Here is a 51372-nt window from a genome sequence, read left to right as displayed (position 1 = left end):
TATACATGGACCCTGCCGTCCACGCCACCCTCAGGCGAAAACAGAGAAGACTTGCCAGAGAGAACCCTGGAGTACTGTCAGCAGTGGCCAAGGGCGCCAGCATGGCTGTCGCCGAGTGCCAGCACCAGTTCAAGTACAGAAGATGGAACTGCTCAACAAGAAACTTCCTCAGAGGGAAAAACTTGTTTGGCAAAATCGTCGACAGAGGTAAGCTGTTATTAGATTAATTAAATCCAAACAACTGACAAAGGTTGACGAGTTAATACTCGAATCACGATTTTATTGTCCCCTTCAAGAACAAAAACTGAACAATAAACGCAAAAACGGTTTAGGGTACACGCGTCATTCATTTGTCTCAATTTTGATATCGCGAAACAAAACGAACAAAACATTAAAAAGAACTTAAGAAGATAAGTCCTAAATACCCTTCTAAAATACTAAGGAAACAGATTACAGACCATTGAGACGTTTAAAAGGCTAATCTTTAAAAAACTCAATCGAAAATCTCGGATCGCATACACTTTTTACGTTTTAACCCTGCAAAGAGCAACGTTGGACAAAAAGATGTTTTGTATAAATCCCCAATTCCAGTTACAAAGAGAGGCTACAAATTAAGTGATATCTTTAGTTGGCAACCCTTTTAAAAGATTTTATCTGTATTCAACGGGAGGGTAGCAAGTCGGGGGCACATATAAAGGACTCATCAAGATAAAACATCCCGGATCAATTACATGAGGTCGAGTGACGTTTCAGTTCCCGTTTGTCGATAACTCTCATGTTTTTTACTTTTTTCAATTCCGTTTTGTGAACGTGTTTTAATATTTTTACGATAATTTGAAATATAATTTTAGTTCTTATGAATGAGATCATAATCCGATTCTAATTCCGCATCGATTCTCCTATAGTGTATTGAGAAGAGAAAAAAACGATGTTTTTATATCCCATAAACACCGGGCCACAATTGCGCGAGCGTCGAATCCATTTAGTTGATTTGAATGGATGTAGATTATTATCAATAGATATAAATCAGCAAATAGATACCCATTAGCCTCACAATACTGGTTACACAACTGAATTCAATAGGTTAGGGATATTACTGCAGTACATAATCCCTTTTAGAAGCTTTACTTTATGCATCGCATTAAGTATTTTATTTAACAGTGTAAAGACTTAGTTTTTCAATTTAAAATAATAACCTACATTTATAAAGGTACACTTCGAAATTAAAATGTTTTAAAACGCATTGCTTTATTTGGTTTTGCTGTTGTTTAAATGCTACTGGGTCTTTATTTGTGGGTTGTTAAGGTCGTGAATTGTTTGGCAAGCAAGTTTTGAGACGGTAAAAGGTTATTTTGTTGTCAGATCGGGGCTGCCCTATCTCCGGTGTCCGATTTCGATGCTTTGTACGCGATACGCCTTATTATGAGCCTGCGAACATCTGTTCGGCACAAACAAGAATTATTCGCTATAATAGAAAAAAAACGCAGTTTTTTTATTCGATTTTGTCGTTTGCATTTTTTTTGGCGTTTACTTAAAAACTTTTTGCAACAAAACTTCGTGCTAATACGAGCCAAATATTTTGAAGAATAAAAAATGAGTTTTGGAATTAATTCTATGAATAAAATGATTTATTGGAAAAAGCTTTTGGTGGGTCGGAGTTCGAGGTAAGCATTAGTAGGTTATCTTTAAAATTAAGAGCATGGGCTGGAGTATCTCCAGCTAATTCGTTCTCATTTGGGAATCGGCACAGTAAGATATCGGCCATACGTCTGCCTGCTCGGGTCATTGACCTGCGTCTCAAATGCGTTAATGAATAGAACAAGCCGTTTCTGTAAATGTCTCTATTTCTTATTCCCAAGTTAAAGTTGTTTTAGTTTTGATAAAAAGGTACTTTTTAGTTTTTGAGAAAGTTGTTCAATATTTTGTCAAATCAAAATAAGCTTTGAAGCAACTGCTCTAATTACGATACAGATATATATTTCACTTGGCTAAAAGGTTTCCACGGTAAAACTCTATAAATTAAGAATCCACGGTATAAATTAAGAATTTCTAAAATAAAACAATCAATAAAACGTTAAACGGAACAAAGCGCAAACAAGAATACTATTGTTGATTCAAATGGCGTTTTCTCATTATAAAACCAGATGTCATAAACCATTAAGCTTATAAAATATTCATGAAAAACAAAATTGGTAACAAATCGCAATTAGGTATATGTTTACACAACACTAATGTTCATCGTAAAGAATAAGTTAGCCCGGGTCGCGTGTTGCCTCGGGCGATACCAAATACGAGGGACCAAATATATTAAACTATTTATATTTAAAAACCAATTAAAGTTATTCATCATTTCGTTGGCGATTTAGGAATGTAAATGTCAACACTCCCACACTAGAAAGTCATTGAAAGTTCCACTAATAAAACTCACGAACAGACATCACTTACAAGTCAGCTTATACAGCTATGAATAACCGTTAATAATTCAGCTAGACACAAAGCCAGTCATATTAATTTAAAACATTAAATCATATAATTCTAGTGCTCGCATCCACATGATATATAGTTCTTACGCACACAGTAAAGTATTTACCATCGACGGCCATAAAACTAAACGCCTAGAGCAAAAAATAAATATTGATATTGTATGCTCGCATACAAACTATAAAAGCAAAGTACCATTTTTCTAAATTAAAAGCCAGATATAGCACGGCCAGCGGACCACCATCGTAATCATTTCACATGATAAAAAGAGCAAGGCGATTACAAAATTTATGTTATATGCGTGTGCATTTAGAGCGTATTACTTTATTAAGGGCATGCAGGGCGGGCTCGGTATTACCGCTCCACGCAATACACAAGATGAAAAAATTTAATACATTGCAATTACGTCCATTTAAGATACATAAAAACGGAGTCGACCCCGCGGGAGCCCGTCACAACGCTACTCAATAAACAAAAAACGTAAACTCGCAAATGTGGTCCCCGAAACTCATCAATCCCCAACTTATAGCTGTGCAGGCTGTCCATGATTACAAGCGAGGCACACAAAGCCCCCCCGGACGCGACACCTATAATTACTAATTTACACGTTGTCACACCATTGACACTCGGACGCGACAACTTCATCTCATTGTGGTGTAAACCTCAAGGATCGTATTAACACAAATGATGACAACGGCACAATAGTAAGGCCTTTATTCGTCGCGTCATTGTCGAGCCGAGAATAGAAAATATATGGTCCGAGTTCCCGCGGCGAGCCCCCTGCTGTGTAGTTTAGCGATTCCACTGCACTCGTACAAGCCCCACGGAAGCCACGTTTACACCTAACGCAGCTCCTAATGGCAGGTAACTCGGCCAATAAAACCCAACCTTTTTTCAAATATTTCCTGTTTTGGTGTGTATCGTACGCGCACCCGAGATTCCGACGTCGTGGGTGGATAAAACGTATAAAACGATCGACACCGAAAATAAAGCCGATATAAAATGCCCTCGACGAAATATTTAATGCTCAATTAGATAAGCGTTTTAGGTTTTGTGGCGTTTGAATTGTTTTCGAGATAACGCGCGTTTTGTGAAACTGAAATGAGACGATTAAGGCCGATGTCGACGGCCACGGACGGGGCGGCCGTCATCATATTTATCGACGGGTTCCCAGTTGCCGAAGCTCCGATCGCCCTTTATTGTTTATGGACAGCTCACTTAAAACGAAATTATTTTTGGTGCTTTTCTGGAGTTTGAAAACAAATGTCTTTGTCCATTGTGTGAATGGGTGTCGCGGCGCTGGGCTGTTGGTAGCTAGTGGTAGCTGGCAGCGCTTTGTGCCACTCACAATGAGTGATATACGACCGACGTAATTTTGAATTGTCGCACCGGAGACTCGGGGCTCGGACTCAATGTGAAATTATCACCCATACATGGCATAACGAAAATGAATTATTGCTTTTTATTGCCCCATCTTCCAAGTCCTTTACGGTGAAATTGCCTTCTTTGCTTCTATTCCTCTCCCAGTACGCATCGAATTCCTTTCTTATTTCATTAAGGGAAGAATCCCGTCTTTTATAATCTCCAAGATGCGTCTTTCAGCGGATAGATAAATGTCATTACATACTCGTAAAAGCCATGTTTCGGTACACACAGACGTCAATGACTTCATCGCAGTCGGATAAAGCGATGTGAGCCGGAACGATTTCTAAACCGGCCAAACACCGTATTATAAACCCAGTGATTTATGGATGTTTTGAGTAATTACGTCTCATCAAATTTGAATAATGCAAGTCGTCATAAATAAGGCACGAGAGGCGCGACGCGCGAAACCTCCATAAGTCAATCTTTCAAATTAATCTTATGGAAACACCACGGCGTGATGACTCAATGCAAACAGGAACATATTTAATTAGTACATTAATTTTGAATTATTTAATGGTAGTGACCGCGGGGCCAGGTGTTCGTCAAATGTCAACAGTGATTAAGTTTTATTTTAACAGTGCGATGCGGCGGACGCGCGCTCGGATTTACGAGTTTTTGACTTTTATAAATTCTCAACGCCTCGCCTTAACTGCCAATCCGTCGGGACGGAATTATCGTTCGCTGCTCGCGCTGTAAACCCACCACGGGACCATTTATTATCTGCACAGATAATCCACGGACAGCACTTTATTATCAGTTATAATAATAATTTACTTTTATAGATCCACATTACTCATGTTTGTTCTTATTTGACTGCAATTTGATGGGGCGAAATTGCCTCAATAAAATAATAGCGCACCTTAATTATGAATATTTAACTGCGTAGGCCTATCGAGCAGGTAACGAATGGCTATTTGTATTAGAGGCTGTACAGCGCCGGTGTCGGATCACTGTTGTTCGGCGTTTAATTAGGCTCGTGTCGGCCATTTACATTATATTTAATGCCGTGACTAATGCGCTCACGCGGACGGAGCCTTTTTACATCTGTCATAATTTTTCTACGTCGCGATTTATTCGCAAAACGCGACAATCGGCTTTGTTGCTCGTCGCATCCACCGAGATAAAATATTACTACAATTAATTTCTAGTTATAAACGGGTACCTTAGTATTCATGTTTAATGCAGAACAAAGAATCACTACCGAACAATGTCAAACAGGTCGCGGCACGTCCGTGAATCATCGATATCGATAGACGAGCCTTAAAATTCTCACAGACCAATTAAAAATTATTTCCAGTTGTCGTTTATACATCTAATTGGTCGGGTAGCCGCGTACCGTTAGATCATGTTTGAGATAAAGTAAAAGTAGCGATGTTAAAATCACAGCGGGCAGTGATTCACATCTGCGGTGGCCAGATGTGGCGACATTTATCTACGGGTTATGAAGACGTGGTCGGCGCACGTGGGGCGAGCACCTGGCGGCACCCCGCCGCACGACCTCCGACTTCGCTCACTCGGACGCACTCAAACTGATATCCGTGAAGCTTCACCTTCATAAACCGAACATAAAACACAAACCACATCTTGTGAAACTCCCTAAAGCCCATCGCACATTACACCTCAATGTTAAACCCGATTAGCCAAAAGCTATAATTTCACAAGCGTTATTTACGTGTGCCATATTTAATTGGCCTCACCTATACGTTATAGTTAATGCGACCGAACGTTTCCAAGTCATTACAGAAGATAAATGCATGAGTCCGCGACCGCTCGTATGTACGTATCCCTACCTTGAATTAATTTCGTCCGAGCATTGAATGATGGCGAAATTGACATTAAAATTCCCGGTCGAACGTCTCAAGTAATTGCTGAATAAAATACTTTTGTATAACATCCCAAAGGGAAGCACAAAAAGCGAATCCGAGAGCGGTCCGCGGCAGTGTGTGCGCACCGTAATTTATATCGGTGCACGATGACAACTCAATAAAAAAATGATTTCATTTGCTTATTGAGTCCTTAATAAAGCTGGCGCGGGCTGCTCCGGGCCCGTTCCACATATTATTATTATAAATAACAACAAATACGCGTTCCTTATTATTTTTACATCCATACGGGGTCGCTGTGTTTTTTCCGAAGGGATTTTATAGTGGTGCGTCGGTGGCCGGAAGCCCACCAAAGGAGCGCGAGCCTCACTATATTACTAAATGAATGGCATTAGCCGGCCAGGTGACACGCGATTACACTTGTGTTAGAACGGCGTTAATTGTCAGTTTTATTTTCATTCCGGTATTTAGCGATCGAGATCGGCCCTTAATAGCTTTTGAGGAATTCCCTCATAACGTCGGATGGTCCGGGGCGAGAGAGTTTAATGAGCGCCCCACAATACCCGTATTAATGCGCATTATGCCGTTAAATTACAATGTCTACGAGATAAGGTCCCGACTCGTTCGAGATAGAATCCCTCAAAATCATGTTCTGGGTGTTATGATTCATTAAAAATTATAATCGAATATTTTAATGATGTCGTACGGTGAGCAGGTTACGTCAGAGAGGTCCCGTCGGTTAATAATATCGTCTCATTGTGAAGGCCAGCTCGCGTAGACAAAGGCTCGGTATGGTATTAATCGTTAAAGTACAAGGGCTATTAAATCGATATTAAGAGAGAGAATTCGATGCGCGCGCCGTACCACTTGTAATGATCAAATTTATAATCTCTCGGGTAGGTAAGAGGCAATTCTTTTATTTTCAATCTCGGAGATATACTCTCTCTTTTAATTGTATTTTATGAGTATTTGATTCTAATGCCGGGCCATTAATTATTTATAGTATTCGATACGGGATGCGAGCATCGATTTATGTATTCGTCTGTACGGGATGAATGAACGCGATGCAATCATTGCTCAAGTCTTTATTGTGTGAATATAAACTTAATGATCTTGTTGCTTTTAAACGATTATAACCTTGCTCGATAACTCCAAACACAGTGATTAAGGAATATTCAGTTTACTTTGATTACTGCTCTTGGCCGTTTAGGATTCTTTCATTAAGATTTCAAAAGTGTAGACCCACGCACATAAATATATTGAAGAATAAAATCGAGCAGACAGTTTAAGCCTTCAGATAGAATTTTACGAAGGAAATTAAAAACCTAATGTGCCCATTGCTCTCAGAAAGGATTTTAATACTGTCAACAAATTAAAATGTCAATAAAATAATACGATTAAAAGAGCGAAGCCAATTCAATCCCTCGAACTGCAGTTGCTTGATGAGCCCAAATGTTTTGCGTGTTTAAATTATAATACCTAAAATATTTAAAACGTCGAGATTTTTTATCCCTTTACTCGGAGCAATAATAAAATTTGATTAAAATATGGACCCCTCTGCAGTTGGGATGAATTAATTATTCGAATACCAAACATGCCAAAGTGAAATATGTGTAACTGCCTAACTTAATAACGTAATAGATCGATATTTTTAATCAACGAAGTTTTATCTAAACGATTATCAAGATAGCCTTTATGCCACCTGATTTGTTGCGTTCCAAATCTATTAGAGCCATTCCAGTCTCAGACGTATTTAAGTAGGTTGTAGAACCACTTTTCTTTCATTATAAATTAGCATAAATTAATGAAACAACATTTCTATTGTCACCAGGTTGCCGCGAAACAGCGTTCATCTACGCCATCACGAGCGCGGGAGTGACGCACGCGGTGGCGCGCGCATGCGCAGAGGGCTCCATAGAATCGTGCTCGTGCGACTATTCGCACATCGACCGCGTGCCGCACCGCACCCGCGCCGCCGCCGCCGCCAACGTGCGCGTCTGGAAGTGGGGCGGCTGCAGCGACAACATCGGCTTCGGCTTCCGATTCAGCCGGGAATTCGTCGACACCGGCGAGAGAGGCAAAACCCTCAGAGAAAAAATGAACCTACACAACAACGAGGCCGGTCGAGCGGTAAGTGTCGAACACTCCTGTCAACACGCTTATCCAATCACCACTCGACAGTAGCACCTTATAAACATCCATAAAACAATCAGTTAGCGCCAATGACGGCCATTGTCATCGCGCGTGTTTACATTACCATTATGGATGACGATCGATCGTCCGCCACTTGACATGTCGCCTTGTGTAATATTAATTATGCGTCGGGCGGCGCGGCCCAGCGCGCGACGACTGCGCAACAGGCACTCATTCGTTGCGCTCGCACATCTCCCTCCCACCGCACACCCACATTTGCATATCCACTGTCCGCTCCTTCCCAAAATTCATCAAAATGGGACGTCGGGCGCCCCGAGCCACCCAGACGAGTCATTAACCGAAGCGCTTAATTCCTGTCACGACAAACGCACTGGGTGTCCACCTGATGAATATTCACAGCATTCCATCGATTGTTTAACACATATTTGGACACTAGGCTGTATAACATACGCGGCCATCTACATGTCAATGAATAAATACCGTCATCGACGTTCTACGAAGCGCCTGCGCTCCGAGATAGGAAAATATTTACTGTCTCCCATCCTCGCGTCATTTATCTACCTTCTAAGAATGATGAATGTCCCTAGAGTATGATTTATGATCGGTCCACGCGCGGTGACGACCGGCCCACCTCTTCACGATTTGTAACAATTTGCTCGATCGTGAGATGCGATCGATGGACTACGCTTAAAGATCATCGATCACACTGTATCGAAGCTTATCGGTGGAATTTAAAGATATTTGGACATCGTTATAGACCTCCCCATGAAAGAATAAATTAAAGAACAAGATTTTGATTGTGTTGTTTTGTTCGCAGCATGTGCAAACGGAGATGCGGCAGGAGTGCAAGTGTCACGGTATGTCAGGCTCGTGCACTGTCAAGACCTGCTGGATGAGGCTGCCCAGCTTCCGCTCAGTGGGCGACTCCTTGAAGGACCGCTTCGACGGTGCGTCGCGGGTCATGATGCCTAACACTGACCTGGAGCCTCCTACGCAGAGGAACGAAGCTGCACCACACAGAGTGCCACGAAGGGACCGATATAGGTTCCAACTGCGACCACATAATCCAGATCACAAATCGCCGGGGGCGAAAGATTTAGTTTACTTGAGTCATCGCCGGGTTTCTGCGAAAAGAACCCGAGACTGGGCATCCCCGGCACACACGGGCGTGCCTGCAACGACACGAGCATCGGCGTGGACGGGTGCGACCTCATGTGCTGCGGCCGGGGCTACCGGACCGAGACCATGTTCGTGGTGGAGCGGTGTAACTGCACCTTCCACTGGTGCTGTGAAGTCAAGTGCAAGCTCTGTCGCACGGAAAAAGTGGTGCACACGTGTTTATAGACTCGCGGACGCTGATGACGAAGTGATCAATGAGAGAAACTTTAGTGGCGGACAGATGTGATTGTGACTCAGACTCGAGAGTGGACCTGTTTTCTTATTCGGAGGCAGATAACGGACCTTGTATATAATCACTTCACTTTTCATCTATCCAAGTCGTCGAAATCGTATATCATGTTGACTTATGTAAATAGTTTCTCTATCACTGTTTATTTCTTCTTTTATACATGATAATTGATCCGGCGTAAAATTAAAGTAAGCTACTCGTTCGGTTAATTTATTTGACTATTAAGTGCGAACATGTGATCTAGTGACTTTATTTTTTTGGACACTGTCGTTCGGAAATTAATGAGACCAGTTTACAGACGATTTATTTCTATCATCAACTCATTTTGTATTTATTCTAAATTGGACTTATTGGTTTCCTTACGCGGTCAGCTGTGTAATTTATTTATTCGTAGGTATCGTACATACTCGACTGAGCATCCCAAGGAGACACGAACGCAAACTGAATCAAATGTACGAGACTTTAAATGATATTTCTTAATATCGTTCCAAAGTTAATGCTCAAGTTTTTCAAAGAAGTTATTCGCAATTATTAAAACAGCGGCAATAATCATTTGAGTTTTATAAATACTTTCTATTTTATGGACGTCCGCGTTGGGTGCATGCTCGCATAACTGTTTTGAGATTCAACAGCGAAATTATCTTGTAATTATAATTTCATATTATAATTAAACCGGCTAATGGAATTTAAGGCTTAATAGCATTTGCATAAAGTGTCTTCTTGGGTGTTCAGCGGCGGAGGTAGCGTTGGGCCCTTATCAGTCAGTAAGTAGCGCCATCGTAAAAGTGTCCCACATTACGAGATAAACGCTCTGGAGAATTTTAATTAAATATTAAACGAATTAAATAATCAGTATTATACGTATAATATTGTATGCGTGTTGCGTCCGATACGGCGAGATAGTGTTGCACGCAAACTCGGCTGATACCCGTTACATTTTATACATACATATGCTCGTCCCTTCAACTCTTAGTGTACGTAAGTGCATGTGCTATTACAATAGTAACGTTGTGTTTCAACGCTTTTATACTAATGTTATTGTATACACAGATTACATCGCAAACTATTCACTTGGCGAGTTCATTCGAAACTTCATAACCCTTTGGACTAACCTCACTAACTTTGAATTCATTTTTGAATTAACATTGACCCTTTTTGACAAAATTTTGACCTTTTTCTTTGGACAAAATATTTTGACATTCCAAATTCGATAGTTTGCCAGTAAATGTGGAAGCTTTATTGATCATGCAAGTAATTATATCAACTTGAATGATATTTCAAATGTGATATAAACATAGTTATAGCCAGTAAGTTTGTATAGCTAGCGTAATCCTACTGAGCTTAATTTATGTGTAACAAATACACAGAACATACTAACTCGTCAAGTATGTTTTTATATAAAAAAATATTTATTAAAAAAAACATGTTTTAATTTATTTTATTTTACTTTAAAATTAATTAACATTTTAAAGTAAAATAACGTGTTAGTTTTAGTGAAAAATCCGATGTTAAAACAATCGGTATTATTTAAAACAGGTATTCGAGTACTTATCAAATGTATTGTTAAAATTTAAAAAGCGCTTAAAAATCGGATCTCTGTACATAGGTAACTTTTTAAAAATGTTTCGAAATTCAATGACAGAGTCTGAAGAACTGATACCACATCGGATTTAAAAGACTGAAGTTTTTTTATATAATTTTCGTAGTTATAATATCCATGACTGGATTTATTAAAGCCATTGTTTTTGAATTTTAGCATGATAGCTATTGTGATAAAAAAAGTATTTTAACTGTAATTTAAAACCGAAACCAGTGTTATGAATTACGAAAATCGAATTGGTGCCATTTTTTAACTTTTTTACGCCTGACAGCTTTTTTACCAGTTTTTATCAAAATTATTATTCTGCCTAATTGAATTGTCATTGTGAAATATTTTTACGCATGTAAATATTGTCCTTATTGATTATTTTAAGTTATTTATGTGAATGTAGCATTTTAAATTGTTAATATTAGGTAAAAATACAATTGAAATCAGCTGAACATTATCTGAATCTCAAATCTTATTATTGTATAATAAATGTACCTTTTGAAATATATTTCGTCCAGTAACCGCTTTTGGGGTTGACACAATTTATTATAATATTGGTTGTACATTAGCAGTATCTATTTATAATTAAAATATTGATTAGTTGTTACTAAAAATATTAAATTGATCAAAAAACTTAACCGTAATTGTTTCATTTTTTCTACGTTAAGACTCTCATTACCTTTTTCATCTCACAAATCACATGATAAAAATTAAAGGAATCATAACACGATTACTGATATTCCGTTTCTTTCAAATTCATTCTGAATACTTAATTTCTCATAAAACATAAACATAACAAGACCTACATCTTCCATAGATTTCCTAAACATATTACTCAGCTAGTCTTATGTTTCTTAACAACACAAACTGTATTATGCAAGACAGTTACAAAATCTTCAAGACAAGAACATCTCCATTAGACCTCTATTATCTATCTTTACGTTAGTCGAACCTATCTTCTGTCTTGCTCCTTCGTATAGTAAAACAAGTCGATGTTAAAAGCATTAATTTCGATATATAGCATAATACATCCCCAAAGATGTCTCCTCGATAAACGATGTTCTTATTTTGAAATTTATGCGCGCGCATTTATTTATGCAACTGTCACATAGGGCTGTCTACGTTCCTCATTCCTATCGAACTAATGGAGAGGATTTGTATCAGTAATTCCTTTGCCAGACGATTTGATTTATTCGAAAACTATGTTTTAAGTCCAGCCGTCTTAGCATTTGAAAGGTGCACATGATGGAGTGTTGAAAATTTCAGTTTAAATGTTGCTGAAAGTATGTCGTAAAGAAAATAACTCGGCTGAAATAGTATCTTTAAAGTTCACAGTTTCATAAAGTTGCATGTCATATAAATGAAATGGCAGCCCTGCAGCGTACGCCATTTTGTTTTATTGCGAACGCAACCGTTGTAGTTTTGATAGCGTGCAATTTTCTGAAACAGCTTTATTTTCTAGCAGACTCTCTTGCTGACGAACAATGGACTTTAGGAGGTTTAAATTAAGGTGTGTTTTTAGCTGGCTTTGTTTGAAGAAAGTGAAAAGTCGTTGAGTGTTGGTGGTCGAGTGCGCCCTCGGGTGAGTTCCCACGAGTATCGGGCCCACTGGAAAATTTATGTTTATGAGCAGAGAAATCTGTCATAACAGATACGAACGGCGCGGCTGAATCTGAAATAGCGTGAATAATTTTTCATGCAAACGGATTTTGGCCGTGTGAATGTTATTTCTTTGTAATCCTTACTAATATTGTAGATGTGAAAGTAATTCTGTCTGTTTGTCCGCTTTAAAGCTTATACTACTGAACCGATTTAAATATTTGGTACTTTTAGACTATCTGCTAGACCCTGAAGAAATACCTACATTGTGTATTATATTTTTCTCAAATGCAAGAAGTACTGTTAGGACGCAAAAGAATCACGGGGATCAGCCAGTGTAAATACGGGACTTGGATAAGTATATAGTCTGCCATGGACTGGTGGTGTGAGATCGCTTAAAAGCCTTTTCATGACGCAATAGTTGATGTTTTTATTCTATTAGGAGATGATATCCTCTTTTAATCTTGCAAGTTCGTATTCATATTCTAGGAAAGTATTAAATAACGGAATGGTTTGTAGATCAATTTATGAACTATGTAGGTAGTGGAGTTAGTGAATAATCTATAACTTATATGCATACGTAAATGTACGTAAAATCTACAGTCGTATTAAGGAAATGACAAATTGCTGGATAATGCATAAAAATGCCATAACCCTTATCAAAATACTTTATTGAATTCGCATACTGAAATTGGTGTGATTGTAAATTTTATTATTTTGAAGAAATATGCTTTTACGTGGTTCAGTCAATTGTTTGAATTTATTTTTTATTGTTTTTCTTTCATTTCTAAAACGTGAGTGCTTATAGTGTTATTTATTAAATTATATACTTATAATTAAATTAAATACATCTGCTTCTTCTCGCTGCTTCACCCGCGTTCCTTGTGCAAATCTTCTCGTAGCTAGATAAAATGTAGCATACCCAGGTATTGTGTAGCTTCCTAACAGTGAAAAATGTTTTCAAATCCGTTGGTCTGATCAGGAAAAAAATATTATCTAAGAAAATTATTATTTTGTCTCCCCATGTTTAAAAAAATAAACCAATCGCTGGTGTCTTGAAATTGTTTAACATCTATGGGTTTGAAATCTAAAATGCGGACTAATAGAATCTCTAATAGCATCTATTTTCTAACCTTTTTCAGATACTCAGTCCATCAAGCCAACACCAATCGGAAAACAGCAAGAGTTCCATGCAGTCAAAAAATCTGTCAGTGAGGTCAATACCCTTCACTCCAAATTCAAACGTCCTGATTGGGCCACTAATATTCTCAGGCAAGATGAAGAAGAATATCTACTGGACGCTGGAGAAGAATTGGGCTTCGATCTAAATGATGAAGAGAGAAAAAAGTTTAAACTATGGGTTGATGGCGTCATACCATACTATATTGATGTTGTTTCTTATGACGGTATTTTTTGACTACTTTTTTGAGTACTAGCAATTTTTCCTCGGTTTTGCCCGCGTCAAAGCGTCGCGTTCAAGCGGGAATAGTGTAGTTTGACAACAGTAGAAAAGGTTTTAAAATCGGATCAGTAGTTTTGGAGCATTAATGGTAAGGTGCCGGTAGTATGTGCCATGACCTTAAGAGTTGTATTACTCAGCGCACAAATGAAGAGTATCCGCAAATTACAAACTTTTAATCGGCCGATAGTTTGTCTGTCGTCTCATAAAATCAGTTCAAAGATAAATTGTAATATGCACATAACAACGATCTTTTTTTTTATTTTTTTTTAAATATTTACATTGGGGAGAAAGGGTAACACTTATGGTATGTCTGCGCCTTTCTCCTGACTGGTTTTGGGTTGGGGAGGTATTGTGGAGGGGTTTTAGATGTTGTGGGTGGTTTGAGCGGGATATGTTTTATCAATTATATAATATATACATACATAATAAAAGGTATGTGGCCGGTATCAGGCCGACTAAAAACTCTCAGGCCCACTGTTGGCCGATTGTTTAGTCTGATGTGTGCAAATAGGCCTAGACCGAGGCCTATGACAAAACTTTAGGGGATTTTTTTTTTACCTTTTCAGCTATAATAAGTACTAAAGATTCAGAATATTACGTTAATATATTCTTTTATATATCCTGCAGACAAGGTTATTCGTGATCGAATCCGTTCTTTCCTATACGAGGTCAACGCTGCAACGAAGATAAGCTTCGTGGAACTGCCGAGTCCTCCAACTGATCTGGACACTCGATGGGTATTCTTCATCAACCGTCGAGGTCAACTGGGCTGTTCTGACCATTCCATACAGAACCTTACTATCCAAGGAGTTCAGGTGTGCTTTTAATTACTTGTCAAAATCAAAACGGCGGACATGTCACCGTTTTCAGTTCTGTTTTGCACCTAGTACATTTTATTTATAAACTTACCTATAAAACAAATTAAATCTACATATTTACAAAAGGCAAAACTGTTTATCGAAAAAAAAACATCCCTGCATGTATGTATTTTATTGTCTCCCGAGCCTTCACCCGACTATGTTGAGTTCTAAGTTTGTACGTACTTTTAAGTATATTTTAGACACCAATGGCTGATAAAAAGGTGAAGGAAAACATCTTGAGTAAACCTGGACTATAAAGTCTGAAATAAACCAACCCAAATTGAGCAAGCGTGGTGATTAATGCTCAATCCTTCTCCGTGTGGGAGGAGGCCTGTGCTCAGCAGTGGGACGATAAAAAATGCTGAAACGTAAAATGGCTGAAACGTAATGATTCCCCGGAGCAATTGTTTTATTTACTACCATCCTTTTTACCACCGCCAGCCAGTGGTTTTGGGTTACGATTGCTTAGCAACGGGCAATGAACTGGCAGAGGCAGTGTTGGCGATTGCTGGAGTACCACCACAACACAATTCGCCCGACCGAGACCTCGTCGTTAAGGTTAATTATGAAAATATTATACCAGGTATTTATTTTCTAAAATTTACTTACAAATTGAATAACAAAAGGTATTTTACAATGTTAATCCTTTTATAGAATTACTGACATACCTAAATTCGGATCACTGGAAAAAATGCATTTTAATCCTAAACTTAATGACAGTAATGTTTGTAAAACATTACATTATTATATTCTCGTACACTGTGTTTCAGAGAAAAAATATTTATTCGAAAAGCTGAAAGACAATGAATGGTTGTTCCACGATCTGAAATATGATGCACGCAGTGCTGGTCATTTTAGTTTTCACAAACATTCAAGTAACGGACGTCTGACAATGGAAATTGTGGTAAAATTAATTACAGTTTTCTAACGCTGAAATTTTGTGTTTACGGATTTATAGAAATTTAAAAAATATATTTATTTACAGGATCCGCAGTATTTGTCATATAGTAATACCAACGAAGGGAGTAACAAATTAAGCATCCTCGACATTCTAAAACTAAGAATGCTCTACAACTATAGTGTAAGGCAAAAGTCTAGCAGAGGATCAGGGTGTGACAAGCTTTTCCAGAATAATAACAACGAAGCCCCAAGTATGGGTGTTCTGTATAAATCAAGACCTAAGCCAAATCGTTACCTTGGGCAACCTGATGACCAGACTCCTGAACCAGATGCTGACCAAAATGATGATGGGATCACAGGAGAAGAAGAAATTGACGGTGAAAATGAAAATGATGACCCAGATGATGGCGAGGATGAAAGCAAGCCCAAAAAAGACTCAGAAAAATCAACTAAACATATATTTAGAGCACAGCACAAAATAAATTCTAAAGTGGGCCCACACCAACATAAAAAAATCTTGTAAGGCAATAAAGAAATGCACAAATAATTAAGTATTAAACATTTATTATATAGTCTATCACATTATAAGCATGTTTGTATATTTCGTTTGACGTAGCATGTTTCACATATAACTTCGCAACACCATTTGAATTGGCAGTTGCAATTTTCAGTGTCTCTGACAGAGGTTTCTTTGTAACCTCGTCTGCAGCATAATTGATCACAACTGTCGGTTCCTGCTGAACTCACGTTGCACTGGCGTCCTATAGTACCTAGGGAGCCAGTCTTCATGTTTGCAGAGCAGAAATCTGGTGACTCCTCGGAGTAGATGATGTCTTTCTTGCCAGGTTTTTTGATACTAGGACTTTCTGGCATGAAACTATCCCCGTCGTTACTTGCGATGACCTGTTGAAGATAAACTTTCATATATTTAGCTTCTGATACTGTAGTATTGGCACTGTTAGGTGAAGTTGAATTATTATGAGTCGTGTAACCTAGTTAAAGCACATGCCACGTCAAACAAGTACTAACGTAACTTTTGTAAAAGTATTTCTATGATTAACGTTCGTTACTTCTCTGTAAGAGGTGATTTTTCACTTGATAGATCACATTCGTCAACAGCACTAATTGCTTGGTAATCTAGGATACTCCCGATACATTTAAGGCGAGGAAGTGGTCAACAATAATTCCATAACCGGCACGCGCATCTAAGGCGCCAAAAGGGGTCGGAGCGTCTGAGCGGGGCGAGGATAACAATACGCGCGCTAGCTTATAACTAAAAGTCGTAAGCGACAAAATGGTTTTGTAATTTTATTATTTAGAAATGATAATTTGATAAAAAATCCTACTACAATTTTAAAGAGTATGTATATACTCAACTACTAAAAAAGTTAAGAGGCTTTAATCGGTCCCGTTTCCCCATAATATGTGAATCTCTTTTTAAAAAGAGGTATGTTTGATATATTTTTCTCTGTTATAAAAGTTACCTAATCATGTTTCTACAACTAATAAAATAAGGTTTATATCATGAACTTTCAGGTAACCAAGTTGTATTTTGATCTGTTTTGTATTTACTGAGAAAAATTGACATCCTTGGCGCCAAAAATTCCAATTCGTCCTCTTAATTTTATGACAATATTTTCTATTACCGTCAAACAAATAGGAAATGAAACAATACTACTAGCTCACCTTGGCAGCACCTTCAAATCTGTCCCGTAGTCTATTGCCGACCTCTCTGAAGGTCGGCATTCTCCACCAACAAGTCTTTAGCGTACATGAGCCTGATAACCCATGGCACTTGCATTCCATCTTCATGTTGTTTTTGATTGCCTGTGGACAAGATGCACTAGTATAGTTATCGGCGCGAATCTTGAGCTCTGACCTACATCTGCGGAGAAGTGATTTATTAACAAAGAACCAATCCCGAGTGACAGCTATGACGCGATGCACTGCGGGCCAATCACCGCTTTAGCCCGCCCCAGCGCCTCACTTCATTTCACAAAATGGACCCAATAAATTACTTCTGCGCAGGTGAAGGTCAGAGCTCAAGATTCGTGCCGATAACTATATTATAAAATAATCATCATGCATTTCGTAAGGTGCTTCTTAACTTCTGATTTCATTGTCATCTTTTGAGTAAATATTGTCTTCACTTATAACGCTTGTTACTTTGTATTGGCGTCATTCACACTCACAGTATTAGCAATTGCGATACAATTTGTAGAATCTATATGAAATTCCTGATTCCCAATATAAAATTCTTACTAACCAACCTCCCAGCATTATGGTTATGCAGTTTGATGAGAGTTTTTATATCGCTCCGTTTCCTGTAGCGACTGTCCATGAATTCCCTGGACTTCTTGAGGCCGAAGCGCACGTTGTCACTGCACCCCCCCCATTGCCACCTCTCTGTTGGCACTTGGGAGGGGGGCAGAGGAACTGACTCGCGGCCACGACGGGGTTTTGGTGCTCCCTGGGGAAAATTCTTTATTAGATTTATTATCTACAGCTAATTTGTTATTTCAGCAGTGTTCTCTCACAAACTGCTTAAAATTATGCTATATATAACAACATATCTTAATTTTATCCTGAAGTGGATTCTCAAGTTTGTTAAGGTCATCGTCGAGTACCTAAGAAGTTAAGATATTTGGTGACCCAACATTGGACGCTATTTCCTAAAACCATCTTCTAAAATAGTAAAAAGAATTAGTTTATAAGGCAAAAAATACCTTATGAGCCCTACAAAACAATTAGTAGCAATAATGATGTACCTTTTCGCAAGAGCATTCAAGCAGTGAGCCCGCCGTACAAGCCCTGGTGATAGAGTAAGTGACGCCAGCCGCCGTGATCGCGTTCACGAAGCCCGTCTCTCTCGTGTCTGTTGACAAAACATTATGTTATTACATCATAATAGACTAGACATTAATATAACTAGAGTGAAGGAACCCTATTAAAAACGATTGTTGGACCATTTTCATCTAATTATTTCATTCGATTATTTGATGGGTTTTTGATTAAATGGCAAAGTTAAGGGCATTCTTCCCAATTTTCAATTATTGCTCAGATTTTGTCCTGAGTGTGCTTCCATAATAATGACAGGTATTTAAAAAATAGAACCTTGTGCCTGTTATGTATATCTTATTACCTTCTCGTAAAATGACTGTACAGTGTGCGTACTTTTTTAACAGCTAGCAGTACTACAGTATCCTTTAGCACAAAAAACAAAAGCCTAAAATAACTGAATGTATCAAATCAACATAAACAATGCATTTTAATACGACTCACACATTGCGAAACAATACTAGTCATTTTCGCGTTTGCCGGCCATTTTATCGCCTGACCATTAGTCCCGGTCATCGTAGGGCATAGAAATAAAATGCTAAACGTCATAAAGGCGAACAAATGATACAAAGTGAAGCTGTTGACCCAAAAATCAATATTCACACGAGTCTTGTAATAAAAGGCGATGAGCTTCACGAATCGAAGGTCCCATCCATAAAACATTTGGATGGGATACAAAGCAGGATTGTTCGGTAAGTTGTTGGACCAACTTGTTTGGTATACGTGAAAGGAGAAAGGGTAGATGTAAACAATACTGCTGTTGAAGATGATGGTGGACACAATTTTAGAAACAACCAAACAAAATAATTCACTTAAGGACAAATTAATTCAGGTATTGACACTGGCTTTCAGTGCTTGGGAGAAAGTAAAGAAAAAGGGCAATTCTTCTTTTTGGAAGTCGATACAAAAATCTTGTTAATAGAGGATACTATTACTTCGCTGTTAGGTTAACAATTAGATACAAATAGAGATTCAGAGAACCACAAAATCGCTGAGACGTATCCATGATCAGTTTGTCGATTTCATAATCAGTGTGTCCCACGCTAACAGGCTTGGCTATAACAATTAATGGCAGGTCAAACTATGTTGGATGAATATTCAGACTGCATGAATAATGTGAAAATCACTGCGGCAGACATCCATTGAATATTCGTAGGACATCAACTGATGCCAATGTTTTTGTTCAGATGCTGAAGCTACAATAGGACAATTCCTATGGATGGACTTTGTAATACATGCAATTTCATTGTAAACAATGCTACGCTGTTCAATGCATACGAAATTTTATTTTCTTACTGTTTCAGTACTGTATTGTTTAATTAAAGGCTTACAGGTGTTAATCCATGGCTTGGTATCTAATATGGTTATTCATGTTTTTATTGTTTCGTTTAAATATGCAATTGTTGCTTGTCTGATAAACGTTATTAAGTAGAAAAAAAAACAGCTAGAAAGCTTTCAGGGGTTTAACAACCAAGCTTAGGCCCGGGCCATTTTACGCGAGCTGAACATCACGATGATACCTAATGTCAATAAGAAGTTCAAGACTTATGACACATACCTATCTATATATCTCATTTTTGTCGGTTTATATTTGTCCATCGTCGCCATATGATCTGATTTCGTTTAGCACAAGATACGGTACTTATAGGGACCTACAACTACTTCTGCATTACCAAGACAAATGAAATAGGTCATCAAATAACACTCACACATCATCACTCAACCCACTCAACCGCTATTCAAAGTAATTCAAATGCGTTTTCTACTGCAGCTTCCATCTAAGTTATAATTGCATCAGTCATGACAACACGTTAATAATCTAGTTCCGATTGTTGGCTCTTCACGGTGCAGCGGCTATGATAATTGCGAACCACATTGGCTATAGCCGGCTATACAACGGCTAAAGGCTATTACCCATTAGCGAACAAAGCGCTGGTTTCTATACCCTATTATGCTGCACATTATTGTCATTTTGCAATCAGTTTGATGAGATGATTTGGTATGAGTTGAATACTTAATTATGGATTCGAGATTTATGTTCGGAATCAGTTTTACTTTTAGAGGTGGCTTGTAGAAAGTTGGGTGTGATAATGGCTGTGGGATGTGTGCTTTAACTACGTTAAATTTAACAAACTTTGTAAAAGTGTTACTTTTACGTTTTGGTGGGCATACTGCAGCAGCTTACTTATAATGATGATAGATACGGTGCAGCTTTGTACTCTGCCGGACCTTGCAAACACCAGCGAGTACGCACGTTCACCTGATTTCCCGCTAGGTCCGAGTTCGGCGATAGTATTGTGGCATTCATTAAGTTCAGATTAGATAACCGCGGTGCTTGCGCAATGCGGTGCAGTTGACAGCAGATCGGCATCAGCCGCGCCTATCGATCCCATGCTAATTGGGCCCAGTGCGGGACGACGGGACGAGCCGTATCGTCGCCGCATTCCCGTCCCGCCACCCGTCCCCAGAGATACAGCGAAATTTATTGCACCAACAATTTATATAATTGACGTGCGACAAAAAAGCGAGAGTGCACACCCATCCGATGCAGAATTCGAACGTAATTACGCCCCGTCACTCCCTGTCGACGCTTGATTTTCATAGGCATTCTTGATTAAATTTCGACCGACCAAGGATGCGTCCTCTGGAATTATGAGAGGAATGTCAATTTCCAGATATTTCGCTAGTCGTTTAGCAGCGGATAAAAAAGGTGCGTGGCGGGGGTGCGGCGCGCGGGGAGGCCGCGGCGCATGGGAACTGGTCCGCCCCGCGCGGATGCCGTGGACGCCAGGGTTTTTCTGCCGCGCGCTGCGCTGTCGATAGGGCAGCGCGGTCGCGACACTCGCTCGTCATTATAAATCCGTGGCGGTGAGCTCAGAGCCGCGCATTCCGCGAGCACCGCCCGCGTTATGCGCTGTAATTATCACAAAACGCGGGCCCGACTCGCAAATATGTCGTTGGGAACGGGGGACATGACATTCTCATCACCAAACGCTGGCTTTTTTCAGGCGTCTTCGGCTTCGAAATATGTCCAGCGCCGAACCACTCCCACGACGTCCGCCGCCGATTATATTCGGGTGCCTCGCGACGTACGTTTTTGCCTGGTCTGCCACGAGCGGCCGCGGAATGTCGGTATTTGTGTCCATTGAATAATTCAGTGAAATTGTCGATCGATCAATAAAACCGATGGAATCAAATTGATTCACACTTGAAGGTTGTATGGCTTCAATATCGCGAGGGTTTTTGCAACTTCAAAATACTTGGAAGTCGTTCCGCCATTCACATCGAGTCAATCAGTCGCACGTGCGTCAGCTCGCTCATGATAATGCTGCAATGACGTTCTGGTCCTGGATAATTGGGAACAGACTTTGTAGAAGCACAAGTCTAACTATTAATACATGTCCACGACCGGTTCTAATAGGAAATGTGTAATTAATATGAGTTGGAACTTGTTTTAGCTGTAACATAGGACCTTTTTGCTAGTTAGAGTCCATAGATCACTAATGGCTGTCAGGACTGTCAACGCTATATGACGTTTGATATCTTCACTGACTAAATTTCAATAACATCATAGAAGAATTAATTACTGCAAAGTGCAATGTATCCATTAGTCAGTAATGGACATACCTCTGCTGGTTCATTACATAACGTTTGCAATAATCGTGTACGCAACTTTGTACGTTCAGACAGAGGCAGACACTAGGAAGAATGAAGAACATGATAAAAGAAGTGAAGACAAGGAAAGAGAAGATTTATAATATCACAGATATTTTGATACACGAGAAATAAAAGATCTAATGTAAGCATTTGTTGTTTTAATCTCTTAATAGCTTGAAGCAGAACCTGTAATCAAGCAGCCCATTATACACCTACCTACCCAAACTTTGACATTTCGTGGTTCACAAAAAGTAACTTTACCAAGTTTTGTTTAAACGGATAATTACAGACCTAACATATAATCTTCTGTATATAATAAATCGCAAATTACAACATTAATCACTGTTAATAACAACATAAATTATGTTGATATAGAACATTGAATGCCTTGGGGTAACGTCAAATTGAGCAGATAACGCGAGGAAAGACGTCTCAAGATGATCTCGAACTCAGCCCATATGTGAAATTGCTGAGAATTTTGCAATTTTAATTTTATTTATAACGAGAGTGTTTAAGTCATAAGCTGGAAGCGTGACGTGTGTTAAAAGGTAAAGATAATGTACTTATATTAACTTTGTGTATTATGATAGGTAGGCGTCAAGCTATTTCTCAATTAGGTGAAGGGGACCGATGTTTTAAATCAGAAACTATAACTATAGTCTGAGGTGTGAAACAGGTGGGTGGCTGGCTTATCACTGTGGCATTCCATAAGTCCCAACTTTTTCTTGCAATTAAATCAGGATCATTTTATTTTCTTGTTTAGCAGAAAATCACTTATATTTGGATCGGTGGTTTAGGTACGTATGTAATAGGTTTATATTAAGTTAGGTGTTACAAATAGTACAAATGTCGGGAAATAAGGCGATAAATAACATGCAATAGAAACATGAAAACACAAGATAATATGCTACGGCTAACACATTTAGGATAAGGACCAGATATTTGGACCAGACAATGAGACAGTTGATAAGTATATACGATTGACGTTACCCAACTCTTTGCCCGCTGCATCTCACACTTTATACCGCGGGACAAATCGGCCGGACGTTCCCGCTAGAAACTGATAAACTGAAACTCGCTCCCCGATACAGATCGCAGTCGCATTCGCTCACAGGCCACTTTAAATTAACCGTTCACGCACTCCCGTTCAGGAATTTTAGATTTGAGATGGATGCAAGCGGAGATCGGGACACTTGTTGCTCGCATCCAAGGGTTAATAAACAGCTGATTATATTACGGCAGACGCTATGTGAATAATTTATTTGCGGTTTATTTTTTGTACATACATCAACAGTCTACGTTATATCTCATAAAATCTATATTGTATGGAGTAATCAGCTTTTTGAATTATATTTAAACAGCATCGTGGATTCCTTTTTTTTTGCTCTTAGTTTATCAGTTTTTCTGCTATAGGATATTGTTTACCTTTATTTGTATTAGTTTCTATCGATTCGACATTTGTTAGATTTTCCTCTCCACCCCCAGAGAGGCTTATCAATCATTGGCATTTGCGAACTGTTCTGTATGGAATTTATTGAGAATTTATTTATTGAGCTTTCTTAACTACATTTATTTTTTGTAGTGGCTTGGTCTTGTTGTCTTAGGTTTAAAACGCAAAGCTCTTTTGGATCTTCTAACAGTCTGTCTGTCTGCGTTCATGTCATTCATAACGTGTTGACTACCCTTATCGGCTTACACTTTAGATAAAATCGCTTCACTAGGTTTGGTTAATAATTTACTATGATTTACCACAGGGCCGTTCCTTGCGAAATTCCTACACGTAATATCTTCATCCCCATTTCTTACAGGCTCGAGTGAAACATGCGTCGCGCGCCGCGATGTTTCCTTGCCGAGATGTCAAGTATCGTGTGTCGGGCAAACACTGGTGTCGTAAACATGTATGTCATACTCACTACCTACGTGCACCAACCACGGCTCGCTCGTAAAACGATCATAACAACCTTTATTACCATTTAGTACCTTCAAGATGGAAAACACAGATTAATGCTGCAAATTGATTAGCCGAGATTCTCGGTGATTTCACTTTCTATAAATTCACAGAGACATGAGCAGACAAAGTAAATCGTCCGCATAAAAAGAGCCCGATAGCTTGTTTAAGCGCGGATCAGCTTAATGCGAAGACAATACATCGAGTTGTCACCGCGACCGCATCGGAATGTTTAAACGAACGCGACCATTTTATCTCATCTGATTAATTCAAATATTTAGCGCAATAAATACGGGTGTGGGGGGGTGTGGCGAGGGGTTGCGGGCGGCTGTGACGTCCGCGGCTGTCGGCGTGACGGCGCAGGCGCATGCGAGCAATTGCGTCAGTGTCAGCGTGTCACCGGCGGGCCATTGTGGCCGCTGTGGCCGATATACGAGCGTGGCGCGCCCGCTGCGGCCGCGCACCTGATTTATCGACGTCCCGCGCTGGCCCGGCCGGGGACGCGCTGTCGCCGCCGAATAAAGCGCATTCTCACGCTACTGAACGCACGCGAACTCACCCGTCTCGTACCCCGTATTTAAATGGAACGATCGTTTCTCATTCCTTTCCCCCAGATATTTTACGTCGGGTAATACGATACGACACTGTCCGGCTCTTTCTGCAGTTTTCGCGTTCGTTTTTTCCCTCGAGCCGCTATTGTTCACTTGTCAATTTCTTTAGCTAATGCGAGTAAGCGTCTCATTATGCGGTGCGGTGCGTCCGCGACGCGCATTGCGTGTTGTGACAGCAACCACCCACCGGAAGGGGCCGAGCGTCATTCAGCCGCGCACAAAACGCGAATACTTTATTCAACGACGTCCGATGGCTAATTTGAATGGATTGTGCCCGTTTAATGGGAATAATTAGCTCTGTTAATGCGCGCGCCGGTCGCTCCGGCGGAATATCTCTGTTAGATCGTGTGTGTACTTCGTGCTGTTAACTTTTGTTTTACCAGTTAACGCTTAATTAACGCAGTGGATGCTCTAGCCGGCGTTGCGTCACATTGAAGCAGCATTACTATTGTGGGTGATATGCGAGGGCACGCTCGCCGCGCCGTATCGTGTAATAAGCGCAGGCGGCGACACTTCGCAATCAGTCAACTTGTTACGCGTCATAGCGGGCCGTAAACGCATTTCTCACGTTGACGGGTGGACATCGACGAACCTGAATACCGGCGCAACAAACGACTTCCCTCATTTTCCCCTCATTAAAATCGAGCGAAAGAACACTTTAACACAAAGTTATCTCGGAAACGGTATTATAATTCCTTAAAGGTAACGTTTTGAAAAAAGTAAGTTATCGCCTCGGTTTCCAGCGCCTATGTCGTAGTTGGGTATTTCGTTTAATTTGGCAAGGGGCGATGGTGACAAGTGCGCCCTGTCACACTGACGGACAGGTCCACGTTGTGCCAGAAAAAATAAAGTGCTGCCCAGCATTAAATTGTGAGGGAGATAGCCGTATACTCTGTTGTTAAAGTGAGAGAGAGAGGTGGGAATGTCAAAAGGCTCGATTCCTGTGAGTTCCCTGGTCAGTAGTGATGGGGTTGCGTCTACCGACAATTTCGTGCTTGAGACGTCGATTACTGGTCGCGAGGCGATGTTTGACTTTCAAATAGCTCTGTGAGGCTATTGTTTATTTCACCAAGAGGCACTGGCTGACATCCGCTGTATCGACCACTTATAAATATTTAGTCGAGCTTTATTTGGAGATCTGCTATCGTTTGTCAGACACGTTGAGGATTCTAATAAAATGGACAGTTTTAGTTTATAGGGTTTTGAAAGTAAAATTCTTGTTGCCTTATTCAAGCCCGATGTTTGTAATTTAAATAGCAAAAGTTTTGTGAAGAATGGCCCTACATTCTATTATGCACAATATTACACTTTTTAACTTTTAATATTTCCATTTCTTTTTAGAAACGTCACCGTCAAGTCCATCGGCAACAACAACGACGATTGCATAAATTGCATCTTTAACACAAAATAAGGCAAAACATTTTTATAAATAAGACGGTTTATGATCGCGTAAGTGCTGCGCTTAAACCAATAATCGATATCGATAAAACTAACGACAGCCGCCCTCATCGTATGCGCATAAGAGTTGAGATTAGATACGAAATGCAGTCCGGATATTACACTATAATTAAGAACATTTACGTGTTAGAGGGCGCCAAATTTATCGCTGGCTTTTTTTTGTCGATATGAAGTCATTCTTGGGTATTTATGTTGGGTTCTCGGGGCATGTGTGAGGTCCTAAGGGTTCAGTAGTCAGGTTATCGTGTGTAATCTTTACGAGCCTCCGGGACTGCTTGCTGGGAGCTGTCGACAGTTAATGGTCGCATGAGATTAGTCCGTACGGCTTCGACTTGGATATATTCGGGGTCGTGTTTGTGGCTTTGTTTATAACTTAATTAGGCTATTTTGTTTGAGTGGGAATCGGCTGCGGCGTCGCTCTAGCGAGATAAGGTGTCGCGGTATTTACGATTTGATATCGTACTGCCGTTTTATAGTGCACGTTGTTTTGATTGGCTTTCTTGTTGTGGGTATAAAAGTGCCTTATCATAAAATGTGGTACCTATGATTACTTGCGATGGAGCTTTTAAGTAACAAAGCTAGATTTTAGAAATACACGTGAGGCTTACGTACTTCAGTATAAATACAAACGTGACACATACATACCTATCTTATAGTACTTCAACCATTGGTACGAACTCTCATATTTACCCAGCCTTAATTAACAATAAAAAAAATAATTAATAATAACGGTACCAATATTAAGTGGGTAAGTGAAACATTATTTAAACGTTCCGCGGTCATCAGACAGCTGATAAAGAAATTTAAATAAGAATGAAATCCTTTTTTCATTGATAAAGATTTGACACTGAAAAAAGAAGTGAACGTGGAATGCAACGACCACGGACTTACTAATGAAAGGAACCAATTAACGATGATTATTTTTTTCTCATGAGTACTGGTGCCTTTATACAGGGGGATTTGGAAATGGATATCAAAACTTTTTAAAATATCAAAGCCTCTGGTTTGATTTTTGCAAAGACTTTTTGATCGTAGGATCTTGACTTAGTGAGGGTTCGATATATAATGCATACGTGCATATCTATGCTTTAAAGGTCCTGTTAATGTTTTTGCTACGTATGTCTGCTGGTCAAGGTATATAATATAACAAAGATCATGGTTATTGTGTAGGTGTAGGTGATGTGTGAGTGTGTGACTTTGGTTATGTGTCTTAGTGTTGTTGTTTTTAGTAATTAATTAATTTATGGTTTATTTGTGAAGTAAGGACAAAATAGCTACCATAGCCTTTTTTGTAAAAATTAATATAAAAAACATATTTCGGTCCATTTCTATCAATGTGGAGCAATTATAACACTGAAATACATCAACCTGTACGCACTATTTTTTCTTGTCACCAAGTGATAAAAAATCCGGGACTAATTCCGCTCTGTAGGCCGCTGCGCCTGCGCCACCCATCGCTGTTCGCATCAATTTATAGGCTTTTAACCTAATTTGTTGACCGTACACCCCTCCGCCCCTCCCTCCTCATACCCGCCCGAGACCCACCGCCCACGCGACCTCCATCTTTGTTTTACTTTTTTAATAATTAATTTAGTATTGATGACGTTTCCCCTCTTATCTTCAAAATAAATTTTAATCCTGGATTTAGAAGCTCAAGAATTCAATTAATAAGATAACGATGATCCCGTTTCGCTAAAAAACGATGAGCTTTTATGAGAAACAAAAGCACCAAATTAAGCTATCATGCCCAGCAATAAAGTATCTAATTAATGTATTTTACATTAGCAAAATGGCTGTCGATACCCAACAAAGTCGTAAAAACAAGCGTTGACTTTTAATAACCACGCGTATTTTATATTTTATAGGCACCTATATGCAATAAACAATTTAGGAGTATACATTTTTTTGGTTAATCCGACCAAAAAAGGTGTGGGTACAATCGCAGATAAGTTATTGAGGAATCTTATAAAAGCCCTGGGGTAGTATATTTTATAAATATTTTGTGTGCACCCAAATTTTTGACAAATACCACTTAATTTACGCTAATGAATCCGAAATGAATGCCTGTTGTCGACGAATGGTCCGTCCGTAGTGTTGTCACTCTATCGATATTGTGTAGGCGTGGAATTAATGTTCCCGATAACCTATCGAGATGTTTTTCTACAAAATCGACTGCTGACTTGAATTAACTACTAAATTATGGATCGATACATTTTAAGTTAAAGAATTGGATCATATGAAATGAAGTTTTCGTCTTTATTTGTCGATCAATTCTAAAGTGTAACAAAGTAATAGCTTTTTAATATTTAATTTTTCTAAATACCTATTGAAACCATTTTTCCTTTGTCAAATCGTAGATAATACCGACAACATGGCAAAAAACTAAGCCCTCAAAAAACTAAAACCGAAATATCGATATCACTCCACATCCCTAACCCATCCGTATAGATAAACGAGCGTTCGCATAAAAATCAACTCTTTTGGCCTAATCGAATTAGGTTCCGATATTCATCAGTACGATTTAACACGTTTTGCATTCTTTGTCCGAGAGCTAATAAAGGTAGCAGGTAGCAATCCTGACTGTCCTGACTATATGGAGCAATATCTCGAATGCTGATGAACTCATCGACTGAGATATCGATAATATATTGCTTGGCGATGATTCTGAATCGATTTGCAGCGTTTTGTTTGGTATTGTTTATGGAACTATAATTTTGGGTGAATCAATTTTAAGAGACTGTAGTTTTAAAATATATCTTGCTGGCTTTTGTTGAAAATTAACTGCAGGTTGCACAATTTTTTACATTAATGAGAAAAAAATATTCGAAGAAAAGAGATGAGTATTTTATGTAATGCCTTTAAATATATGTCATTCATAAAACATCATAGACGATCATATTCTTAAGATACATGACAAGAATATTAAGAAACACAAACAAACCACGACTAAGAAATTGATGCCTTAATTTTTCAAGTGACTGGTCGTGCAACCAGTAAGTAACTAAAGATATTTATTAGCAAAACGTGAGGAACAGAGTGACATTTTATAGATTCACCATAAGAGTGCCCGCATACTGCAAACTTTTAGTCGGCCGATAGTTTGTTTAGGCTTATAAATCAGTATGAAGATGAATGGTAGTATGATATCATACCGGCTGAAAACTTAGATTGGGATCAAGATCATCATCTTCCGAGCCTTTTCCCAACTATGTTGGGGTCGATCTAACCTGACTTGTTAACCTATCTGACTTCCTCAACCCAGTTACCCGGGCAACCCAAAACCCCTTAGTTAAGCTGGTGTCAGACTCACTGGCCTCTGACTACTCGTAAAAACTGCCAAGGATGTTAGAATCAAGATCATCTTTAAAAAAATTGTCTTTCATCTTGTCAACTGTCGGCCGACTGTTTAGTCTTCAGTGTGCGGTTATTCCAAGCCTTAACCTTTGTGATGTGAAAGTAGATGTTCCCTTTCGCAACTGTTATAATATTCAACAACTTTAGCATTCACGTTTTATCATTTATATCTGTTTTACTTTGCTGTGTATATTTCAATTTTGTAAGATGTGGAGTACGTGTTTCTCCGTAGATGTGCTTTGGAGGACTCGAAGATCATGAGCCATTTGCAACAAATGTATAGTCTGTTGCCAAATCTTACAAATCAGCATCTCACCTTTTTGCTAAAAATAACCTGACTAATTCAAAAAAGATCATACTAGTCGAATGGTGAGGAGTTTTCAATCTAGCTGGACAATTATATCCCATTATACTCGTAGTTATCCAGATTCTAATGAAGGAAATTAGTGCTACAATTGAATGCAACTATCTTAGTTTCGTCTCGCATTCGACCCTACAAGGAGTCCTGACAAGCCTTGTCTGCCTAAAATATCCAAAACCACTGATCCCTAATCTTGCTGCTTTCTACTATCTTACCTCTCATAAGTATCTTCCTCATGCTCCTCCTCTGCGTGGTACAATTCCACCGCCTGTTCCTGAACTGGTGGGCACACTCCGTGGCGCCCAGGGTCACGCCCCTGGTGATCTCCTTCAGCAGCCCCGTCTCGTTCCTGCAGATCTGCGCCAGCCGGCCCCGCGTGCGTCGGTTCTTCTTGCAGATCATACGAGGGTCTAGGATTACTGCGCTGCCAGACGCCCTGGAACAAAAGAATTGAAGTTCAATCTCTAAGGAGATTCTTGCCGACTCTTCTTCTTCTTCTTTGCCGACCCAACCGTGCAACTAGTGTGACGTTTTATAGGAGCCTGCAAAGGCCTACTTGAAATAAAAGCATTTGACTTTGGCTTTAAGAAACTTTACATTCTCACTGATTACAATTCAATTATGTTCCCTTAGTTGCTTTTCGCGATTTAGGGCTACCTCGACTGATAGAAAATTTACTTTAAGGAGCTCGTACATTATGCTACTGTTTCTAGTGGTTTGTTAGGTCAAAAATTTATAAGGCTATTCTATGATGACACTATCGGACAAAAAACTTAAACTTCACGTATCTGTGTATTTTATTATTTTCAAAAATTCTGCCAGCGCATACAACTAAAATAGAGATCAGTTTTAGTCTACTGATGAAACATCCAACATTTGTTTACATTTTCTAATTACGAGAAAGTGATTTTCGCGTCTAGCAGTGGTAGTACGTAAAACACTGAATCACTTCTATACTCAAAACTTACAAGTATAGTTTATCACTAGTAGGTACGCCAGATGATGACAGCGAAGACCTATTAACCTTATGAAATTGAATTTACGATACGTATTCTAACGAAAATGTTACATAATTACAAAAATAAGTCATAAAACTCGACTCACTCAATAGGACTTATGTTGTTCTTAAGTCTGTATCGATTTACGATCCGCCACGCGGCGTCGACAGGCGAGCGCCAGGTCATGCTGACAGATCCATTGTTTACTCGATTAGAGTTCATTGTCAGAGTATCCAGTGCGAAGCTAGTTCGAATAAATTTAGACTTGTCTGCTTCCCGGAACCGATTCTCGAAGAAAGTCGATCCCGTTAAAAGTCGATAAGCTACTCACAATATCATCCGTCTATCTGACACTATTCAATCAACCAGATTTGATGGCTATCGGTCTTCATTATTTCAAACTGGAAGTGTTTATACAGTACATTTTTCAAATGGTCTAGAATGTTTTACGTTAAATAGTTTAATGCGATGCAAATATTTGGCGTCTCCATTTTTTCATTTCATTCAGGTTTCCGTGGAAGAAAATATTTGGATGTAAAATCTTTTTTTAGTTTGAATTAAAAATGTAAATCAGTAACAAAACGGCGTGTATTTTTGTGTAAAACAACTATGTTTAAATAAGAAATATTTTCGTTGTGGTTTTAAGCTTCCGAATGCACTAATCTGCACAAACAAAAGCGTTTCTTCATGTGATTTAATGTTATTAGCATCATCATCTACAACTTTTACATCGAACCACGCGTTTTAAAGATTAATTTAAAAAATTACTGAATTTCCATCGAAACTTCTATTCAACAGAACATTCGAGATTAACAGAAATAATTCTGTACCAATTTCATGGTATACTAGACGGCCTTGTTACAACTACAGTAAAAATGTAAAGTACAACAGTAAAAGTCAAGAGCTGCGTAAATTATGGCTACAACACATCACTGGACTTCAGGTTAGTTTACATAATGATTTTATTAACCCCCCCGGATTAGTAGTGTTTACATTTGTTGAACTGGTGTTTCATAATACTTCATAGAACGATGATAGCGGTACGCAATACTGGTTGGAATTCGCTTGTTTTGGGTGCTCTTCGCGCCAGATGACTGTTTTTTTGCTGGATTAATTATTTTGGTTGGTGTTTCAGCTGTATTTTTTTTAAGTTGGTGGCTACTTCTCCTGGATCATTGTTAATCATTTTTTTTTACGTAAATTCATTTTAACGATTTTTTTTGCCACTTCTTCTGTTCGGTACCTGATAGGAATAACGTTACAGGTGCAAACACAAAAATCTCAATTAAAGTCAAATAAGTAGTAGTACTAATCTTTAAACGCCATGAACAGTTGATTCAACAATTGCCTTAACCAAATATACATATAGTATTTTGTGTACAGATCAGACATTAGGTATCATATCTAGTTACCAAAAATTTACAGTTAAAAAGTACGCAATAATTATGACAGAAGGTAAAAACGCTGAACCCTATAAAAAAGCATAAAATAACTTTTAACACTACGTAAGTACCAACTAAAGCATGTCAGACTAAACTAAATTTTGTCGTGTCGGGGGACCGCTCTAATTCATTACTTTAGATACCTGTTTTTTTTAATACGAATGTTGTACTTAGGTAGGTATCATTTGATTTATGTAAGTATTTTTAAAGGTAAAAAGCGGTCCCCCGACATGTCAAAATTTAGTTTAGTCTGACATGCTTTAGTTGGTACTTACGTAGTGTTAAAAGTTATTTTATGCTTTTTTATAGGGTTCAGCGTTTTTACCTTCTGTCATAATTATTGCGTACTTTTTTTGGGTCGGGGGTTTTTTTAAATTTATAATTTAATTTTATTTCATGCTTTTTGAAGGATCTCCTTAATTTTTCCTTCTTTAGTTTAATTTCTTTTATCTTAAGATGGGGTCGCTATATGCGATCTCAGCCAAAGGAAGCTGTTTAACAATCCTCATGACAAACTGGCTCTGGGAGAATTGCACAGATTGAGAAACAATAAAGATTAACCTTTGGTCATTCTAGATTTTCAGTAAATCGGTTTATCCGTTTCATTCCGGCATTCCAGGGTTTCATCCGCCACATCCCATTTCCAGCATCAGGTTCTCGTCAATCAGAAACATGAACAGAACTCGCCAAGACAAATTCAACGAGCCCAAACTCGATGGGTTTACTAAAAGGCAGTTCAGGGTTACGTCTCCTACCTTCGTGTCCTACCAGAAGACCAGCTCAGTGGTTCCAGAAGACACTAGTGTTTCAAATTTCAGATCCCACATATGCTTGCAAGTAAACTGAGCGTGTAACATTCCTATCACACCTAACAATCGAGCTGATGACCTTGAAGACCTGAACCGATTTCCACCAAACATAGCTAAGAACACTCCCGACTGACATACCTTTTATACAAAAAAAAACCGCATTATAATCGGATCATCCGTTTGGGAGCTACGATGCCACATACACACACACACACACACACACACAGACACGTCAAACTTATAACACCCCGTCGTTTTTGCGTCGGGGGTTAAAAATGACCCTAATTTTCATTTTCGAAGCCTAAGCCTCCTGCAATTTAGCCATATATTAAAAACCCACTCACAACTTGCAGAAACACGGTTCAAGTACCACACAGTTAACAGACTGGACTGATAGCATTACCAGGTTATCATTAAGCGGTTAACGGTGAGCAGAACGACAATCTTAGCTCTCAGGTATTGCATCTAACGGGGATGCGCAGGCGCCGATTAGCAAGCACTTTCGCTTCTTGTCAGTAACGAGAAGATTATGTTGAATATGTTGTATGATCACTGGGATTATGTATCTTATTAACATGACGCCAGTGGTTGGGGACAAGTCATTTTTACTAGAGATTGAACCTTAATATAAAAATTCATTAAATCCAATTAGACAATTTACTAATGCAACGCAAAAGTTTTGTTGCATTTGGAGACGCTAGCTTTACATACCTTCCTGGACATGGGAGTGTAAAAAGGCCATTTAAAAAAAAAAGATCAAAAGTCATTTATTCAAAGTAAGCTGAAAATCAGGACTTTTTAAGGTCAAATTTACAAAAGACAGTCCCCAAAACACCCTTAACTGCCGTTCAAACTCTGGGATGCTTTTTGAATTGTTCTAAGCCCACAAAGTGATTTCGGCCGGACTCAAGAATCGAACCCGGGGCTTCAAGCACAGCAGTCTACCAATAGACGAGTAAAGGCAACCTATAGTATACTGATACGTAAGAATTCACGGAGGAAGTAATCTTGTCAGTAAAATACTCACATAATTCATCACAAAAATGTTGGTATAAACTATGTTTTGCGTCATTTGTTTGTCTTAATATCATTAACGTTACGTTAGTTACGTTATTGTTTTCGAAGAACGTCCTACGCTAGCGGATATGAGATATGATGATGAGATGAGGTGAGGAAGACGGTTTCAGTAGTTACGTCAAACTAGAGTAGTTGCTACTAACCACGAGTGCGTTAGGTATGCCCTCTTTTGTGACGTCACGATTTTGATACGCAAAAAATATAAATTAAAGCTTCCACCAGCGGCTACACCCACGTCCTATATCACACATCCTCCATCCATACTTCATCGTACATTCAGATAAAGAATTTCCGAATCCGCATAGCGGTTCTTGGGATTAGTGTGTCCAAGCAAAGATACACAAAAACTCTTCAGGATAATATTAATATACATTACATTTTGACTACACAGCGTCTCAAGGAATGTCCAAAGAAACGATGGTTGGATTGTGTGAAAGTAGATATGGTAAGAAAGAATGTTACTTGTGAGATGACGGCAGATAGAAGAATATGGAAGGAGAAAACATGCTGCGCCGACCCCAAATAAAATTGGGATAACGGCAGGAGGATGATGATGAGAGTCTCAAGGAAACTAGGAATTGGCTAATGACAAAGTTTAAATGCCTTTCACCTATCTACTACTTCTATCAATGAAATCCACTGTCATCTAATATGATGTAAAGTAACAAATTCCGAATCAAGACTAACAAAAGCTCCTTTGTCTGAAAACCAAGTTAACCAAGTAAGCATTTCAAGTTAGAAAATCATCATTACGAACGCTTATATAGCTGAATCAATCGGTGCTTGGAGTGACAACTCAATGCGCGCGCGCAGACACTTGGCGATGTATGTCCAATGGGAAACGCGGTTTATGTCTTATGGGATGGGCAGAGAATCAAGTAGATGGTGTAGCTGTTTAGGCAAAATTAAAAGGCATACTGTATAAACAGTCAAAGTAATATTTGCTTCGCCCGCGGTTTCAGCTACTTCCTGAAATAGCCCCTTCCCGCTCCCGGTTAAAAGGTAGCCTATGTGTTATTCTGAAAACATTGCCAAGTATATCTGTTCAGCTGTTAAAGCGTGATTATTGAACCAACATTCAAATATAGAACTAAAATTAGAATGATATTGATAAATGTAAAAAATCAATAAAAACATATACATTTTTAGTTTCCTACGTTTATAGCGTTTTAAACCGTCGACCCGATTTTGATACAATTTGGCATAGATCCCAAGACACCTAATACTTTTTTGTTTCACAGTTAATTTAGGTAAATCGCAGCCAAAATCTAGCAATAAAAAAGGAAAACATATTATCTTCATCTACTTTAAAAAATCACTTTAATGTGGGCGAATAATCCGTCACTTTGAGTGTCTATAAAATATCAAATTGATTTACAACGTTTCAATAAAACTAATAAAATTAGCAGTTCTATGCGAAGTTTTGAATATTTTGTTATAATATAATATTTATTCACTGCTTAATCTTAAGTGTAAATTATAATTTGCCATCAATATTTATATGGTGTCAATTTGATGTTATTGTGTGTGATTTCATTTATAATCCCACTTAGACCGGTTAGCAGAGAGTGACAAAATTCAAGAGTTATAAGTTCTCGTAGTATAGGAATTTATGTATTCATAAATGATTTGAGAAAAGTATCACATTATGTACAAAACACAAAACCACACATTATGTTAAAAGGATAAAGCCCGTGATAGCTTAGTCCAATGCAAAAGATGCAAAATAAGAGCTCTCCAGTGCGGAGTCCATTTTAGAGCTTTTTCAGACTCAGAGTAAACTGTTGACCCCATGATTCTTTGGTAGGTAATCGTGAATGTTTGATAAGACATTTTAGTATACTTGATACCGGCCGAATACCTAATCAACCTATAGGCCGTTCAAAAGTTTTATAGCGTACGAGGCTTTAGTTTACATTATTTTTGATTCCTCTTATTGAGCTAAAATATTGAGAACCTGAAGTTCAAACACCGAATTGAAAAATTAGTGCATTTAGCAAGCAGATACAAATAAATCCAAGTTTAGTTGCATCAATATTTACTATACAATTTGTGTCAAACTACTGTTACAGTTACGATTACGTCATTGAACAGTTCTCAATTTATTTTGGCTAAAATTTCGCTGTTTCTAACACCCGTATTTACAAAGAAGTAAAAGTAAGTACTTGAGTAAAAGTAATTACTTAAGTAACGATTTGTCTTCTATAGTTAAGTAATTGCTCAAACTTAGAAGTGTCAAAAGTTAGAATTCTCAGCCAAGTAATAGTCACCATTTCCTTTACTAAAGCACTACTTCGACGTTATTTGAATAAAAAATGGACACTTTTGATAGTATCGAAGCGGTTTTTGCTGTTGTAGACAATATAGATGATAATATATTAGAGGAGATAGAAGTTGCTGAACCTAGAAATCCCAAAGTTTACTTTCGTGATGTGGATCCATTTCATGACTATTCGGAAGATTGTTTTAAAAAGAGATTTCGTTTCACCAAAAGTGTTGTGAGACATGTTATTTTACCGAGAATTGAAGACACTTTACAATCAGAGACACAAAGAGGGCTTCCTTTAACTCCACTGTGTCAGTTGCTAACTGCTTTACGTTTTTATGCCACTGGAAGCTTTCAGATTGTATCTATATGTATATGATATCATGCATATTTCTCAATGGACAGTGTGTAATATAGTGAAGAGAGTTAGTAGAGCATTGGCATTGCTAATGCCAGATTTTATTAAGTTTCCTGCAAATTTGAGGAAAACAAAGGATGATTTCGAAAACCTTGGTTGCATTGGCAGAGCACCTGGACTGAAAAATATTGTAGGAGCAATCGATTGCACCCACATTAAAATCACCAAGCCTAGAAGTATTCTTCATACAGAGCAGTACCGGAACAGAAAAGGATATTTTTCATTGAATGTGCAAGTAGTTGGTGGCCCTAATTTGATGATATATGATATAGTAGTATGTTGGGCTGGCAGTACACATGATAGCCGAATTTATAGAAACTCGCGTTTAAATATTAAGGTTATGCAATAATGAAATTGATGGGGTGTTACTTGCTGATGGAGGATATCCTTGCACTAGGTAGGTAAATAATAGTATAGTAATATTTAATTATTATTCATAAACAATAAAACTAAAACTGTATGAAACTGTTTTAAGCGTTCACGGTTTGAACTTTAAACTAATATTGTTATTACTTACTCAAAATAAAAAAAAAACAATCATGGAAGATATCCCATAACAATATTAGTTTATAATTGTATGAATTCTATGTCGACTATTACTTAAGCATTTGCTCAAGTAAGTAACGTGTGTTACTCAACTATAGAATGAGATTTTGTATTTAAGAATTCTAACCATAAGTAATGACTTAATTAAGAAATTACTTAGCAACAAGTAATTACTTCTTTATAAATACGGGTGTAACACTAAGATTTTATCAACTAAACTTGAAATTCAACAAACTAAAAATGAACTTTATCGATGACAAATTAAAGTTGATAATTGGATGGGGTGTTTCGAAATGGATTGTTGCCAAAATGGCGACACACCTTATACTCAGACGAATAAATTAGCTGTGATAAGTTGTATGTCAATTAATTATTCTTCAAAGCCCATCTGGTACGTGTGAAGGCGAGGAAGTGGTTAGATATAATGACACCAATACTTAGTACTGGCTAGATTGAGAAGAGAAATTAATAAACAATCAACTCAAGCCGTTTGACGGCAAGATTTAATGGATTATGATGCCATCAAAGAGGGAATGTATGCCTTTGATTTCATTAATGAGGAAGGGATTTTAGAATATAAGCTAATCTATCTATCTTTCTTCTCTAAGCTATCTTTGACTAATTTAAATGTTCGATTATATAACAAACTCTCTTGATACATCTTTCAGTATGTGCCAACATCCTGAGCTTTAAGTAAATACATAATATGTTTTGCAGTTATTTTTTTTTTGTAATTATAATTCAGGCATCCGTTTTAGTAACATTTTACGTCATCGGAGAAACAAAATCGAAAGTGTTAATTTGTCAATATCAGGTTGTTATCAATGTGCGAATCTTATGTTACCGACTTCTTTATTTCCACACTACTTATAGGTATTTTGATTAGAAACTCATAACCATCGTAAAGAAAAATGTCGTAAAAATTGTATAAACTCTTTTGGACAAGCTGGTAGCCACATAACATAATGTATGTGCGTGCATATTGAAAGGTCACTGAAGCTGATTTAATTCTTAAAAAAGCTGAGTAATAACAAATCTTTAGATAACCAGTCACAATTTCGAAAAGAAATTAAGAACTAACTCTTGTTTATAAATACGGATATGAATATTAATTTCAAAAGCTCTTTTGTACACGTCTCAAAGCTCACACTTAGTCCAGCTCCTGAAAGGATAAGATAGATCCACGCGCCGACTTATAAACTCAACGTCCCATCCGTCAATTGTCACGAAAATCAGGTGATGACGAGACAGAGCATCAGTTTAACCCTGACCTATGACAACAATGGAGTTGGCACGCAGTCCTGTCGTTTAGAGCGAAAGATATTTGCGGCTAACTGGCCCCAGATTTATACCTATCTAATTGTTTACTAGACTGGCTAACTGACAGAAATATAGATGACTAGATTGATTAGAAAGTTAGATTGATTAAAATTGTATTTTGCCTATGCTGTTGCTATCATTCCTTTGCCATATTGAAGTGAAGGTTCATTGTTAAAGTTAAAATGATTGACATCTTATTAGAGCTTACACAGTTTTCAAAATGTGCCCTTCAATATGTATCTATCTAATGATTTCTTTACGTTTTAAAGACTTTCACTAACTCATCTTGTAGTCTAAATTAAATCGAACCAAGCATACAACGCTATTCAGGAGGGCATCAAAAACTATTATAGGAACCTAACGTATAAACTACTCCAACATAATATTAAATCCTTACTCTAAATCCTTATATGTAACATCAATCACAAAACTGAAAGCCTTTTAACCATCCATCAGGAAAAGCTATTCAACTAGGATGACAATGAATGACAATGTTTGCGGACACCGGGCGAGGCGCTAACGCGCGACTCCGACGCGTTTAGCGGCTATATGACGACTTAACTGTAAACATTATTACCATTACTACACACAAATATATTTAGAAAAACTTCTAAAATAAATTCGACTTTATGTTCTAAGGAATAAGAGTGTCCATGACAGTGAACTGTCAACTGTCAACAATCCGCAATCGTCATGCTGTGCTATGTCACTGTATGAGAGTAAACACTTTTAAAAGCTTATGTGCTATGAGCAATGTTGTCGTAAGATTTTAGCGGTCGCATCATGAACTCTCATGGCGAGTAAGGCATGTAACAGTGTTTGTGATGTCGTTAAAATTGGGTCTCACATCGTCCCGTACGCATTGTTAGGTCATTTGACGCTTTCGAAAGTGTACAGTGTGTTAGCTTTCGATATTTTATACATTTTGAACTTCTTTACGGAGGAGAAGATTCAATGTCGTGATTGGAAGTTTTATTGAGAGCTGAGATTTCTTTGATATTGGTTTAGTTCAGTACGGAAATTGTTCCGTTAAAATCTGACCTTTTTTACAGTTTCAGGAAAAAGCAATTTTACGTATAACATGAAATGAATAGTTGAGTCTATTTACACAGAGTTCAAAATCAATATTGAACCGATTCAGGATAGAAAAGAGTTGAACTTAATAGCAATTGTCAAACGCTCATTTTCTTACATCGTCCCCAAAAATGCAAAAGACAAAGATGGACGAAAGGATACACCTGGTAGCCAGAACAAAAACAAAAAAGTAGCTTTACTCAGCTATTTCAGTTACAGTCTTCTCAAGCTTACTCCATTTGACTCCAAACTGGTTTCCACCACGGTGAACATTCGTCATCCATGTGGGTTTAGCGCCGCAGTAGTTTGTGTCAATCCATAATGGCCGTCCGCGATAATTGGTGAAATACTACGCACAATGACGCACGCCGTCCTCTCAATGTTCAGCGGCATAGACTAAGTAGCGCGCAGATACGACGTTAATGTGAGTGTACGATTATGCCTATGTGCACTTTGATAAGGTTGGGAGTGGGTCATAGTCGTGTGTAGAAGCGTGGGTTTAGGTATAGTGACTTACATGTGATACTGTATATTGAGAATCTATTTATAGCAGATATAAATTACATTTATCTGTAAATAAACAATTATGACTGAACGTTTTTCAAGCTAATGTTAAACTGACAATTTTTTATACTTTTTTTTATAGTAAAGGCACAATATCACATTAATTGCACTGTGTTTTGAACTGACAGCTTAAACATCTAAAATAGAAAAGGCAAATCACTTTCATAGAAAAAATAAGCAAACAAGATCAACAAAACAAAAAACGCTTCATTAAATCACTGCCACCACTCCACTTTCCAACAAATTCTACCTACCTCCCCATCTGCACACCTTACCTAACCTACACGAGCCACAGATACATAGTTAGCGATGGGCCGCTAAGCGGACTGCAAACTTGTGCGGGTGGCGGTACGACAGGGCATCGCACTGAGTGCTAAATGAACTAGTTCCATACGCACCGGTATGCCGCGGCGTTTTTTTAACGTGTAGGTAAAATTAGGCGGTCATTTTTTACTTGAATGATGTGTCGTGTCTTTTTTTTTGGGTGATTGTTTGGTCTATTATGTTTATCGTAATTTAGGCAGGTAAATATCAGAGATAAAGAGGCTTATCATTAAATAATGACCAAAACTGTAATTATTTATCAGAAATGATACAAATTCGCTAAAAAGATGCACTTTCGCGAGGCATTATCAATTGAATTATTTCAACTAATATAAAAAAATACCTGTATTATACACTATTTATAAGAAACTATATGTATTTAAACAATAAATTGCCAGCTACAAATCCAAGAATAAACATGTATTATTTAAAAAACATGCATCACTAGTTTATCCAGACAAAAAGAGATTCAGCCTAAAATAATGCAGCAGTCTCTTCGCTCTCATCGGACTAGGTCCCGCAATATTTGATTGAAAGTAAGAAAATAAACATAACGCCAATTAAAACTAGCTTCATGCATGTATGAGTAAATCTGTTTTGTATCACAAATTGTTCGCACCACTCCACTGTGCAGTTACGTCAGACGAATTCTGATGAACGTTGGATATAGGAAATGTATTGAAAACTATTGTTTGCTGGGTTATAATTTTCTTGGAATGATGATCGATTACCTATGTATGTGTTCTATTTCGTGGGCGTGGTTATGATTAAATGTTAAATCGTTTTTAGTACGAGCGTCCGCGATAATGGACGCTGAAAGGAGTTTCCTCACTCAAAGATCAAGAGTAGCTCGATACATACCTACGGCGATCATGTAATATAATAGGTCATCTAGCTTAGACCAACGTTGAGTCTCTCTATGATAGAAATCCAGACCTTCACATTCTAAATCTGCGGTGACTTTTTCGAACAGTTCCTAAAACTTAGAACTGCCATACACAGTTTGAGCCACTAAACAAATGACTGCTAGTAAAATAAGCATCATCACCTGCCTAGCCTATTCCCAACTTTGTTGGGGTCGGCATACAGTCTAACCGAATACAGCTGAGTACCAGTGTGTTACAAAGAACGACTACCAGTAAGATATGATTAGAAAAAAAATACTAAGCAATAGTAAAATTTGCTCAATCGAATTGACAGCAAATACATTTATCGTGTATCGTTTACCGAAAGTCGTAAATAAACAATAAAATCGAATTAATACATTAAACTAATACAGTTTTGTTATGATTATAGTAACAGTGAACGGTTCAACTGACAGGTGGTTTTATCCGACATCGCGACTAGATTTATAACGTAATTAATTTATTTACTTCGCATTAAATTGGATACTATCAACTGTTAAGGGGCAGTTTGTCTGAATAAAATAAACAGCTGTTTTTGAAGGACAAAGGAAAAGACCCGTTTGACACATAAGTGCTATGCTCGAGAATTTTGACAGCCGACAAAATGTGTATCGAATTTGTTCCCGATTTCATTGTTGGGTACATTTGATGGTTCATTGGACGAGTGGTCACAAGTACAACAGCTGAGAATATCATATTCTGAATCTAATCCTTAGACAAATTACTCATAAATACGGTACTAGATGGGCTTAAGCAGTTGAGACTTCTGGCAAGCGTTTTGGTATAGCTGGATTGATAAAAATCGCAAAACATTGCGTAATTATGACCAACACGGTTTAATTTTTTAGAGCTAAATTCTGTCTCTCATATTAAGTGTTATTATCATGATAATATAACACTCAATGCGAGTCCTTAAATGAAAGATAAGGCTCACCTTATGTACAAATTAAAACAACAAAACATCCCACAGAAATCACAAACTCAAACAAAAATCTACACCAATTTATTCCCACAAAAACAAAAGAAACAAAACAGACACACTGACCCTTAAGTAATATAATAAACACGGTAATATCCGCTTTTGTAACCGCGGCGGTCAAAACATTCGGATACCGGTTACCTAACGACAATAAAACTTGATAGATAACCAACAGTTAGATATCAATAGTAGGTACGTACAAGTATAATTTCCCAATTAGACATGAAGATACATTTTCGTTTCGTTGGCAATAGAAATCAGAAAGGGTTTTCTAGTAGGAAGTCATCAAATGATCATCCCGCTGTGGGTGCAGCGTGAGGAAGTGTCAGACTCTTACTTACAAAACCCACCATCTTCCTTCTTATGGCCTTTAGGTACCAGGGCCGAGGTAACTCTGGTAAGGCTTAGCATATCTTGTTGAAAATTTTACTAGGAATAAATTGAATTTGTATGTGGTGGCCCAGTGGGTAAAGAGCCAACCTCTCAAGTATGAGGGCGTGGGTTCGATTCCAGGTCAGGCAAGTAGACTTAAATAGACAGCGATAAAAGTTCAGCACTCTATGATTAGTTACTAAGTTTATCTTTATAAGAGTATGGATTAAGAATTCATAACACTACAATATGTGCATCTACTAAGAAATAAGCACTTAGCTACACCTATTTCTATTGTAGCATACATTACTGTTACTGTTACAGCCTTTTTTATCGTCCCACTGCTGGGCACAGGCCTCCTCTCACAAAGAGAAGGATTGAGCATTAATCACCACGCTTGCTCAATGCGGGTTGGTGATTTCAGACTATAGTCCAGGTTTCCTCAAGATGTTTTCCTTCACCTTTTTATCAGCCATTGGTATCCAAGATATACTTAGAAAGTACATACAAACATAGAAAAGTTGCATTGGTACTTGCCTGACCTGGAATCGAACCCACATCCACATACTCGAGAAGTTGGTTCTTTACCCACTAGGCCACCACGACTACTCATACATTAACACTTTAAAAAAACTACAATTAACGGCCGAAGCCAGTTTAGTACAAAACCGTGGGCGACAAAAGTCGAACACCTACTTACAACACTAATAGATATCGACTTTTTAAGTTTAATTTAACGCATCATTTAGTAAATTGTAACGTTTCGAAACTAGGTTTAGCCCACGGCTTTTCTCGCCTTCCGGATTTTTGGACATGTCGTCCGAAGGTCAATTAATTTCCAATAGATAAGAAAGAGCTATTTATTTTAATTGTTAGTAAAAAAAAGTCGTAGTGGCTTTATATTTAGGACACTCTTAACTCTGACATCAGGGCTTGTCACGTGATTCAAGCTGTAGCTTACTCGATAAGAAGAAGAAGATTTAGGGCACCTGTATCTAAAGGTGTGCAGGGTCTCATTCAGTATAAGTTAAAAATAGTAACTTTGTAAACTCTCACTAAGTGTATCATGGATACCCGTGTCTAACAGCTAAAGTAAAGTACACCCGTGAAGTTATATTGGACTGAAAAGATTGAAATTGTCAATCCGCCTTAATTAACGCTCGTATCTTCTCTATATAAGAAGAGCCTTTGCCCAGAAGAGCCTCATTATTATTAAACAAATATTTTCCATTAACAAATCAAATACATAATTATTCACTTAACAGTAATTTGTATAATAATTACGTATTAATATTTCACAGTGTAAAGTTCGCGGGCACTTAGTCTACTTTATTGCCGTAAGATACACTTAGTTCTAACTTAAGTTATTACACAGATAAATTGTTAGAATAAACAAGCTTTCGGACTTTATTAAGCGTTAAATAGATGGATATCTCAACCACATCTTGTGTATCGGTTTCTTATCTTGAACTTATAGATATATTAGACTAGCTGTTACTTGTGGTTTCTCTCGCTTTCCATGGAAACTATTTCGCGCACTTCGATGAAAAGTAACCTATAAAGCCTTCATCGAAATAGTCTACCTAAGTTCCTTAGATTACCGGTTTAAGTCAAACATACAAACAAGTTCTTCTGTTATAAAATACTGGAAAACTGCAGCTCAATACGAGCAGTAACAAAATAATTTAAACAATAGACATACCTAGGATAGAACTTAAATTGTTTAATTAATTCTAAAATTAAGTAACTTTAAAATATCTTGAAGTTTAACTCATTAATAAAAACTTAGCTACATTTAGAACTCTTAAAACTTATTGCAACATTCCAATCAACTTACAAACAAAATCAATCAATCCATTAACAAACCGCTTTAGCCGTAGAAAAATCATTCAACTTCGATTTGTTTTAACATTTTAACACAAGTAACTGCACCCAGCCTTAGCAAAAACACCTCAAACCGAACTCAATTACGATAATTAAGTTAATCCCGTGCAAAATCCATTTATAACTTTGAAACTTGAATTAACGCTACCTACCAATTTATTTGAAAATAATCGATGTTCGTGCCAGCAAAAAATCATTTATGAAGTCAATATTTTCTTCGATGGTAACATTAACATCAATCCATCAATCTGCCGGGGGGACTTTCAAATTGCTAAAATTGAGTCATTCTTCTCAATTATGGCGCGTTCAGTGACCATCGGGGTCTGGACATCCCATCGGACCCCATTGACTTACCGCTTACCATAAACTTTTATAAAGTAGTGTCTAGATTGCGCAAAATGATCCAATTCAAATAAAATAATCTCCGAAAAAATCTACACTAAATAATGGCACGCAAAATTTGTTATAAAAAGCTGTAGGTACCTAATAATACCACAAAACACTTTTAAACCCATAAAACTAAAGTGACCTAGAAAAAAAACGACACGAACAATAAATCTCAATCTTCACACCGGCTATGTCTTTATTAGCCCCGAACATATTATTACATCCAATAAATAAATTATTATTCGAACATTTATTATACGAATAATGCCAACAAATAATAATATGCAGCGCACATTATGGACGCGGCGTTGCGTATGCGCATCCATTTTTGTTGATCGTGCACGGGCTCCTAATTTAAGTCTGCACTTGATTAATTGCAAATTAAAGTCTCCGGCGTGGTGGTACCTGTCGAATATGACTTTATTGAATTTCATGGCAAAGTGATTTATGTTCCAATAACTAAATTATTATTATGACTAAAGGTTTGTTATTTAGTGTTATTGTTGAAAATGTTCGGCCGTGTGGTCTGTGGTTGCGATAGGACAGTTTTCCCTTCGAGTTAAATGAATGATCTGTGACTAATTGAATGGGGGATTTTAATAATGTTATTTAAGTAATTTCCGGTAGGAATTCTTCTGATTGTTATTTTAATAAACTTCTTGTTAAGATGCTCGGAAAATTACTGCGACCATTTCAGCCTATGGGCAACACCGGTTTGTTCAATATCCCAACTAAATGACAGATTATTCTTAACATAAGTTGAGTTTTACCATGAAACATTCAAATACCTTTTCTTATAAAAAGACTTTCGATTTCAACAGGCAGCGTTCTACATACAGTAAGTAGTTTGTATTGTACAGTTTTCAATTTTTTAGTACAAAAATAGTTTTTGATTAAGTCTTTCATCTTCCTAAGTCCTTCTACTTACTGCTTAAAGGTTTCCCACTCCAACGCTTCATAGATTTTCCATGAAAGTAAAAGTATTAGGAGGTATTTTAATTCACTTGCTACGTAAATAAGTAAGCGATAGCTAATGGTTGTATCTTTCACCTCACCCGTTAACATTTCAATATAAGAGGCATTACAAATGCATACCTACTAGAGGCTAACCTAAGACGGCTCATGTGTCTGAGATTTCATGAAACTTTATAATGTACTGATTGGCTACAAAAATAGACACTGTAACTGTTACTGTTACAGCCTTTTCGTCGTCCCACTGCTGGGCACAGGCTTCCTCTCACACGGAGAAGGATTGAGCATTAATCACCACGCTTGCTCAATGCGGGTTGCTGATTTCAGACTTCATAGTCCAGGTTACCTTAAGATGTTTCCTTCACCTGTATATCAGCCATAAAAATAGACACGGAAGGTTGTATCGTCACAAAAAGCTCTTTCTCATCCACTGCTGACCATCGGACCTTAGGCTCCACTTCTTAAAATCATGAATAGGAAACCTCGGTTTCGGTATCTAAGAACTCAATACTTTGTGGCAAAATGTGAAGTAAAAGATACATATTATAGAGGCAATATAACACACATTAGGAGAAGCCTATCCATTAGCCCATCAAATAAGCTGATTATACAATAAAATACAGAATTATAAATAGCGATCCAAACATTTATGAACATGAATGGCAAGCTTAAAATATAACTTGATTAACACTTTGCTAGCAACTTAACGACACCTACATTTTATTTCTTTATATCACTACATTTTACATATTGACAGCCTGAATAGTATTAGATTTTTTTAAGTTGTCATCCGCACAACAAACCTGCAACCAATTTTGAGTCTTATAAGTTGAAAGTTAAGGTAGGTTTTCGAATGGCAATGTTCAAAGGTATTATAATTAATAATGTCTACCAATCACAACATAAATAATAATAAGTCATATTAACATCGTACAATATTTATTTGATACTGAATCATAAAGGTAGACGTGTATTAGACCGTTGAAAATCATCTTTATTGCGCTTCCTTGTTATAAATTTGATAATGTCATTATTCTATGCCGTTGACAAAATCGTGAATAGACATTTGTTTTCCATGTAGAATAGGTATTAATAAGATAAATTAAAAGGCGTGAACTTCTTAGTAACCGACTGATATATTGTCATTTGACATAAGGTTGCCAATAGCCGTATGGCCGATTTTTAGTGCAGCTGACAGATCTGCCAGTCAGTATAAAAAGTCAATTTTCCCTCAAAAATTTACAGATGTCAACTACACAGAACTTTCGGTGCCCCTAGAAGAAACTCGATAACTTAAATAAATAACTGAAAGAAATATGTTAAAAGAAAATATTAAGCGCTTTGAGAAAATATAGGTAGGTAGTGTTCTAGCGCTCTGCTTCTTTAAATTTATGACTTCTTTAAATTTCTAGTAATTTCCTTGGCTGTGGCACTCCCGTGCTCCCAGATAACCGTGTTATAATTCATTTGTAGAAGATAAGTCTTTATCAATTCAGTTTCAATTGTTTACTTTCTATTCTAATGAAGTTCACCTAATTAACCAATTTTCGGTATATTATGTATTTAGATGTGTCTGTGTTCTTTAACGTCATAGTTGTAACAATTTTGTTGTTACTGTATAAATAATCAATGAGCTTCTGAAGACGGCTTTCTTAATAAGTTGTTTAATTTTTGTACGTGTCAATGAAACTTTCCATGAAGTTTTTCTTATAGTGCATTATTAGTGGTAAACGTTTAAATGAATTCCAATTCAGGGTTTGGAAGGCTTATAGTACAAGAATATCATAACTTCGAAATCAATTTTTCAGAAACTTTTCCATTTGCCTGAGGCAAAAGCTAATGCTGCCTACGGTTTAACTGCTATGTTCCCTCAAAATCCATGCGGCCGTTTGCACGTAAAGAAGTAACAAACATAGACACACACTGACAAACTTTCGCCTGTATAATATTAGTGTGATTTCCATGCTTTATAGCTATTTGTTCCACAACATAATTATTATGTTATAAACTATCTATTCTATTCTAAATAACTTATATTCACCATCGATCTTAAAGTAGGTAATGTTTCAAACGTGCGTTTAAAACCCGTTAATAGTCGCTATTATTTATTATTATGACAAACGTTAGTCTTAAGAAAGTTGTCTATGGTAAGACATTTATCACCTCTTTATTATTGAACATTTAATATTTATGATTAAAACAAAAGGAAATGTTGAACAATGCAGCTGTTTCGACATATTTTCTAAATTCAAATAATTAGGCATTTTTCATAATACAGTCTCTTACCTAGCGGCATTGGGTTGCCCAGGTACCTCGGTTGAGGAGGTCAGATAGGCAGTCGCTCCTAGTGCAACATTGGTACTCAGCACATGCGGTTAGACTGGCAGCTGACCTCAAGTAGTTGAGAAAGGGGTAAGCAGATGACAGTCATTTTTCAAAATAGCTTCAACAAGCTCCCTCTAGGAATTCCCCTTAAAATAATATATCTTAATTTTAAGTATTTTTTTGAAGTGAGCTTTTGCTGAAACGGTGAAAGAGTTGTCTGATAGAGTAGATTGCTTATAAAATAATGACAAAAGTACTGATAATTTTAATTATTACGGATAACGACGGCAGGACAATCATGAAAGTAATTGTATCCTAAGACATCCTTTATTAATAAAAAAAAAAACAAGTTTTAGGTTGTTATTAACATATCCTTACTTATTTTGCAAATAGAGTCATCATAGGCTGGTAATAATTGCATTTATAATATAAATATCATTTTCCTAATTTCCGTGACCACAAGTACAGTTGCCGACAAAAGTGTCCGACTATAGGTAATTATTTTTTAATAATGTTTGAGTCATTAATACATAACATGCTGCATTGCTTCACATACATGCTCATTAATGTACTAGATATGTAATGAACTAACAGGTAGTCGTTAGGATAGGAATATTATTTCTCTGAATATACATGATCCATTTACCTACTACTGGAAATACCTTTTAGCTCCAGAAAAACATATATCATATCATATCATATCCCCACAGTCAAACCATTACAACCGTTTTGTGGGGCTTAGCACATAAGATAAGGCTACATTTGTGATATATAATAAATAAATAAATAAATAATAATATCATTTATTGCATTCCATAATGTACATTTGGTGGAAAATATAAAATAATAGAGGTAGTCACAATTATGGACCCTGATGGGCACAGCAAAATAGTTAGAAGAGTTTTGGTATGTAAAATATATGTACGCTTAAATCTGTCAAAACGACGTGCAGTGTCAAATGAGTTCACTTTCTCAAGAGATAAATAAATAAAAAACAAAACAAAGTCGTAAATTACATTTAATTAATCTAATCGATAAGATATTTCAGTCTTATATGATTTATTTTAATTACACTGGATGATCCCTTTGTGCTATGCAAGTATTTTTCTTAAGTAAAAAATATTGGACTAAAATCGACTCCGCAAGAGTTCTTTGTTTACCACAACGTAAACAGATACTATAAAAAAGTCATCATAAAACACAGTATCATAATAAAACATCAAATTTAATCCATTTTATATTAGCTAAACAGAATCGAAACACAAAAAAGTCGAGCTTAAATCAAAAGTTTCCTCGAACAAAAAGTGCGCGACGGAGACGATCCGCAGACCGAATCGAGAATCGACAAAAACTTCTAATAAACACAAATCAGCTGTTTAGGCTCACGATTCTTATTAGATTCCGTTGATCCGTCAGTCTGGCGGTATTTACACTACCTGAATGATTTTTATACGGATCGATTTGACTTTGACAGAGATGTCCAGGTACTCACCACCAAGAGTCGGTGATGGGCGCGAGCAGCAGCAAGCAGGCGGCGATGACAACAGGTCGCATCTCTCGACGGACATCACTGCCCCAACACCTCGGCTGTAACCATGTCCCCTCAACCGAAAAATCACCCAAAAAAACCCTCTACTCCGAAACTCCGCCCATTTCTATTCTCTAAACGCGTCGATTTGTTTTTATGTTATTTTTCTGTGTAGAGAACGAAATGCGTTCGATTTTTCTAAACAGTTCCGAAATTTCGCGGCGTGGCGTGCGTGGATCCCTGTCGGTGGGAGATCGCGGCGCGGACTGACGCTCACCTGAGCCCACCCCGCCGCACGCGCACCGCCAAACGATTTTCGCGCTATTTTGGCTAAGATTTTAGCAGATTAGGCTTCGCGTGATTAGAGATATGAAGGTGGGGATATGAATTTGTTATATTAACGATGTGTGTGGGCGAGATGCTAATTTATCTCTTTTGCTGCATTAATTAAATTATGAACCTCTTAATAATCCAGTTTTGAAGCTATAAATGCAGTCGATGTTAGTTTAATGGGTTCGTAAATATTTTACAGTTGCATTTGTAGATTGATGAATAAAATTTGAAAGTGAATGCATATTTTTCGAAGCGGTGCATTGATGTTTCTTTTCATAGGGCAGCTCTAATACGAACCAGACATTGCCTGATTTCGACTGATGGACAGTGAGAAGCGTTCGGAACACATTCTATAATTAGAATACACGTGCGAAACTCTAATTGTGTTAAACAAACAATCTCGTGTACCTACACCTGGCGTACTGAGCGTCTACTTCATATGACATTAATAAAATGTAACTAATTTTACTAACGTGACATACATTTTGTGTAACACAGTAAATTGCATGTAAGCTGTGTCCTGATGCGATGATATAATAAGTACACCGTACCATCGTGCTATGAGAGTGAAGGAATAGTGAGTGCACCTGTGTCTGTGCAAATGCTTGTGCACTATAATATGTCCTGCGCAGCTGGCTGATCTCCTTATATGAGAGCAGCCGCCGTGGCCAAAATCGTCCTCGGACGTATTATGCCTAATGCCTAATATGATATAATTATATGCCCATACCTGAATAATGTTGTGCGTTTGTATTCAAGCCGAGCTTTGCAGTGTTCTCGGTAAATTACGTCATAAGTAGTAGATCATCGAAAAGTTTACTCTAGAAAAACAATCGGAGCGTAATTTGCGCTTTTATTACACTATTAAAGTAAGAAGCGCAAGTAATTATAAACAATTGTGTATTTATTGCGGTGCTCATGA

At 37.7% G+C, this 51372-nt stretch overlaps 3 protein-coding genes across 4 annotated transcripts in view; 2 read left to right on the top strand and 1 right to left on the bottom strand.

Moving 5' to 3' along the window:
- The window catches only part of Wg (wingless), an 18806-nt gene extending 7317 nt beyond the window's left edge, over positions 1-11489 (top strand). The window contains 4 exon segments of the mRNA XM_021327154.3: positions 1-207; positions 7561-7859; positions 8701-8983; positions 8986-11489. The exon segment at positions 1-207 is cut by the window's left edge and continues 56 nt beyond it. Coding sequence (XP_021182829.2) covers positions 1-207; positions 7561-7859; positions 8701-8983; positions 8986-9227 — 1031 coding nt within the window. The 3' untranslated portion in view covers positions 9228-11489.
- A 1674-nt stretch (positions 11490-13163) lies between these two features.
- LOC110371052 (uncharacterized) lies at positions 13164-16223 on the top strand. The gene is made up of 6 exons (XM_021327133.3): positions 13164-13272; positions 13621-13884; positions 14568-14755; positions 15242-15383; positions 15571-15704; positions 15786-16223. The coding sequence occupies exons 1-6, from the start codon at positions 13206-13208 to the stop codon at positions 16221-16223; spliced, it is 1233 nt and encodes a 410-aa protein (XP_021182808.3). The 5' UTR covers positions 13164-13205.
- A 21-nt stretch (positions 16224-16244) lies between these two features.
- On the bottom strand, positions 16245-50446 carry LOC110371053 (protein Wnt-6). Of its 2 annotated transcripts, none has more exons than XM_021327134.3 (6): positions 50082-50446; positions 30143-30363; positions 18469-18575; positions 17967-18182; positions 17387-17527; positions 16245-16603 (listed from the first exon to the last, which is right to left on the bottom strand). In XM_021327134.3, exons 1-6 carry the CDS (start codon positions 50141-50143, stop codon positions 16283-16285), a joined length of 1068 nt encoding a protein of 355 aa, XP_021182809.1. In that variant the 5' UTR covers positions 50144-50446; the 3' UTR covers positions 16245-16282. The 2 variants fall into 2 exon arrangements, with proteins under 2 accessions (XP_021182809.1, XP_021182811.1); XM_021327136.3 differs by having other exon boundaries at positions 17967-18170.
- Positions 50447-51372: the final 926 nt, after the last annotated feature.

Source organism: Helicoverpa armigera, chromosome 6, assembly GCF_030705265.1.
Source record: "Helicoverpa armigera isolate CAAS_96S chromosome 6, ASM3070526v1, whole genome shotgun sequence".
In the NCBI taxonomy this organism is placed as follows: Eukaryota; Metazoa; Arthropoda; class Insecta; order Lepidoptera; family Noctuidae; genus Helicoverpa; species Helicoverpa armigera.
This window is presented reverse-complemented; position numbering and strand designations above follow the sequence as displayed.

Excerpts from the sequence above, each read along its gene's own strand:
- LOC110371052 (XM_021327133.3), top strand. The coding sequence starts at position 13,206 with ATGCTTTTACGTGGTTCAGTCAATTGTTTGAATTTATTTTTTATTGTT. Across the intron at positions 13,885-14,567 it reads TGATGTTGTTTCTTATGACG|ACAAGGTTATTCGTGATCGA; the intron begins GTATTTTTTGAC and ends TATATCCTGCAG. Across the intron at positions 15,705-15,785 it reads GTCTGACAATGGAAATTGTG|GATCCGCAGTATTTGTCATA; the intron begins GTAAAATTAATT and ends ATTTATTTACAG.
- LOC110371053 (XM_021327134.3), bottom strand. The coding sequence starts at position 50,143 with ATGCGACCTGTTGTCATCGCCGCCTGCTTGCTGCTGCTCGCGCCCATC. Across the intron at positions 18,576-30,142 it reads GAGGAAGATACTTATGAGAG|ACACGAGAGAGACGGGCTTC; the intron begins GTAAGATAGTAG and ends TTTTGTCAACAG. Across the intron at positions 16,604-17,386 it reads GATTTGAAGGTGCTGCCAAG|GTCATCGCAAGTAACGACGG; the intron begins GTGAGCTAGTAG and ends TATCTTCAACAG.